This window comes from Amblyomma americanum, chromosome 6 (genome assembly GCF_052857255.1).
Source record: "Amblyomma americanum isolate KBUSLIRL-KWMA chromosome 6, ASM5285725v1, whole genome shotgun sequence".
In the NCBI taxonomy this organism is placed as follows: Eukaryota; Metazoa; Arthropoda; class Arachnida; order Ixodida; family Ixodidae; genus Amblyomma; species Amblyomma americanum.
Window position 1 is genome coordinate 64,706,530 of NC_135502.1, and position 72,089 is coordinate 64,778,618.

Sequence of the window (72,089 nt, forward strand, 5' to 3'; positions counted from 1 at the left end):
CGGGGTTTTAGACGTGTCCGGGCCGAAGATGGTCGCGGATGAAGAGTTGTCGATAGTTTTCACCTATCAGTATATTCTTCTTGTGAAGGCGGCTAAAAGCCTGCAATGCTCAATAGCCTATCTGATGAAAAAAAAAATTGAAATCACAAAACTCTCTATAAATTACGTTCCTCAAGTAGAGATTTAAATGTCTGATGCACCATAAAACCGAAAATTTCACAGAAGTAGCGCAATTTTAATAAGCAAAATCATCATGTCCAATCCCATTAAGTCCGCAGCAGGATAAAAGCTCATGAGTCGGTTTCGTCAATAAAACCCTCATGTGACAGCCGCGACAATCTGCCCTCCCCGAACTCTCTAATCCCATCTCTCTACCTTACTTTTCATTATCGTCTGTTAGTTTCTTCCCTTACTGGAATTTCCTCTTTGCCCAACAGACAATCGGTTACTTGTCCTGCGCGTTGTATGTCACGCCGAAGTTCACTTCACCATTTTAAAATGTTTCCTGTTCTTCAGCCATTACTGCATATTTGCCGAACCTCGTCCGCTATAACAGAGAACAAGCCTTTATAACACATCATGAGAGGCATCATTGTAAGCACCAAATGGAAGAATGGGAGAATGGGGGAGGTCTTTATGTTACGTTACGGAGTTTTCTTCTAATAAATAAAATTATTTCTCTGTGTATTGTGGACTGATTTCCTTAAAGCAGCCCAACTGTTTCTTTACCCTTTGTTTAAGATAATAAGCTGACTCCATAAAATTATTTGAAGGACTTTACCATTCATGTTTCTGGCACCATAATAATTTTCATCTCTGTTGTGAGGGTTGATACGTAAGAATCTTTTTTTTTTGCATTCCTTTGCCGTTTTTCAGGTTTTAGTGCCTATTAAAGGAACAAAGGTGATTGTTCAGGTCGGTTTGTGTTTTTCATTAGAGTATAGTAATTTCAGATTACTGTCGAGGAGAAGATTTTTAGCTGTATTTTTCATTTTGTTTCAGGATCTGCATCATTTGACACGAATTCACCGAAGCACGAAGAGCGGCATCAATTTATTTGGTGTTGCTCGTTTTACATTTCTGTGTGTCTTAATAGACGAGCACATTGTGCAGCTGGGATTCTCATAAAACCCTTAAAGCATGTGTCTGTACGGTGCAGCTTTCCACAGTAATGTACAACAAGAGCTGTCTGTGTAGTTCCTTGAACTGAGCGCCGGAGAATAAATAAATACAAAAAAGAAATGGGAGCTATCCAAATTCTGCTTGGTTCCCGACTGTTTTCTTGCGCTGCACTAAGGCTAACATGATTAACTAGCTGGTCTACATATTGGTCCATTCGAGCTTCTTTACTTTTGTATTAAGGGACAATCGACGGAGTCTATTTCGGCTGTTGTTGGCCAATATCTACCAAGTTAGAACATCCGTGCACATGAAATAGTGCTCGCTTGCACACCATACGCAGTCATTCAGGAGCATATGTTTAAATCTGTGTACGTGTAAATCGATGTATTATAAAAGGAACCGAGCGAAACATCACAGCCATAAACAAAGTGTTCTTCATCATTACCATCTCGTGTGCTGTTACGAAAAATTTCTACAAGGTATCATATGAGAGCTAGTATAAAGGTCCTTGACCGCAATACTGAATGTGCAGGCTGCGCCTGACACTGGTGCCTAAGATAGTCCACAAGAGTCAAAGATTTTGGTGTCTGATTTGGGACTTTCAGGCCTGGTCGCCCTAAGTGCTTTTGCAAGTATCCCGACGCATCACAATGCCAAGTCACCCACTCACTGACGCTAAATGGCTTTATTGTAGAGCACGCCGGCATACGGCATGAAATAGAGCACGCTAAATAAAGCACGGCGCGCAGTGCGGATGCACTAAACGATAACTGAGACCTATCTTTTGCGTACGTTCGGGTATCGTAAGCTAAAATCTCAGTTTAGCGTGCCTGTCACTTACGTACGCTGGGAGACTAGCGTTGACAAGATGGAGACGTCCAGGTTGCCATCTTCAGAGTGAATTGGTCATTGTTATTGCGTTTTATGGTAAGCTCATACATATAAATGGAGGACGGGCCTTTCGCTCTGCGTCTTCTCACCTACAGCACAATGAATTAGCGATGAATTTACCATGTTTTCCTTTTGTTCGGCGGCTGCGGCGTCCCTAAGCGTAAAAGGATCAAGTGGATTGTTTTGGCTTAAATCACCTTAGCTCAAAGATGCTAAGGAGTAGGGATCTGAAAGGACGCCAGTACGCACCATGACAACACTACAAAACTTGACGCACATTAGAGCCGCTGTGTTTCATAACGTGATTATGCATAGTGCTCAACTCGAGACAAGCAAAGTACTACTAGGCTGAACTGGCTACCTGCCCGGTACGACTTAGCTGGTCATGTCTTGCTTGTAAAAAATGCAGAACTATTTGTCCTTTCGACACCACATGTCAACAAGGCGGCTTTCGTTCGCATTTGCGTCGGTTAAATTAAAATCACCGCCGTGACACACAGCGTAAAGCCACACAAAGTGTTAGTGTGTAGCGTACGAAAGCTCTTGTGCCCTATACTAAGCCTCTCTGCTGCACAAAAAGGTATATTGTACTTATGTGCATTGGCTTAAAAGAAGACTTCGAAAGTCAGAATCCTAGAGATTTAGAATCTTTCAAATTTCTGTGTTGCGTTGTACACGGTCTTTGACAGCTTTCATGCACAAGATATATTATTCCAGCTCAACCCCGCACCACAAGACATTTCTATGAACTTAACCTCGTCCCTTAATATGCTGGTTCCAATGAATTTGAACACAGCTTTTTCTCTAGTGCCGTTAGGGTTTAAAATATGCTCCCTGGTTCATTCGGCACCCTTTCTTTACCTGAATTTATTGGTGTAATTGCCACTTATATTCAGTGATGTGATTAACCTCACTAAACTGTAAATGAAGTTCTACTTTGTTGAAATCATGTGTTTTCTTGCTTGTTTCATTGAACTGTGTAACTTGCATTTTCTATCTACACCTCCCACCTCCTGCTATAGCTCCGAATGGAGAGTAAAAATAAATAAAATTAAAAAAATTCCTTCATCGTTTTTACACGCCAGAGCACAAATGCATTACGTTCAAATAGGCAAAGGGGGCAAAAACTGCTGCTTTGCCAGATCAGCTTTCATCCTAACAGGTCTAAAATTATTTTCCTTCGCACCGTCGGCATTTTCGTTACATAACACCACGAGCAACACAGCAAAGTACCCTCAGCAAATCAACCAAGCTCAGTGAACCCGCCAGAAGCCTCAGGCAGCATTTATGCTTAGCCGCCGTTAAAGTTTAATTTCCTGGAAAGCAAGGAAATAGTAGTGTTTCACTTTTGATTTTTAAGCAATGTAATTTTAAAGAATAAAAATGTCTAATTTCTTTCTCCCTTCCTAGGCAGTCGTAATTAAAAAAAGGGCTGAAATATAACCATATTTCAGAAAACCAGTTTAGCGCCGCAAAGCACTTCGGAGGATTCGCTGTTCTGTGTGCCTGCGAATCAAGGAAGCCTCTCAAGAACAACCCATAGACATGTCCGGAACTTATGAGTTTGAGGTACTGACAATTGTGAAGTATGCCTGCGTTTGATCTCTATTTTTCAATCCTTATTAAGCATTCCCGCGGTCGTCACTGTATCTGTAGAAAAGGTGAGGCAGTAAGTAAAACCCGTGAGCAAAATAGATGTTTCTAAAAAGCAGGAATTAGCGTTAACCAAAAAATGTTGAAAATAACAAGAGACGTTAAAAATTATCAGTATTAATACCAATATTTTTGTTCCCTTCTACGTCGTTCCACCAGCCAAGATCTTCTATGCGAAGAGAATGTTATATTAAAAAGCTTGAGGATTCTATTCGTCCATTGGTTATGTTGGTTTTGACGCGAAAGCTTAATGGTGCACCCGACATACTGGCCTATCAGAATTTGCACGTATGACTTAATCTGTGTAGAAGCTGCGTGCAATATACAACTCATTGAGAGAAAATTAGGACTATTTACTCCGTGGTGAGGGCAATTGCAAGGACTTTAAATGAGTTCCAGGAGCGCCCTCAATGCTAGCTGATGAGCAGGGCTAGCGCCATGATAATTTGAGCGCAATTGTTGTGTACCGTTAGGTGATGCAAGTTACCGCCGGTTACCAATTAGACAATGTATTGTGCCTAAATTTATATGGAGATGCCGTCGAGGCCATATAGGCTGGGTAGTTGCTTTCTAAGCTATGGCGTCGCCGGTTGTGTTCCCCGGGAAGGGTCACAATCACCCATGTTTTCGTCTCCGCCCCTCAAAAAAGCGTACAAAAATAGAAGTGTTCTTATTAGCTTTGTCGCCACTCGCACTGCAAAACCTTTCTGCACAGCTCTCTCTGATGGAAAAGACTGAAAGCTAGGAAGGAATAAAGCACGGTGTTTACCTGGGAATGAAACTCGGACATACAAAAAAAAAGAAAGCTGGTGTGCCGCGCGATCAATAAAAAAATCTAAATTGGTTTTTGAGTAAAGGAAATGCCGCAGGATCTGTCTCACATTACTGTGGCCACCCAGCTGAACCGCTCCGTAAAGAAGAGGGTTAAATAGGGGGTGCAAGAATAAAGAGTTGCCGTAGTGGAGGGCACCGCGTTAATTTTTAACGTGCACTGACATCGCACAGCACACGGGCGCCTTTTGCGCTTCACCTCCATCAAAACGCTGGCGTCGTGGTCGCGAGTTCGAATCCGGCAACTCAGGCTCACTAGCCGAGAGTCCTAACCACTGAGCAACCGCAGCGGGTCGTTCAAGAAATGCAGAAAGCATGCTGCGTAGAAAAAAATATGGCGCGGGATAAAACACGGAACGTGTCGGCGGGCGCAAGCAGCCTTTTCTTGCGACGACCACAGGTAGAGCAATGAGAGAGATTTTGTGGAATTTTGAACTTTTTTATTTTATTGTGTTTAACAACCCCGAATCAATTTTTCTTGCAGCAACTGTTCTGATGAGCCTAAAAGTCTCTTAAAGCAATTTTTTTTCTTTTGCATCGACATGAAAATATTGCTTTATGTTCTAAATCTCAAGTATATCGGCCGGTTTCAAAACTATTTATTGCATGGTATCTTTACCTAGTGGCATAACCGGCCTCAGTTTTATTTAGTGCTTTTGCTCGGACCAAGAATTTAACGTAGGCTAGCAATAGGAGATTACTTGTGCTGACATAAAAAAAATAAAAAAATCTCCTGACTAAAGATCTGAGGTTTCGCTCCATATTCTGCATTTAGGCAAAAATTTCAACACAAACCAGTTGCGCTATGTCCAACGCACTTGGACCTAGCATTTTGCGCAAAACGTTCGAGGCGAACCTCGCCTCATTCTAAAGTGAGCGAAGCGACTCGATATCTAAAGCGTTAAAACATCGCCAGATTAAACGCCTGAAAGACGGTGCGAAGCCATTGCCCGGGGCACCACATGCACTGCTTACTGCGATGGCGAAAAAGATGCTCCGTCTTTAGTTCACAATGCATCATTATTCATCATCATCAACAGTCTGGCTACACCCACTGCAGGGATAATGCTTCAAATGCTTCACCCATGTCCCTCCAAATAATCCTGTCTTTTGCCAGCTGCGCCCACCGCATGCCCACAGACTTCTTTATCTCTTCCGCACACCTAATTTTCTGCCGCCCCCTGCTACGCTTGCCTTCTCTTGGAATCCACTTCGTAACCCTTAAGGACCAGCGGTTATCTTGCCTTCGCATTACATGCCCTGCCCAAGCCCATTTATTCCTCTTGATTTTGACTAAGATGTCACTAACGCGCGTTTGTTCCCTCACCCACTCTGCCCGTTTCCTTAGCTTTCCTCAGTGAGCTTCATTAGCTCGCTGCGTTGTCCTTAAATCAAGCTCTGCGCTTTTCGTTAGCCTCCACGTTTCTGCCCCTTAGGTCAGTACCGGTAAGATACAGCTGTTGCATACTTTTCTCTTTAGGGATATTGGTAAACTGCCATTCATGATCTGAGAGAACCTGCCATAAGCGCTCCAACCCAGTATTATTCTACTAGTTATTTCCTTCTCATGATCAGGATCAGCGGTCACTACCTGCCCTAAGTAGTATTTTCTTACCACTTCCAGCCCCTCGCTACCAATTGTGCTGTTTCCTTGCAAGACTTGTCGAACATTATTTTGGTTTTCTGCATGTTATTTTTTTGTCATTGGGGCTCTTCCAGGTCCAGTTCATGCTCAGAATGCACGCTCTAAAAAACCAAAGCAAATGACGGAAATGAAGTTGAGCTACAATCTAGTTTGGACCGTATTTGCGTAACGCATTGTCTCCTCTATTCAATGCTCAAGAAATAGCATTCCGTTATCGACCGTGCCAGAATCAATACGGTATTCCGGTCCTTTTTCCAGCCACCCATGTGCTAACACTTCAGTTGCAGAGTGTTTGCGTTCACCTCACTGCAAGCGTCAGCCCTTGCCCGACTAGCGTTTCTGACATTTCTTCTTTTTGCGCCATTACCAAAGGCTGTTGATTAGATTCACGTGCACAGCTCGCGGTACACGCTAAGGCATTTATCACGAATAGCTACGCGGAGGCGGCTGCCTATGCATGCCTACAAACTACCTAGAGAGTGGCGCACATTCTTAATCACGATGAATAATTCGGCCTCCCAGGAAAATCTGCAAGCACTCAAGCAAAAATTCTCGCAAAAACTCTGTTAAGCATGCTGTATTGTATATTGGGTTCTGCTCTGCCCAATATTAGTGAAAGAGCTTAGAGTTCTTCCTGGCATGGCTGCGTGGCGAGGTATTTTAAATAAACGGCTTTATGATACACAGCCACGAAGCCAACTGTAATGAAGGGATTATTTATGCCCAACACATCGTGAAACACGAAGGCGCGCCTAAGCATCTATACAGCTCTCGAATTAGAATTATAGCGGAGACTTGTTTTCGTCATGGCGGCTGTGGTGTGCTTGATTTAGTGGCTTGAGATATTGCGGGTGAAAAAAATGAAATGTCATGCACGTAGATAAACGATTATTGAGCCTGCTATTTTGTGTTGTACCTATAATTTGTGAGCACGGCTTGGAAGGCAACTCCAGCAAGCGGAGCCTAAAAGGCCTTGTTAGATAGTTTTTCTTTTAGCGGATAAGCCGTAACTTGCTTCATCGGGTTTCCTTCACCGTAAAAGTCATAACTATAACCTTTATTTCCTCCTTCCGCAGTCTCGCTGAAAGCAGTTCAAACAATTTTGTTCAGCTCAACGTCAGAAAGAATCTTTCCTTTGAGGAAAGGGCTGCCGGCCCGAAAGACGCGGGTTCGATCCCGGCCGCGGCGGTCGAATTTCGATGGAGGCGAAATTCTAGAGGCCCGTGTGCTGTGCGATGTCAGTGCACGTAAAAGGACCCCAGGTGGTCGAAATTTCCGGAGCCCTTCACTACGGCGTCCCTCATAGCCTGAGTCGCTTTGGGACGTTAAACCTCCATAAACCATAAACCATTTCCTTCGAGGAACCTTTGTGTTTTACATGGGATGGTTATTTATTAACTGGCTACAAGGCCCCTACACTTCTGAACAACCTCTTGTAAACTGACTAATCGCGTTAAGGAAACAAAAAGGTATGCTCACATTGACATACTATACCAACAGTGATCTTGGATAGAAGCGAGGGGCCAAGAAAGTGAGGACTGGGCTGATTCCGTTGTTTTTATGTAATTGCAATGCTGCCTTTCCTCGTGCAGATCTGCTATATTTGTGATGACGATGCTGCATTACGGCTTGAACCATGGCATCTGAAGTGTGCAGTACGTCTAGGTGGAGTAAACGGGGCATGTTCAGGGAGTTACAAGACGTACAGTCAAGGACCGAAGTTTTCAGGGTGCGAATTCATGGAGAATGAGGAGGAAAAACTTTTTTCGCTCAAAAAATAAACAAACAGAACATGAGGTAGTCGCTAGGTTATCTGAGGAGATTGCTTTCTGTTGACGTCGTTCGCTGGCGAGAGGGCCAGACGTTGGATAACCAGGTCTGAGCTGTGAAGCGTGGCCTTTCAGTGCTCTAAAGCACTGAGTTCCAGCTCTGGTTTTGGCTTCACAAAAAAATATTACTTCGCGGTTAACAAAGGGGATTCATGAAATGCGCGAATGCTCGAGGGGACATTTCTGCTGCACGTGCTGTAACAAATACCCATTTCCGGCTATTGTGACCACACAGACTTATTTTTTAGCAGAAATCAGCATTCTCTGCATGGCTGTATATGCGCAGTGCGTCAAAAGTGTAAGCTATGATCGACATTGAGAAGCGAGAACACGAGAACACGAACAGCCGTAATGATCCATTGTGGTAACGCGTGTTAACGTGACAGCAAAAAAGTTTGAAGCAAATAAAGAGAAAAAGCCACGAAACTCAGGAAGATAGGTATCCATAACAGCGCGACAGACGGGACAGAGAAGAGAGGAGACAACACAGAGCGCTCTGTGCTGTGTCCTCTCTTCTCTGTCCCGTCTGTCGCGCTGTTATGGATTATCGTGAGCACCAACTCACCCAACAAATGGTATTAGGAAGAAAGGACATTTGTAGTCAAAGGAATACTAATACTGTGGTTGATTAGGCGAGACAACTTTTTACGTGTTTATCAGCAGTGCACGCGTATAGCTTTCGCGAGCATCGCACATGATATATATGTTTCTCGGAGAAATTTAAAAAGAATCGTTTTAAAAACATATATGGTGTGTATAACGAAGGCGTTGATGGCTACTTTGCAGATGAGGCGCTGTCCTATGTGCGTTAGTGTCCCTGCCGTGAATCAATTTGTAATCGGTGTTCTTGCATTGAACTAGATGCTTCCATTAAATTGTAACGAGCCCATCTGTAACTAGTGATAAATGAAGAAATTTTTCTCCGTGCTGACTGTTCGCAATAGAGTTGCGTGGTGTGCTATTTCTCTTGATAAGCCTGCGCACACTTTTGGTTCATGAAACACTGCACGTGACATTTTTATTCGCACTATGATTGGATGTGTCAGAATCCGTTACCGCTTTCCGCAGAATGCCGATAAAATTCTAGGGACGCTTGAGTCGCATTAGGAGTGAAATACCATAGCGGCGTTGTCTAGATCCGTTGCAGAAGCTTGTGACTTGAGCTTTTGGACGCGCGGCCGTACTCTACGAGGAACAGGTGCCAACTGCTGTGGGGGCCATCATGCCTTGATTTCCCCTTCGCTATTGCACCGTTAAAAGCGGACACGCTTTTGAAGTTGGGGTTGCTCGTGCAGGACTGACTTGCACATGAATGGAAGTTAATTAAGACAAAGAGTTTCAATGTAGACTGCGAGGTATTCTCTCCAAATTTATTTATTTATTATTATTACTTTTAAATATTGATTTTAACCCTCACTTCTTTGTTTCCTCTATTTTCATTCCAATCTCCTCAAAATATCCCAAAATTCGTTATTCGCTTTCTCAGATTTCTCAATATTTATTTATGAACCATTTTAAATAAGTCTGGACGAATTTTTTGTCCTCTTTGGATCTTCACCAAACTCCCGCAAATCCCCATCTGTGGATATGTGCCATTGGTTCAGAGGCAACAACAACACTAACAACTGACAGTTTACGCATCTGTCAGTCATCGCCTGTATCCTGGCCAACCCCCCGCAGTGGGTACGCGTCATTAACCGCTTGAGAGCAACAATAACACGAACGATGTTAGACTTGCCTGCTGTAAACTGGCGAGACAAGCTTTAAAAATGTCAGTGGCTTAGCTCAGCTATGTCAGGATATACGTAGCGAGATCTGCAGATCCTCCTCTGGTCTAATCGCGTGGTCAGTTATACGACAAGTTTTTGCATCCTCCTCTTCAGGTCCTCTTCTTCGGTCGTATTCATCATCGCCTCGCTCCGGTGTTCCAGAAGGGCCAGTGCACGCCGCTGTTTCCGCTCCGCGTCCTCGCGTCTGCTCTTGGCGATGCGCTCTTCTCTCTGCGCAGGCGTCTCCGCATTTATCTTGGCCCTGCGCTGCTCGCTAACTGTCAGGCTACAACCTCGCGATCCAACGACTCGAGTTTATCTCGTCTGCTACGCCGCGCAGCGTCGGCCTCGCTCTCCTTGGCCGCCATTGCAGTGTGGTTTCCACCACCACATCACCTCCCCCCCCCCCCCAACTACATATACTACACAGCGACCCCTCCTCCCCTTGCCGGGCATGCACAGTAGAGCGCAGCGGCAAGGTGTGTCAGGTGCGTGCTCTGACGTCACTCGGCTCCTCGTGCATGCACAGTCTTCTAGGCCGGAGGCGAGTGGCGTCTGCTCTACGGTCAGCGCACCGCCCCGGCAGCTGTGCAACTCTGACGTCACTCGACTCTCCTCGATAGGAGGCGAGCGGCGTCGGCTCCGCAGTCGGCCTGTGGCGCACCAGCTGCGCGGCTCAGACGTCACTCGGCTCCTCACGCATGCGCAGAACTCGCGACCGACGGCCACAGCGAAACGGCGAGACTGCGGGTAATGTAGTTCTCGCTACAAAAACGTGGTGACAGTGCAGTCGCAATAAAAGTGGCACGCCAAGCTGATCTGTTTGTTCAACGGCGGGTTCCGATCTCGCTCGCTGCCATAAAGTGTTTTACTCGTTCGTTTATTTATTACATCATCCGCCCACTTGACAGCCTGACGCCACATGCTAAGCTTTCCCACTAGAGCAGCGAGGTCGATAGAGTCGCGGCCACCAAGAGCCTCTGGTGCTGAATGATTTTCAAATTTAGCTGCGCGCTGCGATTCGTCCTTGGTGTTCACGTGACACACTGGACGTCATCGCTCTCTCGACTAATCACGGAAGATCGATTTTGAAATAAGTTGTGTATTTGTGTAACTACAACTCTGATGCTATCCCGTTAAAATCTGGAAGGTGGACCTAGCCATACTTTCCCGTCATATGAATTCCAGTATGCTTACGGAACAGCTTTTATGACCAATTAATGCTCGGTTTCACGCGGGGCTTAAAATTCCGACGTGCTTTCGAAGGCTCAGACTTCTAGAGAGAAATCTACGCTTTGCAGTTCAAAGCTTCGTTTTCATTTGGAAGCAAAAGTTATCCGGTGGAACCTTTATTCACCTCCGCAACTTTCTCTCCGTGAAAGGATGAATCCCGCGAGACGTTAGACCGCAAGGCACTAACAGAACAACGCATTTCTGCAGACGCTATTCGTGATTGTTCTTTGTGGTGGGCTGACCAGATAACCTGTTTAAAGCATCTGAATAAAAAAGAAGTTTTGTCATTACAGGGTGAATTCCTTGTGAACAATGCCGTTTGTTCCGTGCACAAAAGAAATCCACCAAATTTAAGAATGTTGGATGAACTTCTCGTTTTTACCGACACGTTTCTTGATGCGAAGGCTCATGTCTGCAAGTAGCGAATACACCGATTATCATTTTCATGCCTCTATGATTGTTATGTGACTGCAGTTTTTAGTTTTCTTGATTCCTACAAATGCGCGTGCTTCTTTCCTCATTGAAGTCCAGGCTGATTACCGCCTTTTCCTCAAGAGGTTGGCAAACGCTTGCATCATTCTTTTTTCTCGCGCAGTTCTAACCTTAATAATAAACTTGGGACGTCATCCAGTGATTGTTAGAAAATTTCAATGAAAAAGCCAGTTGCTTGGCTGTATCGCCTGCCACCAAAAACAGCGAAGAATTACTTTGCCTTCTGATAAGAGAGAGAGAGAAATATTAACAGAAAAGCAGGGCGGTTAACTAGGCGGCGCCTATTATGTTACCATACACGTGCAAAAGGAAAAAGTGGGAGGGTTAGAAAGGGGAGAGAGCGGTGGACCTGATTCGCAATCAAGCACTGAGACTGCTAACATACTGCGGCAGCATTGCACACGTAGCACACGTTAAACGATTTCTGTATGATTATTTCATACCACGTCCACTGACGGAAATGAAGATTCTCGGCCACTGGCCGCGGCGATCGTCGGTGGTGAAGGCCTTTAAGGCACTGCTCCGCTTCTTGCGAACTGCTGGCCTGCACGATAGGCTGTCACTTTTACGAACGCTGACTTTTCATAGTGACTCTCCTTTCTCTTTCATTTTTTATCCCCTCACCCCTTCCCCTCGTGTAGGGTAGCAAACCAATTATTCTTCCGGTTAACCTCCCTGCCTTTCCTCCTCCTCCTCCTCCTCCTCCTCCTCCTCCTCCTCCTCCTCCTCCTCCTCCTCCTCCTCCTCCTCCTCCTCCTCCTCCTCCTCCTCTCCGTCCTTCTCCTCCGTTTCCATCTCGAGATGTGCCTTGCCTTCAATTTATTTCACAAAAGAAAACAGACACGTAAGTGTAACGGAAAAACACAGCACTGAAAGTGTTCGCCAGCTGACAATTTTAACTTCCTGAATCGTTGTCAGTAACGCAGTTTCTGACACCCAGCCTGTAAACACACGCAACACAGTCTTCGACGGCTGTCCAGCATGACATCAAAGAATAGCTTCACGGTAAGCATTAGAGCGAGACGTCGCTATCTTGCCAGCTGTCGCATCCCACATTCCCCCTTCACGCGCAGTCTTCCATTTTGTACGGTGGACATGTTTCCTGTAACGCTGTTGTCGCATTCTGTCGCTCTTGAACCCCCCTCCCCCCCGAGAGCACCGCGAATTCAATTCACTCCCCTCACAACTTACAACAGCTGGGCTGGCACTCCCGGCGTCATTGCAATTTCGACGCATTAGCCCCTCGAGGAAGGAGGCTGCCAGTTCGCCGTCTGTTTAACAGCAACGCTTTCAACGTCACCGCTCACTGGGGCCCGTACTGAGTGGTGTCGTATTACATCTTATTATTTCCCTTTCTGGACCACTTTCCAAATTCTCGCACTATATCTTCATCCTCAACAAAAAAAGAACTGAATTAACGGGAAAATTATGCCTGGCATCTTCAGTCTGAGAAGAGCTGCCTTTGTTAGGTAAACGCAGGCGTAGCAACGCTCTTTGCTACGTTTTTTTACTAAATGTTATAGTAAAATGCAGATTATCTTAAGGTACGGGATGTGCTCAACAATTTGTTTTTTTTTTTGTGGTGATCAATCATAATGTGAATACATTTTTCGAAGTGTCATAATTCAAAAAAGAAATTGGCACTGGTTTAGCTCTGGTTAAACTTGGAGTGACGCGATAGCTACAGCTGGCCGAGTGTAACTTGGCCACGTGACCAACCACGTGATCAGCCACGGCGCCACGCCGCCTGGAGCTGCTCCGCACCACGTGACCAGCCATGTGACAGCGTGGCGGCGCAGCCAATGGGTGGCAGCGCAGCCACGCTGAAGGCTGGAAATGCTACCGTAATGTAGCTATCGCTACAATATGTTGAATGCATGATTTTTACTTCAAGGATGAAGGGATGTCGTGATTAACTCTGGTGAAATCACCTGGATGGAACGTAACAGAAGGAGACAGCGCGGCAAAGCGCCGCTCCCAGCTCATTGGGTCCTCAGAGAAGATACGTTGATATATACCTTCTGTTGGCTCGTGCGCGAGGCACGAACATTATCAATTATAAAACAGAATTCTGTTTTTGAAAATTTAATGCTTCCTTTTTACATACCCAACGTTGTTATGACCTTTATTGCAATTTATTTCTTCTATTTTAGTGGTACTAATTTCTAAAAACCTTTATTCAGCGACATTGTGTCTGTTTCGCCCTTGTGAATGAGTTAAGTTACATCGTGCCTTTTGCGCCTTGAACTACATTTAATAATTGTTTTTTGGGGGAAAGAAAATGGCGCAGTATCTGTCTCATATATCGTTGGACACCTCAACCACGCCGTAAGAGAAGGTATTTGAACATTTACGATTTATTTTTTGGTATGAAATGCATTTTCCTCCTTTCCTCAGAAAACTGAGGCGAACAATGCACGAGAACAGAGAGAAACAGAATGGCGAGCATGACGCCCAGCCTGAACATAGCTTTGTAAATAATCTTGTAAATAATCCGAATAGTTATCAGCGCGTCGTAAGCGGAAGCACGCGGTGCAACGATTCAAAGCGTCTATAAAGGTGAACATGGGTTTCCGGGGGCAGCGCTTTAACACTAAGTGCTCCACAGCTATTCCAACACTTTCTCGCGAGTTTACTCCTCGCTCGCATGAGAGAAGATGCTGTGCGTTAAAAAAAAAATTGGCGGCGGTTTAGCTTTGGTAAAACCTCGAGTGACGCAATACCTACAGCTGGCCCGAGTGGAACTTGGTCACGTCACCAACCACGTGACGAACCATGTGATCAGCCACGGCGCCGCGCCGCCGGCAGCTGCTCCGCACCACGTGACCAGCTACGTGGCAGCATGGCGGCGCAGCCACAGGGTTGCAGCGCCGCCACCGCCACGGCGCCGGCACGCTGAATGCTCGAAATTCTACCGTAATGTAGCTATCGCTACAAAATGAAGCGTGCTGGCTGCGAAACAGTGGTTGTCTGGAGAGCGCGCAGTCAAAGGCGTGAGTGGACCTGCGTATGTTAAGACTGAGCTATCCTGCAGGCATGTTCCGTTGACTCATGAGCGTGAAGCGTCTCTGGATTGCTCTGCGCTGTAGTTAGATCAGTGGTCAAAGTGCATCATGTGTTGAGTTGTGGCGTGGGAATACTTAAACGACCACAATTTCGGGAATGTTTCCAGTGTCACCTGTAATCTATAATTGACGTACTACGCCATGCCACGGGACCCTTAGGTACTATCTTTGAACGGTAAATCAATTAGAGAAAATGTGGCGTTTTTAATAACGACCTTGTGATCTCCCAATACGTGTTTTTTTTTAAATATCATATTTTGACGTTTTTGCTTGAAATGTTCTTTACAAAATAAATGCAAAATTGCCACACCGTAGACAGCCAGTTTTGATACAAAAGACAGTTCTTCACTCCCGTGTTCTTGGTGCGCACGGTGTCTCCTGCAAATGGAAGTTGTACAAACACAACTGCTCATCCTGGCTTGAGGCGAATTTTTTTCTTGTATTTTTGGGCATTTTCTTTAATGTGTAAGCATAAAAACCTGTGTAAGTTTTCACCATTTTGTTTAGAAACAGGTTGTTTTCGTTGTGTTCTCCGTAGTCAAGGCTGTATTACTGTTGTCTCTTCCAACTCAAGTTAAAAATCTTTTGCCAGACAGGTAGTCTGTACTGAATGGACTAATGGCTGTGACTAAACTTGAAAGCTTGCTCAAGAGTTCTCGAATTTATCCGATAGCACCCAAATGTACATGTAGGCTCATGACCGAAGTATTATTAAACCTGTGTCAATAATTTAATGGCAGTCAGAACAGTTCCAGAATTTAAATTCGCTTGCAGTACACAATGCTTCGCACTGCAGTTCCTGTGCCCGCTGTAGTTCCGAGGAGTTCTGCTTTACTTAATGTGTTTTCCGGCCATGGCAGAGAGTATGGCGTCCAGACTTTCCCTGCATAATTCCTACAATGAAGAGCTTACAGTGAGTGCAGTGAGCTGACATCGAGCATTACATCGCTGAACAAATTTAAGCCCAATCTATCTTCGTCACATCGAATGGTCAGCACACACTCATGATTGCGCGCAAATTCTGCCAGGTGAGAGTCTACGTACTAGTAATATTAGGTCATGTTATTCCTCACAGTATGAAAGTCTCATAATTCTATTTTCTACTACGAACGGTGCTTTGCCGCAGCCGATGCAGAAAAAATATAAAGAAGCCAAAGGTAGTGGAAACACTCATGGGTTATGACTCCGGACGGTATTTTCATTTGCATGAATTTGCATGCTAGAGAAATGAAAAAAAAAACAGTTACTTTCGGAGGAATACTTCAAGATCGAGAGAAACTACTTATCATCACTTCGAGACCTTTTCGTTTATTTTATTTTTCTTCTCGTAAAATTATTACTTGGCTTACAAAGCTTGCGTTATGGCAGTATAGTTTATTTTTGCTTTTAAGAGAAAACGTCGTTTTTATATTCTTTTCTGTTTGCTCGAACGAAGGTCCTTCGTTACCCTCCTTTTTATTCTTTTAGTTCTGATGACCGGGTCAAGGTCGCAGTTGGACCTCGTTATTTATTTTCATCTGCATACGCACCGGCAAAAGCAATTGTTAGTTGAAGTGAAAGGAAGTATAGGTAGATCGAATTTTGACGTGTCCGTATTGCATTCGGCTAATCTCTCACGTAATAATTGCGCGCTTTCTAATAACTATTAAAAAAATCCTACCGAAAATCACTGCCATGTAAGCAGAAAGCAAGAGCGGCCTAAGGCAGAGAAAGCAGAGGTTTGTAAGGGGAAACAAGCGGCCAACACTGTGCTGCTCTTGGCAGTGTTAGTACCGAAGCTGAAACGGTTAGAATCAAAGGGCAATAGTTAAGTTCCGCTGAGTACGCGCCAACGGAGAAGTTCTGTTTGGCAGCTTTGCACACTTGTTTTCCGAGGCAATGCGGCCGCGCCCTCTAGAACTGAGGACACAACTGTTACATGTAGCAGTGTCAATACTAGTGAATAAAAGCGGCTCGCAAACACGTATCACGCACACGAAGCACTATTTTTCGAACACAGTTCTCCTTTGCCGCCTGACACTCAAGAGTTCCCGACGCGGTGCTGTATAGGTCGTAACAAGTCGAACGAAAAATGAGCCGCGTTGGGAACCGGGCTTAAAACAAAACAAGCCATAGGCAGACGTGCACAACACGGTTCACGACTTCTCCGAGGCTTGAGTTTGTTTTCAGCGCATTTTGACACTTCGTGAAACTATTCCAAGGTCTTGTCCCAGATGTGTAAGAAGCCAAAAGTGGAAATAATGCAGAGCCAAATTTTTGAAACGGCCTAAAAAAAAATAACCAAGGCATCAGTGACAAACACCTGACAATGCTCGGGACCCTCGCTGTAGTTTCACATTAGCACAATTTGTCAAACTTCCCTGTTTTTAAGTTTCATTGCAGCATGTTTTCATTGCAGCAGTTTTTAGATTTAATACCTGGCGGTGCAGTGGGAAAGCAGTTGGGCGTGGGTTTTGCAGTCTTTGTGTAGCAGTCCTGGAGATTTTTTGTACCCTTCCTTCTTCAAGGAGACTATCAGCATTTATTTCACTTTGGTGCTTTACTGTTTTGGCCTACACATGCGAGCAAGTAAATTCTTTGCCAATGCCGACATAAATTTAGTCCATGACGTGAAACCGGCAGTGCACTATTGAATATTTTTCTGCAAGTGGCGCGTCCTGCGAAGGCCATATGACTTGGCCCATGGGTTTGGGGACGTGTCCAAAGTGAAGTCTCGATTCTCGGCGACGTAGTCGTATTGACATTGCCGCGAATCTTTGCTGTGTTTGTTTGTCCATTCTTCAAAGCTTCATCCACGCCGCTTTATCGCTTTGTTTGCAATGCAAGACGCGACCAGATTTATGTCGATTGATCGCATCCAGGTGGAGCTGATGCTACGTTGTTCCAGAATGTTCTAGTAACTTTGCATGCTTTGTCTAGAAAGTTCGCTATCAGCTTTAAATTTAGCACGACCGAGAGCGGCGGGCATTCTGTTCGACGACCGCCGAGCACGCTTGTCGCTTCACCACCGCCGAGTGATTCCGTCCGAACGTGGTGGGCGCACGTCAGCCCAAATAAAGTGTTTTGTTAGACGCCATCTTCGCTGTCTTGCTGGTTTTCGAATTGAAGTCATTGCCATGTGGCAATATCCGCAATAAAGCACAAGTCCCGAACAGTAACTGCACAGGAAAAATTACATTTCGCCTCCCTTGCTTTCACCTCCTTCTCATAACGCAAAGGTGCAAACACAGAAACATTTTCTCATCGCAGAGCTTCTCAAGAATTTACTCCACGACAGTTGAAAGCAAACTGTGGCAGAACAAGACGTTTTCTAACATCTGTGCCTCGCTGAATAAACTAATAGTGCCCTCAGCGCTTCCTAAAAGCTGTACACTTCTATTGTACTTGCAGGCTTGTGCGAATAAGTAATATCAAAACCTAAAAAACAAGACAGGGAATGAAAAGGAACACACAGGCGCCAATTTCAACTGGACTTTATTGTGATCGCTAGAAATATAAATGCTTTTATAACATGAATGTTGAATCAGAAATGACAAATAAAAATATTAGAATTCCACTCGTGCCAAAAACCTAATGAGACTTAGTCATATCGGTTCGACGTCTATGGGTTTCACTTCTTTATCTTGTGATACTACTGATGACTCACTCATACAACCAGGGCCATACCTAAGAATTTCCCCCGCCTCGAGAATCACTCTGGTCAGCTGATTTCTGTGCGAGCACAAAATCAGGTAATCATTAAAGATTCGACTGCACCTTCCGCACGAACTACAGAGCTCTGCCTTGTGTCCATTACTGTCTTACCCCACCTTGCGATAATGTTGGGCTAGACGCCCATTTATGTATCTGCAAGTTTAGCCGACATGGACTTTTCCGCATGATAATGCCACGAGATGCACTTCTGTGCAGCTCACAAGCTTTCTTTGGTGGTCTATAGTGTACCTTACAGTCTCATGGTTTATTCGGCAGCACTTTTTGCACAGTTTATAAAGTTTCGTGGTGACTGAGAACATGACTTCTACATTAGAGCGAGATCCTATCTTGCAAAAGATAAGATAGGGACCGAATTTTAAGGCGATAGCCTTTCATGGCTCATACTCGCGGTGACCATCCGTCCGTTACATAGCCACCCTAGGTCACGTGGCGCCCCGCCCGCGCCAGCTGCTCTTCTCCTCTGTCGTGAAATGAATTCAAGCGCGGGAAATTCAAATCAGTGCAATGAGTCACAAACGGATTTCGCCTTCCAGCAGTGAATTGATATAAAGGTGCCTGCAACGAATTTTAAATCATATCGCTTGAACACATATATATTTATTTCTGTTCGCCAACCCAGAACTAATGCTAGTTTTTTTCTTAGCTGAAATTTCATTTTCTGTTTTACACGAAACCATGACAGTGGAAGGCATTTATCGCTGCAGAAATTAACAATCTACTTAATAATTTTTTCCGTTTCTTAAGCTTCTGTGTGTACAACTGACGAATTTATTACCGTTCTGTTCTATGAAAACGGTTAGAGCATTCAATGTTATAAATCCTACAAACAACGCTTTCTACGGCAACGTGTTAGCCTGAATATTAGACATACTATTAAGGTCATTGAAAAAACGCAAATAATAACGGGCTAAAAAGAAATGCGTGCACTCAGAAGTGAACTAGGTTCATTTACTACATTTTATTTTATTTTGCTAAAGTGTTTTTAAAACTGACGCAAACCAACACAATTTGCGATGCTCGGGGTTATTCTGTACTTTGCCTAGGGTGCTCCGAGAGAAATAATCTGTCCGAAACTTTTTCTCGGGCGAATTTTAATAAAAAGACATGAGAAACTCACAAAGCAAAGCGTGGAAGTTTCGTGAACACGCCATGTTTTGTAAATTCTAAATGATTGTGGGCATTAATTGTGAACCGCATGATTTCTTCGGTTTTGAACCAAACTAATCTGAGATCCACCGTCACGTTCCGAACAGTGCCGAAAAAACATCATTTAACCAGATAAATTTATCAGTCAGCGTGCTGTGATGAATAGATACAAAACTCCCAGTCTTCTGTTCTGAAACTTGTAAACAAAATGATATTGATCCGATCTTAATGGAGCTTACATTCAACCATGGGGTTTTTTCTCAGTAATTTTCTGATTTAGCGCGAGAGATTAATGGACGTCCGGAAGTATGTGAATTTTAAAAGAGCCGCTAGGTGAAAACCGTAATAAAAACTGGTCTTACACAATGAAGAACAACGGCTTGGTTTCTGAATGCACGGCTGAGAAATCGCCAGTGTACATTATACTTGCATTGTTGAGTTAAACGAAGTGCATCCGATGAGGCCGCAACGTGCCGCACTGCGCGGCGATGTGGCGCGGCGAAGTAATGAACATATTCAATCCCTTTACTCGTTTTCAACGTCCTTGTACAGCCCCGCCGGTTAAATATCATAGCGTTCTTTGTTGCGCACCAGTTGTTAAAAATTGTCCTCTTCTCCTGGAAACCTATGGTTCTTTGTTATGCGTCTGCAGAGGCGGCTTTGTCGCGTACGCCAGACTTTCATGAAAAGGCATGCAAAGGACGTAGTGCTGTCCACCAGTTCTTTGTATGTGGTTAAATATAATGCAGCTTGAAAGAAACACGATAACTTTGATCCCACCATTTTTTAAAGTTCATTTAGTTGTCAATACTGCGTTGCTGTTTACTCTATGCTAGCTGCACAAGGAAAAGCATGGTGCTGCTACGACATAGGTTGCAACTTCTAGAACATTGCGGGCGGTATTATAGTTGGCAATGCAAAATTTAAGAAAAACTGCAAGAGTTAATTTTGCTTTGCTTTTTGCGTGTTCTTGACGCGGCACTCGTTCCGGTCACGCAGATCTTTTAACTTCTGTTTGCTTTCAAGCTCAACAGTACAAAGCGCTTAACGAGATTATTTCTTGGTGTGCTTTGTGACGTACAGTCGAGTACAAATTCCTCTGGACCGCGCGCACAGTAAACGGAAGAAATAGTTCTGTTGATAGCCAGCGGCTGGAGACTAGACTTGTTGAGGTGAAAAAAAAACGAATTTGGCTTTCATCTCCACAATTTGCTTTCTCCAGCTGGCATCTATTAATATAGCTATATGCTTCTTTTGCGGAGCAGCTGTCCAGAGACTTTTTTCTACGAGTGTAATTAGATGGAGAATCAGCGAATACTTCGAAAAAAGGACGTAAATGAAAAAAAGGCACAAAACTCTCAGCCAAGGCAGGCAATATAGAACGTACAAGGCGTGGCACGTAACGCCTGCGCTTGCCAGTAAAGAAAGCTCGTGGATGCGTTTGCCCATGCTCTAAGTGAGTGCTCCTTTGGTTTGCTGCTCTCTGATCTCGCTACTGGATCACCAAAGCACGTTAAGGGGTCAGGTTGGTAGTAGGATGGTTATGAGGAAAAGAAAACCTCAGAATTTCGATGGTCACTGTAGAAATAGCAATAACAAAGTGAGGGAGGAGTTGAACAAAGAATTAATTTGAGCAAGAGGTAAAGAACTGCTGTATATGAGGACGCCGTAATAAATTATACAGGATGAAATTTTTTAGCGCGCACTGATATTGCTCACTTCGCGTTCACTTCAGCATTTTGACTCCACCGAAAGACGACTTACCTCGCTGCGATTCCATCACGCGGTCTCGTACAGAAGTACCGAACGCTGCAGAAACTGAGCCTCTCTGGCGGTTCTGTTAGCGTTTTACAGCTGGAGAAGCTTTTGGTGCAGAATTCAAGCGCAACACTTTTGACTTGCACACTGCAACCACAAATGCCATGCGCACAACTCGGTATCGATGCACTCTATAGTGCGGCAGCGGTTTCAAGTAGTTGGTTCTGATGGTGCGGGTCCTATTAACCTGCTTTCACACCATTATGGCAAAAGCAGCAGTGTAGGTGTAAGTAAACCTCAGCCGTTTGACAGTGATCTCTTTTCCCATATAACTTATAAGGTGTGTCCGTGCAACAAAAACAAAAGAAGACTGCAGCAGCCAATAGTTCTGAGTTTTACTCGCTGCCTCTTTTACGATTATTACTAGATTGATTTATTGATATGACATCATTGGTCCATCTCCGTTATGCACAACTGATCTGCCATTATAGGGTACAATAAATAGAGCTCGCAGACTTCCCCGTCTATGTTGCTGTCTTCAGACTAAGCAGAAAAATAGGCTTCAGGTCTACGCGGTCACAAGGAGGGTTATGTTCATTATAGTTTTCAAAAAAAACTTTATTGTGTAAACTACAACAATAACATTGTGATACGATTTTAACTCCTAAATAGAATAAATATGGGATAAACTGCACCAACGAAGAATGTAGGTTTGGAGCTGTCATGGTGGCTTTACATAGTGCGTGTTTAGATACGATTCTCTTCAATCACAGCAAAATGCAAATTATGCAGAACTGTCATTCAGTCAGCGAGTTAGAGCAAAACATTAAAAACGTTATCTATGGAATATAAAAAATGAAATAACTGCTCTTGCGAAGAGTTCAAAGCCCCGAATGATTCCTGAACGCTGAAGCTATTTCAGAGCGGTCTGTGGATCTTAAAACGCGGGTCAAAAGTTGACTTTATCGATCGCACTTATTCGTAACTGAATATGCAGGGTGGCAACAGCGGTCTCGGCCGTGGAAAACTCACGCTTCACATTGATACTCTGGCAGTAATGATATGCATTTGTGGCGGAGTTTTTCCGTTCAAAGAAGCGGAAAATAATATGCCTGGGTTAGTTTTCACGCACCAGCGGACCGAGTGCGGGTGCAATATTTGCAAGTCATAAATCTAGAACGGAAAAAGAGAAAAACCAATATCACGGTGCCACGCGCCTCCCCACACATTCGCATACAAATATATACGTATACGTCTGTGCGCATATTCCCGACATTTAATGTAGCGAGGAAAAGTGCAGAGGTATTGCCTCTAAGGAGCGGCTGCAGAACGCATGTCACTGCTGCAACACTGTATTTGTTTATTAAGGCGAAAGAAACTAAATATGATTGCACAGAGTTGTATAACCAAGTGAAATATTACTAAGTTTCTCTTCGTGTCGTGGAAATTTTAGGCACGTAGCTTACGAAAAAATGAGAATAAACTTTATGTTTGCCGAAAAGGGTTTATTGCGAAAAGGAGTGCATCTCTGATTGACAGTAATATTCGCACTTCGGTGTAATCACTCGTGAACGCTTTCCTTGTAAGAAGGTCTTTCTTGTAAACGCTACGACTACGATAAAATAAAAATCCGCTCGCTTAGTCAGTCCAGCAATTGGCCCTGATGAAGCAGGGCTGACACTTGGATTTCGTTAAATGTGTGCCACAGACGGAGCTATTGCCAATATGTCAGGTGCGAGCTGACGTACTCCACATTGCGGTATCTTAAGCGGCCTATGTATTCGAAAATAATAAATAAATAAAATCATTAATAAAGGCACCCTCGTCTACCAGATCTGCTCTAGTGTTGTTTTATGAAAAGGAGCAGTTTCTAGTGGGGATCGGTTTACACTTCACTGAGATGGCTTTTAGCGCTTTGTGTTTGCAACGTCCTGCGTGGCTTCATACTAGCGAACGAGAATGCTTAACGCTGGCTGCACTTTCGGTCGACTAAAGCTTAGAGACGTTGTTGCACTGCGTAGAACCACGCAGGTCAAGACTAAACAATCTGCTCTCGTGTTATAGTTCCTTACGGATCTTTAATCAAATGAACGTGAGCTGGTTGTCGTCTCAGCGCTTCCTCTCCTTGCGTAGAGCGCCTGCGCCGAATTAGGTGCTGTTGGCTTTTGCATCCTTCCCTGGCCTTGGCGAACGTTTCAGAGAGACTTTTAACCATGGCGCCAGACGTCTCTGCACCCGTAGTAATTGACAAAAGGCTTAAGCTTTCAGAACGACGCCGTCTGTTTACCCTCAGGAGACCTCGTCCTAAACTCAGAGCTGAGTTGGAACTCAAAAACACAACTTGTAGGCTAGAACACTTTATGTAGGCAAATATTCAACGCCATTGGATACTTTTCTTACCAGCAACTTTCAAGCATAGTGTTCCTTTGATGTTCAAGCCCTAAGGAGCAAATCTCAATCCCCGTTAGGCACACAGCTTTAGCGATAGCTTTCGCGTCTTTTTGTACGCACTACATTTCATCCTTCTTATCAAGTGTGCAATCGGTTGAGCCAGCTCTGAACTACTAGCTATAAAGTGGGCAGCCTTTTAGAAAGCGCGTGCTTATTTTCTATCGTCAGCGAGCGAACCGATTCTCCTTGGACGTGGTTGCTTTTGGGCTGCGTTGTTTTCTTTGCGTCGCTGGTAGTACAGAAAGCGGTGTCGGGGCATTTGTTTCCTGGCCCCGCCGCGGTGGCTCAGTGGTTAGGGCGCTCGACTACTGATCCGGAGTTCCCGGGTTCGAACCCGACCGCGGCGGCTGCGTTTTTATGGAGGAAAAACGCTAAGGCGCCCGTGTGCTGTGCGATGTCAGTGCACGTTAAAGATCCCCAGGTGGTCGAAATTATTCCGGAGCCCTCCACTACAGACCTATTTGTTCCTCTCTTCTTTCACTCCCTCCTTTATCCCTTCCCTTACGGCGCGGTTCAGGTGTCCAACGATATATGAGACAAATACTGCGCCATTTCCTTTCCACCAAAAACCAATTATTATTATTTGTTTCCGACTCACGTGTGGCAGCCTGTTTTATATTCATCGAGCCAAATTCGAAAGGCGAACCTGTCGATCTCATAAATGAAGCGTTCCTTTACTACACCCGCGTGCTTGTTTAGGCAAGGCTCGGTTGAGAAAACAAAGAATAAATGACAAGCGGTTCATCGGACAAACTTCAAACTTACATTAAATTTTGTTCCATTCAAAACCTGCAACTAAATCTTGCTAGAAGGCATCGCCTTACGCTCATGTGAAACCAATGAAATCTGTTGTTCGCATTCGAAGTTTTGAGTCTGTGCCCATTTACTACCACAAGCAACGACCGAAAAACAAACGAACACGTGTCACACTAACTTCGAGCAGGATAACTTTTCATTAAACGTTTTTTCAGACACGCCATATTTTAGCTATCCCTCACATGTTAGATGACTGCTGCTTGAGTACTCTACGCTTCACGCTATTTGTATCACAAGTGAGGGCGTTACACAGCGAACACAGCCAGAAATAAAACCTACTAACTTATTTACCGAGAAATTCACAATAATGTTTCTGTTTGCTGAGTTTGCATACAGTATGTGGTTCATGCATTGAACAGTTGCAGCTATTAGCAACAATTAGGAAATGACAAGGATGAGTTTTAATGGCACAGGGGCTGCTTTGGCCAAACAACGCCATGACAGAGGCTATTTTTGCCTACTCGAAGTCGGGACAGAAAATTCACTGACCAAGCGTTTCAACCCAGAGGAGCCAAGCACGAGGTCTAGGGAATGCTTGTAACCTCTGGAAACTTGTGAGGACTAGGAAGGATTTCAAAATTTTCTTTTAGGGCTGCCGTTTAAAAACCTTGGAAAGCGATAGTGTACATGCCATGACTTTTACAAAGGAAAATAACAGAGAATGACGCAAATGAAAAACCAAAAAATACTCAAATAAAAGCGCCACAGTAAAGTGAAACGCCATTCTGTAGTTACATAACTTTTCTTTATCCGTAGTCAACAGCACGCGAAGGAGACAGGAAAAACAAGATTGACCCGCATTTTTTTCTTCCTTGGGACGAGTTTCTCCTCGGTACACACAATTAGGCAGGGACGTAAGACGGATGAAAGGAGACATTACGTTGCATTCTTTACGTAATGGCACAGAGCTGTGCAAGACAGCGCGACTAGATAGAAGAAGCGCATAGCTAACAAGGCTCTTCCTTGCCACAGATACACTGGCCCTCAAGATTTTTTCTTATTAACTTTTCTTTTGGAGGCGGAGGGGGGAGGGAAGGGGAGGTTAGCGGCTGTTTTCGAGAAGTTCCCGTCCTCGTTTCTTACTAAACGGCTTAGCAATGGGGTTCTTTGTTCGGCAAACAGGTACGACTGCAAGTAGTACAGAGAAATGTCTTCACCATCCCGGCGCGTCCCTGCCTCTACCACATCCGCCTAGACGTGTCTTGTCCCAACTGCCCCTCACTTTATGCTAAAATGGAACACTAATTTTTTCCTTAACGTCGCCATTCAGGTACCCCATTGGCCTGTGCCTCCCACTTGCCTCCCACTTTCTCTTGACGTCCCTGGCTGGAGTCCGCTACACCAGAAGACTCCAAATGGCCCTGCTCCAACAAACCGCCGTCCTCCTTTGTGCTTAGGTTTGCAGCCAAGTATAGTTTATTAGTACCACTAGCCGTCTTCCGCTGTTGTACCCCTTGATGTACTTCTTCCACTGTTGTGCCTGTTGTACCTCTTGTACCCTACAAAGCCTACTGTACCACATGTCGAAGTACTTGAATTTTTTAAAACATCATATTGACATACATAACGCCTCAAAGCAAGAAAAGAAAGCATACCTCATATTACAAAGCGCGTAGCTGCGCGATCTTTATTATGACTTTTGTAACGAATAATGATCTACTGCAAATAAAATGTGCATTTCAATGTTCTATACTCTTACATTTTTCTAATAATTTTTTGTTGCTAATGATAATCCGGTGACGTGTGCTGATATATGCAATGGTTTAATGTGATATGCTTTCGTGATGTGATGTAAGTATCAATTTTATTCTGTTTTGTACACAAGTTCCTTCTTTTTCTGTAACCCATGGCAAGACAGGGGTAGGAGCCTCTTCAAACTACTTAGATAGTGCCTTCTTGTTCCTGTGGTAGTATATTTTTCTTCCGCTTGTAAAAGAGGAAGCACTGAATAAATTATTTGATAAAATACCTGATATATTGAGCTACCATTAATCACCGCAGCACAAGTGAGCGTTTTAATAGGTTGAAAAGCTTATCATGAAACCTAGGGCTTTTGTTCATGACTACAAACTTTTCTTTCTCCATTCACTGGTACAATATATTTATTTCTTAATTTTTAAGGCAGATGCTCGCCATCAATTCCTGATTCAGTTCAGCGCGCCTTTTCTTTCCAGAGCACAAAGTGCGCTCTTGTTCACATTTCGTTGTAATGAAACACCCAGAAGCAGAAGAAAACATACTTTAGCGGCTTTTTTTTGTCACACAGAGGTAGAAAAATTCTGCTCAGAAAGAATTAATTGAGCCCTGAAAAGAAACCTGGACATTTTAAGTAGCGCGGTAACCTCCTTACCCGCAGGCCGCTTAATTACCCCTATTGTCCTACAGTTTATTCTTCATAATTTCTTTCTAGAAAACGAGAGAGCGCTTTATGGTACGCGATAACTTCGAGAAAAGGCTGCCGAATCACTTTTATACGTCATGGTGCTAAGCAACAAACGACAAAGAAGAAGACAAAACAGGCATTGTCTTCTCATCTTGTCTGTATTTTCTTCGCTGTCGTCTTTGTCGTTTAGCGCCTTGAAGCATGGTTCAAAAAAACTAGCCCAACTTTCCGTTATTCCAAACAATTTTTCTAGAGACGTGTCTTGTGGCTATTGATCACTGCCTCACCCCGCCTCCCCCTGCAAAAAAAAAAAATATAGACGCTCCAGCCCGGAAGGCTTGGTTCGTGAGGCTGATTAGATATATATATTTTTTTACCGGTATGTGGCTAAGTCGCATATTCTAAAATTCAGAACAAGATGCTTCGGTTAATAGAAAGAGCCGAACTGTTTTTCAGGCTTGCGGAGCAAAATCATCTTCATTATACTCAAAATGTGCTGGCTATTTAACATGCAGAGTACAATATAAATGCAGTGTTTCATCAACGTGAAAAAAAAACTTTTTTTCAGTAACACAAGCCAAAAATATTGAAATATCAAAGCAGGTTTCGGAGGAACTAAGCACATCTTTTCACCGCATGGCCACTATGTGGAGACATGATGAACTTAATCAGAAGGCGTGTAATAAAGGATAATTTTAAAATTGATGACGATCAAATGGGGTTGCAGCAGAATGGTTAAAACATTCGTGCATAGGGCATGTTTAGCTCCATCAAATTTGTTCACTTTTTACAGTAGCGACATCAGGGCTATACTGACGAACGTCATTGATAGTACCAGTTCCTGTCGAGTTCCTTTACTTGCTAATTATATAGTATGGGTTCTGACATAAGCGATACCTCTTGTGGCCGTCCTGCTCTGGACAAGTTTTTCCCCATAGTTGTACGTTTTCTCTCTTCATATGACGCATCCTAAGCTTTGTCTTGCCTCAGATTTGACGTTATTAAACCCAGCTTTCAGGTTAAACGCCAGCATCTATTTTATTGAAGTCTGTTTAGTGGTGTGAATACCTCCTCTGTAAATTCTGATACAACGTTTCTGAAATGCTCGGAATAATAATGAAAATAAGACAAAGAGACATGGGTTAAAAGAGAGAGACATGATACCATCAACACAAGCATTCATTATGGACAGGATTACATATTACACGCCGTTTATATTTGATAAGCCGCAAGAAAAAGACAAAGTAAATTCCCTAAGATGAAGGCTTACAAACACTCCTCAGATCTATTCGTCAGCACTGCAGACATAGAATTCTTGGGTATAGGCATACATAACTGCCTGGAAAAAATCTTAGGTGCATATCAAATCAGCACAGAGACGTATGGAACGACTATGCTCAAATCGATGGGCATACAACCGGAAAAAAAAACCACCAGATACAACGTTGACATGCGACGAGAAATGCGGACGCAGGCAAATATGGCATCAGCACCTATAAATATGCGCCCAGAACGCGACGTGTACAAAAGGAAAGCCAGAATCAGACAAGAAAAAGCAAATGGGAGCACATTGCGTGTATTTTCGGACGCAGCCCAATATGAGGAAAGAAATCCGAGGGTAATAGCAATAATAAATTACGAGCTAAACATCGAAACAAGTGCCGCAATTCGGCAAACTCCCACAGAAGAAGTGGTATAATTCGAGTAGCTATTGCCCTTCATGCAAACAGTACACGCAGCAATAATAATCTTCATATTCCTAATCCTCATGTAGAAATAGCTTGCAAACGTGAACCACGAGTAAAGCAAAAACGGCACGACATCCGCCACCCTACGATTTACAGGCTGGGTACTGTGAGAGGGTAGCCAAAAAAATTATTGAGGCTGATCTCGTACCATGATATATCACAATATTAAAGATTAGCTAGAAGCAATTCCCATAACGACATAAGTGTTTGACGAAATAAGATATTACAGGGAGGTTCTTAAAGACAGATTTACCTGCACCTTAGTTTAATACCAAGCCTATATAACGAATTTTGGGCGTGTCAAAGAAATAAAGCAATTCTGGCTACATGAAACCCAACACATGAGCTCTAGGAGGAGGCCCTGTCCAGCTCGAAACTCGACGTACGGAGGATTCTGGTTATCAGTGACATAAATGGCCGGGATAAGCAAATGTTACTGTCTACGTAAGAGCTTATTGTGCATTGATGTCTTTGCTATCGTAAGCAAAACTAGGATACACCCGCCTACCTTCCCCCCAAGGCACGTCCTGAACAACGCCGCACAGCAATCCTAGTGTTGAGACCTGCGCATTATGTCAATCTCGGCACCAGGAGTGCTTCAGGTGGCGACCGGCACACATTTAGAGCGTCCCTTACTTTTGCTCACATAGTACTTTCCCATTTTATGTACTCCTTTCTCATTCACCTCCGCTTGTCCCGAGGCATCTTTCATACCATATTCTTATGCAGAAATAATTTCTGCTTATCAGAGACTGCCAAAAAAGTCGATATCACTAGGACGAGGCAAAAGTGCACTAGGCTTAGCAGGTGCTTGTTACGCGTGGAGGTGGTGTATGAATGGCTTACCCCGCCTGGCGACCTACTCTTTTCCGCTTTCCTGCGAAGGGTCATTATGGGAATGGACAGGCGGAGCGGGAGGATAGGGAGAGGAAAAGGGAGGTTGATTACCCAGACTCCGGGCTGGCTCAATGAGTCGAGATTGGAGCGATCTGTACATGTTTGCTTGGCAGAGTACCGACTTCTCTTCCTTATCTTCCTTGTTACCTTGTTAGCGGACAGCGCGAATGGCGTAGGCAGAAGAGAAAGGTACACATGATGAGCGGTGCCCTTTGTATCGCTTCCTCTCGTCCACGTCCTTTTCGCTTTTCCCTGACACTGTGTCGCCAACTCGCACTTCTAGCTCTAGTGCTTATTTTCCTTCTCCTGCCACGGGGAAAAAATGCAGGGAAATTTTTTTTATGAGGGTTTAACGTCCCAAAGCAACTTAAGCTATGAGGGACGCTGTAATGAAGGGCTCCGGAAATTTCGACCGCCTGCGGTTCTTTAACCTGCACTGACATCGCACAGTACACGGGCCTCTAGAATTTTGCCTCCACCGACATTCGACCACTGCGGCCGGGAACAAACCCGCGGCTTTCGGGTCAGCAGCCGAGCGCCATAATCACTGAGCCACCGCGCCGGCTTGGAAAAATCTTACTCGAATAAAATACATTGCTATGGAAGTTCGACAGCGGGAGGAATTCCAGGGAATAGAACTTTTTTTTACCTCAGGTAAATGGGAATGTAAGGAGAAGGTTAAAGAAGCGCAGTCACATAAATTGAGTAAAAAGATTGCAAATGTGCTCTACCACAACGAGTATCAACCACAATCTAAGTCGAAAGGAAGGAAGGGGTATCAAACACCAAAAAATTGGCGGTGGTTTAGCTCCGGTTAAACATGCAGTGACACGATAGCTAGAGCTGGCCGAGTGGAACTTGCTCAGTTGAAATGCAATGTCAGACTTTCGCCGCTCCACTTCGCTGGGCGTTCCTTCATCTTCGTCCGACTTGACACGGCGCATGCGCACAGCTGTTGCAGCTCGGTTTCACCGGCGCGCCGCGCCGCCGGCAGCAGCAGCTGCTCCGCACAATGTAACCAACCGCGTGGCTGGTCACGTGAGCAAGTACGTGACAAACCATGTGACTAGCTACGGCAGCGCGATGCCGGCAGCTGCTCCGCACCACGTGACCAACTAAGTGCCCTCGTGGCGGTGAGCCGCCGAGGTGGTTATGGCGCTCGGCTGCTGGCCCGAAAGACGCGGGTTCGACCCCGGCCGCGGCGGTCGAATTTCAACGGAGGCGAAATTCTAGAGGCCCGTGTACAGTGCAATGTCAGGGCACGTTAAAGAATCCCAGGTGGTAAAAATTTCCGGAGCCCTTCACTACGGCGTCCCTCATAGCCTGAGTCGCTATGCGACGTTAACCCCCCATAAACCAAACCAAACCACGTGGCGGTGGCGGTGGCGGAGAAGCCACGCCCCGGCGCCGCCACGGCGTGGCTGCGCCGCCACGCTGAATGCTCCAAATGCTACCGTACTGTAGCTAGCTGCAAAACGTTGTTAGAAGCATAACTGCGCTATTAGTGCGATTTGCATGATGTTCCTTTAATTTCACACCTAGGAAATGCCAGTTGCAACAACAACAAAAAATTGGTGGTGGTTTGGCTCTGGTTAAACCTGGAGTGACACGATAGCTACAGCTGGCCAAGTGGAACTTGCCCAGTTGAATTGCAGTCAGTCTTTCGCCGCTCCGTTTCACTGGGCGTTCCTTCTTCATCTTCGTCCCACTTGACACGGCGCCGCCGGCAGCTGCTCCACACCACGTGACAGCGTGGCGGCGCCGCCACGCTGAAGGCTCGAAATGCTACCGTAATGTAGCTATCGCGACAAAAGCGAACTCGTTGAGCAAGCCATTTTTAACCATACTGGAGCAGAGGCATTTTTCAAATGTTTTCCTAATGTACGCTTCGCTCGTGATTGTTTACCTCAGAACACATCTGGTCGAAATACGTTAAGTATGCAAGTGTAGAGTCGAGGACAGTTATTAGCTACACAGAAGGGCGCAATTTCGATAAAGGTAGCTTTTTGTGTGATTTTTGCACGCATTGAAGAATGTTTCCAGCAAATCGTAGCTAAATTCATTGCATAGGGCTAATCCTGACACCAATAAGCTCGGCCAAAAAATAGCATTTTGATGGAAGCGAGATGTTAGTTACAGGGCCCTGTTTTCTGCGCAATATCAATGCACGTTAAACTAACCAAGGTGGCGGATATTATACACAGCAGTGTACCTCATAGCATTAGTCGCTTTATGACATTAGTAACATAAAACGGAACTAAATGTTCCATAATTATATTTCCGGGGTTCATTCAATCCTATACCGATTGTTCAATGTGGATGTCATGCGGGACATTATGCGCACTCTTATGCGTTTCAGTCTGTGTTTAATCCGCCCAACTGCCGCATCGAGCAGTCGGCTAATGTGTAGAGCTTAATTTTAAAGTACGCCTTTCAATTTTTATATCAAGTTGTCAATTTTCTTGTCAGTCTGCACAGATCTTCACTGGCTGGTCACTTTATTGCTTCGATAATTGGTGCGATAAACAGCAAGCATGATTTGAGCTCTCTTCTCCCTTCTACTCTCTCAAGATTCTCTTTTCTGTAATTATTACTAGTTATAGTAATGGCCCGGATGAGATCATTAAATAAAAACCATCGCTTGCTCACCAACGAATGCGGGGCCCAATTTTTTGTATGAATACCAGAAACAACAAAAAAAGCTGCCGCTTAGAAGCTGTTGGGACGTTACTTCGCTTACCTAAACCCAGCACCTCCACTCTTTGCCCCGCCTAGACTACGTCACCTGAATGAAAAGGGGTGTTTTGAAAACAGCTGCTCAAAAATTCAAAGATTACCAGGAAACGTCAGACAAACTTTCCAAAGACGTTCATATCGCACAAGACTCGATTACTAGGTATGTTTCTGCTGTTAGTTTGTTCCTAAGAAGTTGATAGTAAACTGCATCCACTTAGCGCTTATTCTATTCTGAAGAGCCCTTCTGTTTACTCTACATGATTCCGGAAAACAATATCAAGCAAGACATCTTAGATTCTTGAGTCAAAAAAAGCGCAAGGCGGTCACGTGCTTTAGAAAGTATCTTTCTACCGCAAGAGTAGAGAAACTTTGTGATGGTTATTATATTTTATAATTTTGACCAGTTTGAACAACTATTAGCACGTGATTTTTACCGCCAGGTGTCCGCTGGCTTTATAATGTTTAAGCATTAGGCTTCTTAGCTGTGATTTTTTTCTCTATAATAATAGTTTGGCTTTGTTCGTGCGCCAACCTGCACGACCCAGTGCCGAAATGAAATTTGAAAGAACCACTTTTCAGTATACTGCCTTGGTACTTCTAGGCACTAGAGAAAGCGTTCTGTTGCATCTATGTGTGCTGTATCATATACTTATGAACCCATTCGTCATTCTGTTCAAAATATCCATTCTGATGCAATTTCTCACACAAGAAAAAGAATGTGCCTCTAGACGACGTGATGTTAAAAACTGTATAGATTTCTTCAGTTTTTTTAAATTTTTTTGAGCCGTTTTCTCCATTTTTTTAATGTATGTGTGAAGACTCTCCTGTGATTTCTTCGGCAAAGCTTTTCAAGTCCGGTTAGCTCTAGTAGTTCTCGAGGTTCCTTATACCTAGCAAAATGAAAAAGTGGGTCGACCACATTTCCAGTGGATGAAATTCAGGATTAAAAGTTTTCAGCTGGAAAGACAATTTCCTTTGGAGGAATACTAGATTCTTCGACGTAATCTCCGCAATTGATAATACCTGCATTACTGGAGATGCTTACTGCGAGGGTGTCATGCCTTTATGCTTTTTTTTGCGCTCGCCTTTTAAAACGGATCAGGCGAAGCATTGGCGTGGCGCCCTTATAGAAGGCTTTCTTCTATCTGGGTGCTAGGATAGGAGAAATAATTTCAAACGTGAATAATTCAGCTATGTTCAGCATTGCATGGGTGTTTAAAGTGAATGTTGGTTCATGAAAGAAAATGCGTTGCGTACTGTAGATCACCAGTGTCGGTGAAACACACAGCTTGATAGTATGACCTTAAAATATGTTGCTTGAGAAGCTTTTATCTTAGTGCGCAAGCACTATTTCACGATATCTAAGCGGCCAACCGAGTTTGTGTGAAGCTTGACCTTGGGGGGACTTTAGCGAAGCCATATATAAATAAGTAAAATAAATACTTCCGTGACTGCATTTTTAATCCGCGGCGGTGCGAACAGATCAGCTGCGATGGCCACTGCAAGAGAGCACTGTGCTATCACCGCAGCCTGTCACGCCAGGTGTTAAACTCGTGTTGTGCATTCCACATCGTCGTCTTCTACAACTAATAATTCTATCGAACTAGTATGCATGCTATACCTCACCGTGCATTTCCCATCGTTGTCTTCATTAGGTAATACTACTATCGAACTAATACTATCGAGGAAATCAAAACCATGATGCAACCAGGCTAAACGCATGTTTTCACACATCTACTCGATTTAGCAATGTTAAAATCATACTACTTTTTTTTCTTGCGACGAGAAAGTAGACAATTAATATTTCGAGAGCACTGCAGAGACTGCATCAGAGAAATGCAAAAGTATGCGCGTTTGCGGCGACGTTCGTTGCTCCTAATGGGCTTTGTCAACTGTTTACTGCTCTTTAGTAGTGAACAGCTGAATTTTGTAACTCATTAGCGCTTTTTAGTAGCTCCAGGTCGACTTTTCTGGCTCCTTAGTCCTCTTTGGTGGCTGCTCTTTGGTTGCTTCTAGTTGACTTTGATGGCTCCTTAGATTACTTTGGTAGCTGTTAATCTGCACTTCTCTACACTACTTACGCACTCCTTTACGATCTGACCGCCAATATTCGACCTGCGATTCTACCACTCGAGACCGCAGCGTTCATTGGGTGACCAACTTCTCGCAATCGACCATTAAATGTCACCCACCAAGGTGGCAGGGTGGGAGCGCTGCCTATCCAGTGTGCGGAACGCGCTGAACGTTACAGACGCCAAGCCGCGTCTGTGGGGACCATGAGTGGCCTTGCTGCGCTGCTGCCATAGCAACGTATCACGTGACATCACCGCGCCACCGAGTCGAGTCTTCGCCATCTCTGCGCCGGGGTTCTGCAGACGCGGCTTGTCCTCTGTTAAGTTGAGCGCGTTCCGCACATTGGATAAGCTGCGCTCCCACCTTGCCACCCTCATAGGTGGCAGTTAATGCTTTATCGCGCGAGGTTGGTCACCCAATGAATGCTGCGGCCTATTTCTGCAGTGCCGCGTGCCTGCCACAACGTTGTCAACGGTAATGTGCGCAGGCCACATCTCTCTCTCACCACTGGCACGTACCTGAAAGCGCGATTGAGGTGTCCACGAACCCAGGCAGACAGTTATGCGCCCTACCTTTCCTCAAAATCATCGGAGACTTGAACGTTGTCAACGCCAGCGCCAATGAACATGATGAACGCCTAAAGTTTTCGTTTTGTATATTCTGGTCTAGCTGAGCTAATTCAAAGCCTATTTTTGCGACCCATTGTGGGACACTTGACTTAGCACTTTCAGTGAGCCATTTTGTGACGCATGGCTCGGGACTTTTTTGTGACCCATGAATTAGCACATTTTTGTGACTCACTTTGTGACCAATGGTTCAGCACTGTTTATGACCTTGACAAAGCCCTTTTTAGGATCCGTTTTGTGTCCATGACTTACGATAATGACTCATGACTTATATGACCACGACTCAATTCTTTCCTCACACAATGACGGCGGGTTTAAGCAAATTGGTATCGATTCCGGTCATGACTCATGACTTCGGTCTCCTGACTCAATTACAATCACTCACATTATGATGACAATGATATTACACTCTACATACCTAAAGTCATACACAGACAATCTTAAATGATAGGTTTTGTGACCCATTTTGTGTCCATGACTTATGATCATGATTAATCACTTTGACGACCATGACTCAATTTTTTTCCAGGCAATGAGTCCAGCCATGACCATATTGATTATGATTACAGTCTTGACTCATGACTTCGGACTCATGACTCAATTACGATAAGCCACAGGACCATGACAATGATCTGACAGTCTATGTACGAATTGTCATACACATTCAATCGCGACTGAGCACTTTTTGTTACCCATTTTGGTGTCCATGGCTTATGATCATGACTTTGATGACCGCGACTCAATTCCTTCCTCAGTGACTGGTGGTAACCACATTGATTATAACTCCGGTCACGAGTCATGACTTCAGACTTCAGACTCGATTACAATGACTCACATGGCCATTGGAATAACCTGACACTCTAATAATATACTAATTGTCATATGCATTCAATCATGACCACCATACACTGGTTGATGACGTGATATCATGCGACAGATTTTGCTTCCACATTTTGCTTTCAGATTTTGTCTACACATTTTGCTTGCACGTCAGCTTCCAACAAAGCCTAGTAAAACTTTCACATTAATAACACTATTCAAAATTTGGCCTGCCAGTGCACTTCATGCCTTTTATACACATGAAAGGACACTGGTGAGTAGTCCCCATACCTTCGAATAGCTGTGACTAATATTTTGGCCCCTCCTCTGATTTTGCTCCCCTTACTCTGGACAAGGTAAATTTAAAAACATCTATGCAGAAACAACTAGGCACTCAGAAAACCATCCCAATTAAGGTTAGATTTGCGACAGCTTATTCAATAAGGGCATTGGCATTAAATGACAGGAGTTCCCAGCCATACTCGAAGGCTGCTTTCTTGCAGTACACTATTGTCTAACACAAAGAGCACGCTTTAGAGGTAACTTATTTGCGACTCTCTGGCTTGGCGCGCAACCGTCATTGCGTGATAATTGCAGCGTTGGCTGCCCCACCCAAGTTTTCCACACAATGTCATCATCATCATCAGCCTGACTGCACCCACTGCAGGGCAAATGCCTCTCCCATGTCTTTGCAATTAACCTGTCCTTTTCCAGCTACGCTCACCCTATGCCTGGAAACTTCCTAATACACACAATATAGGGTATGCTAAACGAGAATAGTAATTTAATAAACGGCTTCCATAGTCTTAAGAAGTTGTAGGGCGTTTCTAAAAGCGGAGAAAAACAAAAAATAATTTGTTAATGGTCTTCATACCTACCAGCTATTAAAACCTGCGGAAGAACACGTCATCATGTGTGGTTGATGACAGCTTCAAATGTTTGAATACCCACGTGTCCGAAAATACCACGTCCTCGAGCAAATAAGTTAACCGCAGCTGCGCTTCGCCAGTTTTCTTCAAAAGTGCAATTGACATCAAATTTGTCCCCCAAGTTCATACTGTCAATTGAAAAGTTCAATAAGAAACTTCTGGTAATGAAAAAGCAGGAGCTAATATGTACGCAATGTTTACATGGGATAAAACTTTTACAGGTGAAAGATAGGCCTCTTTCGCTTATCGTTTAGCTAGGAGAACATAACAAATAATTTGTGTCTGTTTCGAATACTACTTCTGCTAGTGAAAATAATGCTCATTATAAAGCTCCCACGAAAGGTTTACAGCAGCTGCACTGTTAACACAAAAATTTGATCAAACTTGGTAACTGAAATTGAGACATTTGCAATTCAGCAGATCACTTAGATGGTTGTTACAGATTTCTTAACTTTAAACCTATTCCTCAGGTGGTGCTTCCAAACAGCATATTCTTTTGACAAAAAAGGTTATGTATATAGTGATAAGCAATTAACTTTAAAAGTGAATGGGGCTCACTAGTTGCTTATACATGGATATGTGGTATCGAAAGAAGTAATCTTTGCCACTGCAGTCAACGTGAATATTCTCCGAAATGCAACTGCGCTTAAATGTTGATCATGTATGCCAATTTTCCTGCCCAGGCTCCAGCTTTTGGTTTTTAACAGTGGGGATGACTAAACAACAAAGACAAGCCTGTGTTGTAATCATACAGGCCTGTGCAGTCACAGTCAAGATTTTGGCCAACAGCGATAACGAGTGCGGATAAGCACAACAGACGAGAAGCCGACAATAGTCAATTCATAACTACGCTGCGAACATAAGCACAGACACGTATGATGCACATCAGAACCGCACAGAGAACACGCCACATGATGGAATGGTGGACCGCTGCGTTACGAATGGGTACTTAACTGTGTTCTGCATGGAGGCCTAGTATCGAAATTTTCACTACGGCGCTTCATTCAATCGTATATATCGTGCCGGAACAAGGGGCTGGTGTTACCTCGGTTCCCCTAAAAAATTTGAAGACAGAATCAGTTCGTAATTTTATGCTCTTAAATAAAATTTGATTTTCTCTCCTTGTCGTGTTTACGAGGTATTAGCCTCCGGTGAAATCTTATTTCAACGGGTCTGCATAATGCCCGATGCCCTACAGCACTGCTTACATTTGAATAATGTATTTTTTCGTACTGTTCCCGCGCGCTCGCCGATGGAGCTAACAATATCTAATGCTTCATCTAATAACGGAAAAGAAATGTGCAGCCGTATGCACTTCGAGTCCGTTTTTGTTAGTTTTATTTTTAGTGACTTCAGGCAATTTTCAGTGCGACACTTCAAGCCCCAACCTTATCCCGTTTCTGAAAAATTAAGTTGAACCCCTGTGAATAGGTGGAGATTAATGCAAGAGCTCGTAATTTTATTGAGAGAAAGTGTAAAAGGGCTCCTTCTAGCATATGGTAATTGCGAGAGCTTCGCCTTCTTGCACTGAATGAATAATGGAGGATAAGTACGAAGCAAGGCAAAACTAAGGATTGAATGAATAAAAAGGAATACCTTCAGTTTTGTGACCCACTGTCTTGAAAGATCGAGTTAAATTCTACTTTCTGCGCTCCCGATGCCATTTGCACAAAGATTGACTCATGAAGTTTATTTCGGACTTCTTTCTTCAAAATCCTTTCAATCAGAAGCAATACTTAGTATTGATTAAAGTCCTAAAGCATGCGAAATAAAGTAACGTTTTTCGTTTGCAATTTATAAAGCTGTGCAGATTTAGGCACTGTACAGAACGGCTTGAGCAAGCTTCCACCAGGAAATAATTATTTTGTGCAGCGTCTTTCCTTGAGTCATTACCGCATTTCTTACTTGGGGTACCCACCAACAGGCCAGCTGTCAGCCTCCAGTTCTTTAGCGTTTCAACGCACAAGGAGTAATTCACACGTTTACTAGCGCCCCATATTTAGCAATTCTTCCCCCTTCGCACTCGCACCAATTAAGCGGTAACACCTGTTCTCTATTCACCTCCCTAAAAACAAATCACATATAAATAAGCCGACTACTGATGTTTGCTTACTTGATTCACGTTGCGTGTATGTACAGCGTCCCAGCACTGTGAAAAATACAGGAGTGCTCTACTACCGTCTCTAATAAACGAACATTTTCCTCTAGATTGAAACGTAGGTATGCAAAATCTCTTGACCACATAATGTGAAACCTAGCTTTATGTCACACTCAGTGTATTTATTCTCTTAACCAGGCTCTGGATGTGCCACGTAAGCATTTCAGCCTACTTGAGCCATGAGCTTAAGAAGTATACGAATTAAGTAACGAGACGAGAACATTGATTCTTACAGATGTAATCTAATTAGTCAAATACAAAATTTTGTCTTATATCGATGCCGGCGGCGTCCGGCTATATATCAAAACCAAAATTTACAGGCTTCGGCCTGATTTTTATCCAAGTGAGAAAACGTTAACCAACTCCTTCTGAGCTTGGACAGGATCAGCCTTAAAACTCGTAGTGTACGCTGAGCGCAACGTATGATCCTCTGTTCAGATGGACCTGAAGTAGCATAATTTAAAGTGGGGATGCGACTTTAGAAACCTTCTAGATTGTAGAAAAAAATGTTTTATTTTTAAAATAGTACTTCCTCTTGCGTGCCGCATAATTTAAGCTGTTGTCCCGAAGTTTCATTATTGATACGACTGAAAAGTATCCTCATAATGTTTTTGTGAACCATGGCATCTGTGCATTCCGGGCAAACGCTCAAACAATGAACGTTTTTCTCCGCTACACTCTTCTGCCTTGATACTTGCGAAGGAAATTTCTTCATGACTGTTGCATTGATTTTTATACAGTTTGTTTTGTAGCACTCCTAGAACAAGAGTGCAGGCGAGGACCATCTTTACCTGCAGAATTCAAAATTTCTCATAAGTATTCTTCTCACAATAGATATGTCTATGAACACTCTATCGGAAAAAGTAAAACCAAAATTTCAGATTTGAGAAAAAAAAATAAGAATGAATGTAGCAGAATAGTATGAAGGCAATGAATATTGAACCAGTTTTCCACCACATTTTTTTAATCTGGAGCCTTTTCACAATTCTGACAGGAAACTTATTGTACTAGAAAACATTTTTTCGAGATAAAGCAGTGTATTTCAGGTTATTTCATCAAGAACTAAAGAAGAATAGCTGAAAGCTTCGTTTCCTTTTCAGTTGCGCAGAACGTTTGGGGAGAAAGAGAGCCGTGTCCGGGGAAAAGGGGATCCTGGTGGTTGAGCCGATGCCGAGCGTTTGGACCCTTAAGGTCCCTCGGCGGAGGCAACACACCACTTTGGCCCCAGCTTCCTGTAGACGGCACCTCCGGCCTGACCCGACCGGGGGAAATCGGCAGTCGTCTTTTCCTTATCCTCCCCTCCATCTTTCACTTTACTATCATCTTTCTTACAACTCTCCTGTCTCCTCCTCCTTCCTTGGTTTTTCCTTTTTTCCTGGCGGCTAGGGTTAACCCTGTGTGGCGAACTATTCTGTGTTTCGTCATATTCGGTTATAGCAATGGTGTACAGCTGGCGTGGGCAGGACTTGTTTTCAAGTTCCTGTCCTGTCCCCTAGTTGGGCTCCATGGTGGGTGGCTGGCACCAAGGCCGAAGAACAAAATTTTTTATGGCTTCCTCCCTGCTTAATAATGATCGCCCTCTGAAAAGAGGACGGACCGATGTCACAACACAGTTTTTCAGCAAAAAGAAGACAACTTTTCCGAAGTACCACATCGTCCACAGTAAAGAAACAGAAAAGCCAGCCAGACAAATATCCCCGTTCCTTGTTTCAAGAGTTCTTACAGAGTCCCTGGGCCCTCAGTACAAAGTCACAAAGTTGGCTAGTGGTGACCTCCTCCTCGAACTGCTCGACATACCTCAGATTTCAAAGCTTGCAAACATTGAAACTTTTGGCGATATTCCTGTATCTGTTACACCGCACAGATCATTGAACACAGTACGTGGTTTCATCTCAGATAATGATTTCTTGCACCTAACAGAGGAAGAGATGCTTGAAGGACTGAACCCTCAGAATGTTACCAACGTCTACAGAATTACAATCCGCAAAGACAACAAAGAGATTCCGACAAAACACCTGGTCCTGACGTTTGCCTCATGCACCCTACCCGAGTCAATCGAGGTAGGCTATGCAAAAATATCCGTTCGCCCTTATATCCCCAACCCTAGACGTTGTTTCAAATGCCAGAAGATCGGTCACGGCTTCCAGAGCTGCCGCGGCCGCAACACCTGTGCTAAATGTGCCTCCAATGACCACCAATCAGACGGCTGCGACGCCGCGCCACGCTGTGGAAACTGCGAAGGCGAGCACGCTGCTTACTCAAGGTCTTGTCCTGCCTGGAAAAAAGAAAAGGAAATCATTACAATAAAGACAAAAATTAATATCACTTTTAAAGAGGCAAGAAAGCGTTATACAATGTCGCAAGGCACTTTCTCCTTAACACCCCACACAAACTTCGCCGATGTGGTGCGCGGGCGCGGCGCATCACCCCGGTCTCAGGCACCTGCCCAGTTCACACCTAGTGAGGCTGAGGCAGGGCCATCCGCGCCCCTGGCAGATGCAGCGAGAGCTGCTATGCCACCGCCAACAACGGGCCGGCCGTCCTCCAAGTCGGCAGCCCGCAAGGCAACCCCCGTTCGGGAGAAGTCTACCACCCCCCTGCCCGCGGGTTCTCCGCGGAACTCCAGCGCCTCCATGGAGGCGATGGATACAAGTCAAAGCTCGCCTCGGTCGCAACGGCGACGGGGCTCTCTCGACCGAAAAAAAGAAAAAACCACGATAACAGGCCCTCAACAAGGAGGGACCTGAGGTCTCAAAACACTCCTCCTTAAAATAATCATGGCGTTCTTTATCCACTGGAACTGCCGTGGAATTTTAAATAACTACAGCGATGCAACAGATCTCTTCCGCTCTATGTCTCCTGTAGCACTGTGCCTTCAGGAGACCAATTTGGGACCTTTACAAAAAATATTTTAAAGAATTATAAAGTCTTTCGCCGTGACCGTGAGCAGGCAGATAGGCTCTCTGGAGGTGTTGCTGTCGTTGTTAAGAGCGGTGTTGCAACACGTGAAATCCAGCTGCAGACGAATTATGAAGCCATTGCAGTCACCGTCATTAGCTTTAAAACAATTACCATATGTTCAGTATACCTTCAGCCACACCTCACAGTAACACTCCATGACCTAGAATCATTTTTGCAATCAGCTACCAGAGCCATATCTGGTAGTTGGGGATTTTAATGCACACTCCCCTTTCTGGGGGGGTGAACAGACAGACACTAGGGGCCGTATATTAGAAGATTTTATTTTGTGCAATAATGTTTGCCTACTCAATGCAGGCAAACCCACATATTGCTCTCCAGCCTCAGGAAAAATGAGTTGCATAGATTTATCTTTTAGCTCTTCTTCCGTTTTTACCGATTTTAAGTGGAATGTTCTCGATAACCCGTACGGAAGCGACCATCTTCCGGTAGTGATTAACTTTTCATCGCCACCATCAGTCGTCCCTAGTAAACCACGCCGTTGGAAACTACACCTAGCCGACTGGCAACTATTTAGAGAAAAGGCTAGCCTGGAGAAATTATTTTCAAACAGTCTTAACGTTGACGAACTGAATGAAATTTTTACAAGCTGCATTATTGATGCTGCGTGCCAAGCTATTCCTCAATCGTCAGGAATAGTACGACAAAACAACAAGGTATGGTACACGCAGGAATGCCGGGAAGCAAAAAAGAAGCAAAATAAAGCTTGGGGAGTTTTTCGGAGATACCCAACTCAGTAGAACATCATCAACTTTAAAAAGACGAGAGCAAAAGTTCGGTACACCCGCCGAAATGCCGAAAAAACATCATAGAGAAGCTACGTATTATGCATAAATAGTTCAGTTACATCCAAAAAAAATGTGGGTACAAGTCCACAAGTTTAACGGAAGCTTTTCTCCTTACACAATTCCTTTCTTAACAGCTCCAGGTACACAGACAAGTAGAGAGGAACAGGCAAACATCTTGGGAGAACATTTCTCAAACATTTCTAGTTCTTCACACTACACAGAAACATTTTTAAAACAAACATGCAGTGGAGAAACATAGACTTCCAACAACGGGTTGCACAAAAGAACCGTACAATGGTTTAATAACACTCCAAGAAATAAACGTAGTTCTCTCGGCCGGAAAAAAGACAGCACCTGGCCCTGACAATATACATTACGAAATGCTAGCACATGTTTCCCAGCCATCTGTGGAGGCGCTCTTGAAGTTTTTTAACCAAGTGTGGGTGCTCGGAAGATTGCCGAAAGCCTGGAAGAAAGCAGTTATTGTACCATTCCTGAAACCTGAAAAACAACCAACATCCCCTACTAGTTACAGGCCGATAGCCCTTACCAGCTGCCTTGCCAAATCATTCGAAAGTGTGCTGAATAAAAGACTAACTTTTCTGCTTGAATCTCTTGAACTTATTGACATCCATCAGTGCGGTTTTAAGAAAGCATGCTCAACAACAGACCACTTAACTCGCCTGGAAAATACTGTCCGAGAGGCTTTTATACACAAACAGCACTGTCTTGCCGTCTTTTTTGACCTCGAGAAAGCATACGACACCACCTGGAGGTTCGGCATCCTTCGTGACTTAGCAGATCTTGGCATCCGTGGCAGGATGTTAAACTGCCTGAAGGACTTCCTTTCCGACCGCTCATTTCAAGTGCGCCTAGGATAAACCCTGTCCAGGGGCTTCGTTCAAGAGAACGGGGTTCTTCAGGGGTGTATTTTGAGCACGACATTGTTTGTTATAAAAGTAAATTCCATAGCCAAAGTAATACCGAAGGCCATTATGTTTTCCGTCTATGTTGACGATCTGCAAATAGCCTGCACATCCTCAAACCTGGTAACATGCGAGAGACAAATACAGCTGACAATGGATAAACTGGTGACTTGGGCAGACGGGAACGGTTTCCGGTTTTCCACACAGAACACCGTGGCCATTCTTTTCTCTATTAAGCGAGGCTTACAGGCCGATCCATTTATACACCTGAACAAAACACAGCTACCGGTGAAAAATGAGCACAAATTCCTAGGCGTAACCTTTGACAAAAAGCTCACTTTCCTGCCTCCTATAAATGCACTGAAAAAGAAAGCCTCCCGATCCCTCAACATACTCAACGTACTGTCACGAAAACATTGGGGTGCCGACAGGACATGCCTTCTAAAAATTTACCGCTCTGTAGTACGCTCTATCCTTGATTATGGATGTATAGTGTATGGGTCAGTGAGACCATCATACCTTAAACGACTAGATACAGTGCATAACTTGGGTTTGCGTCTCTCCACTGGTGCTTACAGGACATCACTCATTAACAGTCTTTATGTAGAAACCAACGAACCGTCACTCGAGGACCGAAGAACCATGCTCACTTGCTCGTACGTTTTAAAAATCCGTTCGCTTCCCAAACACCTATGTTACCCCATAGTCACAAAGTGCCCATCAAGAACACTTTTTAACAACAAACCACAAGCTATCAGGCCACTCCTCCTGCGTTTTGAAGAGATGTGTCAAAACCTCGGCGTACTGGACACATTACCTGCCATTGCTCGAAGACGAGCTCCACTGCGTCCATGGCACAATTTTCCGGCAATCTGTGATTTTACCCTTACGCAGTTCCAAAAAAAAACAAACTCCAAAACAACATATAGTACAGGAATTCCTTGCACTCGAAGAAAAATACAGTAGTTTTACGGACTTTTACACTGACGGTTCAAAAACGAATGTTTACGTAGGAAGCGCAGTGGTGCGAGAAAATTCGGAGACAGTAATGCGACTTCCACAGTGCGCATCCATCTTCAGCGCAGAATGTTACGCAGTATGTGTGGCAACAAAAAAATACTAAACGAGAACCTCAAAAACACTATTATTTACACAGACTCTTTAAGTGTACTTACAGCCCTCCACTCTAGAAACGCAACCACTCCCATACTTGGGGACATCATACACAACATAGTAACAGCAACAGCTCGAGGACAAAACATTAAACTCTGCTGGGTCCCGAGCCACGTCGGAATAAAAGGAAATGAGAGAGCAGATTTGTGTGCCGCCCAAGCTCGGGGCAAGGAAATAAAAAAAGTAGATATACCCTTTAATGACTGCATGAAATTAGTTCAACAGAAATTAAGACAAAAATGGCAGTCGCGTTGGAACAGCGAAGTGAATAATAAACTGCACTTTGTAAAGCCAGTTTTGGGTGAATTTAAGTCATGTGTGCACCAGGAACGTTTTAAAGAAGTGGTTTTATGCCGTCTGCGAATAGGCCACACGCACCTCACGCACAACTTCCTGCTAACAAAACAAGATACACCGGGTTGCGAGGAATGCGGAGAAGAACTTACTGTTAACCACATTTTATTTTCATGTGTGAAACTAGAAAAACTAAGAAAAAAGTACTTCACTCAATTTTATCATTAATACACTCCTTTTCACCCAACATTGCTCTTAGCTGATAATGCCATTGTTAACATACCCTCCGTTTATAGCTTTTTAAAAGCAGCGGGCGTCCTCGAAAAACTGTAATTTTTGAACCACTGGTTCCCTTTATTACATGATACACCTCAGCCACTTTCTCATTCCGGAGAAATAGGCTGAGGTTTTTTATTTGATTGGTTGGGAGCCTCAGGATTCTTGCCTAGCCAAGGATAGCCGCTAATGCTGCCTGACCTTCTTTAAGGCTTTTACCATTAGCGATTTCCAAATTTCTTCTCTTCTTTTACTAGGCAGCACAATGTTTTTAAGTCATCTACGCCATCGGCATTTTTTGATATTCGTAAACATTCTACAGAAAGCCAATTCTACACCTTGAGTTTGGCGCATGATGGTCTTAGCTGCCTATGTGCCATAAAACTTAACACACAACACACAACATTTTCACCAGGCGAAGGGCCAGGAATTTTTCTTTTTTATGTCGAGTAATTTTCAATATCGGTCAGAGTTCAGGTGATTAGAGTGAAGTAAATAGCAGGAGACTCAAATCATTGCAGAAGGTGATAACTTAAAAACCCCTCTTTATTACTCGATTTTCCGACCTGCTTGGCTCACACATAGCGACAGATAATCTTCCGTACCAAGCGAAGAGAATATCGCGTGACGAGTCTTTCTGGAACCAGTGACAGCGTAACAAAGATGACTGCCTTTTCTCAGAGCATTTTGAAGACCAAACTTAGCTGCGCACAAGCGGAGGGGTGATTTAAGGTCGCTGCATTTAAAGCCAAAAATTTAGCGGTTTGCTTTCTTCGTGATGCCTTGCCAGGTTAAGTTAGCAGCCAACGTTGAGTGGGATATTTTTTCTCTTCTCGTTGATTCTTCGATTTACTTGGAATACACGAGAAGTACAGGGTAAGTTTCAATGTCCGAGTTTTCTTGCAGTTCATGCGCCAAGGAGAGCACCTGTTACCTTCTTCCATGCGGTTGCCTCTATGGCTCGCTGAAAGTAGCCGCGAACAGGAAACTGTATTTTCTATTGCCTCAGGCCCAGCAGTCATTCTGTTAACTTTTGAACAGAAATTTTTTAGTCTTGAGGCTGGTGTGTTCTTTATTCGAAGGACTTGTTTTTGAAGCATTGCAGACGAAAAACACGTTGTGATTGCGCAAGGAGTTCTTGAGCATTATAATGCAATAATTATGAGTTGACCTAAAACTTCAGCAAAGTATTTTTAAAAAAAACTTGAAAAATGAGTCTTTTTTTTCTGGGCCGCTTCCACTCATTACCTCAGCGTTAACGTTTTTTGAAAAGCATTCCGATATACTGAAGCAGTACGCAAGCTTTTCGTGACAACGGATCAAGTTCTGAAGCGTGTTCGTGCCTAAGGTACACATTTGTCGAGATACCCGGATGACACTACAAGCTGCTCTGTAACATCAAAACAAGCAGTTTTTAACGTACCTCAACACATTTCTTTATCAACACACTTATATCACAGGAAACCGACGCAGGTTCCAGCATATTTATCTCCGCTTGAAGAGAATAGCGGCAAGAACGCGTTAAATGAGTAGGTGTGATAATTATAAAGTGATACTATATCTACCAAGTTGAAGTCGGCTACTATAAATAGATTAACGTGATCTAATCACAAAGCTGATATATTTACTGAAAATCAGTATTTCTCAATCTAGAAAAATTTTCAAAAATGGCATACAACCAGCGCCGAGACCGGTTGTCTTCGCAAGCAAACATCCGTGGCATTTTCCGTGACACCTTTTTTTCTTGAAAATTGTGACTACGGAGCTATTTTATCTCATGACCTCGCAAGTTTGGATCGAGTAACGGCTGAGAAATGTTAAACCTTTACTTTTGGGTTTGGCGGCTGAATAGATATCAACAGAGCCAGAAAGAGGCACGTAATCGATTTTCAATAGAAAAAAAATGCAGTAGTTTTCCTCAATGCTCCTATAAGAAGAGAGCACTTTATATACGTCTCTTTCTCTATACTTGGCATCACTTGGCTATGATGCGGTAATTCTTGTAGCTTCTTACGGGTGGCATGTGATAATTCAACTAATGTAGATACAGGAACCTGTATACAGCAGCCACACGCTATAGTCAACAAACCGACTTAGAGGTCAATCAGTCCGGCGGGAACGAACTGAAGGCAGCTTTCTAACATAAATTGTCCCTACATATCTACATATCTACACATAACTTGTCCCTACATGCACATCGGTGTACAGAGTCTCTCTGCAGCCGTCCCTCAGAAGCCTCTTAGAAGCCACCAGAGATGGCCTACTCATACAGAGCTCCTGCTGATTTGACGACGTGTCTACCGAATCGCTTCCTGAGTGCACAAACTATGGGTAAAAATCAGTGCATGCAGTTTTACGCATTTATACCCATCGTCAAACCTGCAGACAGAAATTGATTTGAAGCTATGTCAATGAAGCCGTGAAAGTCAAAAGTCGCACCTGCCTTGAAGCTAGCGGCCGCGCATATTTTAGCTGCTTATTGAGCCCAGTGGAAGGAGAAGCAGACTTCGATTTCGACTGTAAGCAACGAGTGTGAAACCATGCAGCTTGTTGGGCTCATGTTGGTAGCCGTTGTTTCATTTCAGTGGCCTAAAATAGAGACTCTGTGTTATGATTTGTCAGCACTGATTTCATTAAAGCCGGTGGTAATACCAGCGGTATAATTCGGCTGTTCTTGTTTTAAAGGTTACGATGCACAATAAAGGGCATGTCAAAAAATCGTTCAGGAAAAAAAATTGTTCCAATATACGGCTTCTTCTAAAACTTCCTAACTGACAGTAGGAATCCTAAAATTCTTTTAAAACTTCGCATGCGCGACTGCTATCTAGAGCTGGTCGACGTGCTCCAACACCCCTGGAATTTCTGTGTGTGCTCCGACATGTAATAAGTGCATTCCTGAAACACGGAAGGTATGAAACCCGGTCTGGCATGAAACCTGATTCCCTTGCCAGCACATAGTGATTTTTTTTAAATTCAAGACATTACTCAGAATGGACAACTGATTTAAAGTCGTACTAAAAGTCTGACGACTCAAAAATATTTACTGCTGAGTTTTTTTGGATCCATTAGGGTGCTATAATAAGTTGTACTATCTAGACACTAGGATGAGTATTGCATTTAAGCACAGCTGTAAGCTTAGGTGGAAGACGTTTGTTTCGTTATTGAACAAGATATCATTGCACGCTGGAAGCAAATCAGGCTCAGCGAAGCTTCAGTGTAGATTCACGCCCATTACAGAGTAAGCGGTCTTCATTAATTTTGTAGAAACGTGTTCACAACATACAGTTTTTTTAGGCTTAGCACCCTACCCGCCGCCTCATAAAAGCTTTTGTCGTAGACAGAATCTTCTTGTTTCATAAATATCTTAAAGAGGAAAAGGCGCGTTTTATGATCCCGAAATCCATGTCATGCTCTGAGCTAAGTTTTTCAGCAAATAAAACATTCCCCACTGTCGTATTCAAATTATTATTTCTTCAACATTGTGAACGCAGCGATAGCAAGTGGAGCGGTTGTTTCACAATGTGAAACAAAAACAAATTGCTTGTTTTTAGGAAATAACCTGTGCCAGTAGATAGGAGTCGACAAGGCAATTAACACTAATGGCAATGAAATACCTACTGCGTAAGGAATGATTTCTGTCCATTACACAGCCTTTTTCTTTCGTGTCTGAACTTCGCGGCTAATCGCAGACGGTCTCTGCCGGCCATTTAAACATCTGGAACACCTTCTAAAACTGTTACTAAACTAGGATTTCTACTAAAACCAGACAAATATCAGCAGGTATTAGCAATCCAGAAAAAGACATTTTATCTGTGACAAAATTGTAGAATAGTTATGCAAATAAAGACGGTCACTGGAGCAAGTGCACAGAATGTAGATTTAAGCCGGGATAAAATGCGTACTCGCGTAGGCAATAGTCTGATGTTTTGCAGCTAAATACTCCCTCAAATAAGGTTTATAATTTTATATTTAGGTATATACGTCACAATAAAGCATTAGTTAGGCTAGTTGTAATATGCAGCTGAGAGAGCACAGGCAAACTATTATATTTTGTTCACAGACGCTGTTTACGTTTCATTCCGGGTTGACTGCGGAGCCTAATTGTACCTGATTGCATATTAAAACGTAAAGATTATTCTATACGGTTTTAATATTTTTTTAAACAATTAATTGCTACTCTCGGCTAGACAGGCTATTCCATGCCAAACCGCCAAGGGCTTATGCGAATCCCAGAAAACAATGAAACATTGTTCGAGCCATTTACGCAGGTTAGTTATGACCCATTAAGTAGGTATGAAAAAGTGGGAGTGTTTGACATTTCGCAATATTTTAGCACTACCCAGCGAGATGCTAGACGCTTACGTGAGGCAAAAATTACATTTATCCTTCTTGGCTGTTGCATACGTTGTTGTTTACATTAGTTTCGAACGGCGACCGTACTCATGGAAAGCAGTCGTTTTCTACAAAGTGAGTCGCAAGCAGTGCTAAGCATGTATTGATTCGTTCCAAGCATGTTTTGTTAATGCACTGCAGCTCCACTGTACAATGCATGACGCCAAACTTAATTCCTATTCCGAAAACATAGTGCTGAATAGAGAATGATGTTCGGAGAAGTTTGTGCAAAAAGGTTTGTCGGTGAGTGAGAGCCAGTAGCGTGTGCGATTTACGCGCGCAACTGTTGTAACGTCTGGCCTGACTTAATGCGCTGAAACAGTATCCCTGTATGCACTCAGCTGCGCAGCTCGGGAAATAAGAGCTACTCTGGAGTCGTCTATTAGCGTGCAGCTTGAATAATCGAGGTAAATTCGATACTTTAAATTCTGAAGCTTTGTCTTTCGTGCTCAACCATGGAGTTAGGGAACGAAGAATAGTAGGTACTTCCGACAACTTGAACTTACGCGATGAATTGTGCTGGTAAGTTTATCTAATGTTTAATACTGGTTTTCATATCTATACCTCACCCTTGTTGGTTGAATGTCCGCATGCAAGAATGGTTGCAGGACTCTTTGTTTCTTTTCAAAATTATTATTTTAATAAAAATCAATAAAGTGGCACCTACTGCTGATATGCCAAACAGGCAGACGATGATGACCGAAGCCATCGATAGTATGCAAAAGAACCAAAAATTTAGATCTTATTGATTGGTTTATTCGGTTTAACGTCCCAACGCGACTCAGGCTATGAATGACGTTGTAGTGACGGACGCCAAAAATTCGACCACCAGGGGTTATTTAACGTGCAATGACATCGCGCAGGACCGGGGCCTCTTAAAAATTCGCCTCCTGGGAAATTCGACCACCGCGGCCAAAATTGAACTCGCGTCTTTCGGGTCAGCAGCGGAGCACCGTAACCACAGGGCCACCGCGGCGGCTATGAATTTAGATCTTTAGCTGAAGTTGAAAAAAAAAAACGTCCGGAGAAAGAGAAGTTACTTGGACTTTTGGGTGCTTGGTCTCCCATTTAGTGCCCTTCTGTATTTTTCTTTCTGTGCACCTGAAAGTAAACTCGAATTAACATGCAAATCCTTAATGTTATCAAAGTTGTTTTGAAGAAATAACTAATATCAAGGAAAATAAAAAACAAATGTGTCATGCTCGTATGCATGTTGGGACGCCGCTAACTTAGGAGAAGAGAGTCCGCAAAATAATTAGACATCTGGTTTTGAACTACCTCATGATCAACGGCCCTTACAGAACATTATTAGCCTGTCTTGCATCAATAAATTTTACTGTTTGCAATAGGCACCGAAGCCTTGAGAACTGCGATTTTCATTGAACGTTAAGAACGATCTCATGCCTTCACTTCAAGAGCTTTCAACACAGCACATGATGAACATCTTTTTTTTTTTTTGAGCCAAGGCAATATCTTGGCTTGCTTATTTAACTTCAAGTTTTAGGTGGAGGAATCCATAGATAAAGCTGACATTTCTGCCCATTTAGGCAATTTATATTGGTGAGGCGGTGTTATAATGGTAATGCTGGGCTATCAAAAAAATCAGTCACAGGCGCAAGCAGCTTTTCTACAGCAAATAGTATATGCATATGAAGAACGTTCGCGGCCGACATCTAGAGTTTTTTTACTGGCCGTTTACGACTAAGTGTCGTAAGCTACAGTAAAAATGTTCCGTCTTATGAGGTAAAGGCGCCTGTACGTTACGACCGAAACTAAAACCGTCTGCATACAATTATTACGTGCACAACCAAACCGTGCTTGATTGCTTGCGTTACAGCCACCAGATTTCTTCTGGCCAAGACGCCACTGTCATTTTGTTCTGTGCGACGTTTTCGCGTAACAAGGAAGTAAAACCATAAACTGTTTGATGTACAGTCTTAGCGATACGGCATAATCATCGTTGACCTTGTGAGTGGTAGGCGTAAGCGTGACTCTTTGGAGGAAATAAACTGGCATGTTCGCGCCAATATCATCACCACACTGCACCAAGCTTCGCCCATATTGAGTTACTCAAAGCGTGAAGCTGAAAATTTGGCGGTAATGGTGGTCGCTGGTACAAAAGGCGTCGTGTCTGTTAGCTCATGGTAGCTCATGCGGCTATATCTAAGACAGGAGGACCTTAGAGCGCGAGATAGCGACGAGGAGAGAGCGAATTTTTTCATTGATTAACAGCATTTTACAAAACGAATGCAAACTGCGATTTTTCTGGTCCGCGTCAGCTCTAGAATTATAATTTTTTTTATTCTTTAGTTCTTAAGATTACTGAAATAAATGTGCAATAAAGCGCTGAGAGCAATGGCCTGGAGGCTGTATAACATAAGGCATGTGCGTTGCCTGAAACACATAAAGGCAAATTAAATTAAGTCAGAACTGAGAAGGAGGAAATTGAAACGTAATAATTTCTTGGGATCGTATGGTAGCCTGAACTTGTCTCCAGATTGCCTTGGATGCGAATACAATAAAAATAGGAATAATAAAAAAGAACCAACGGTGCCGCCGTCAGCTCCGTTAAACGGTTGTTATCGGGCGCGCATCAAATAGGCTGGCTCTGAAAATTGTTGAGGCTCTCAAGAATAATAACATGAGCGCTTGCGTGAGAAAGGCACCACTCAAGAAAGAAGCTGGGTTGCCTAGCGCTAAATAACAGCCGTTGTTTTTGTTCTCTTTAGTTGTTGCTGGTTTTCTGCGTCTGGTACATTCAGCTTTCTCTAGTGTGGCTTCATTTGGCGCCTATCACTGATGCCATGTTTAATTGTAGCCCTGTGCCCGCCGTTTTTTATGCGTGTGGCTTTGGTAACTGTACGCTTGCGCTTTTTCCCTCCTTAGGTGGTATTTGGTTTCTTTAAATGCGGTTGCAAGTTTTCACTCCTACGTGTGTGCGTGCCTGTGTGCGTGCGTGTGTGTGTGCGTGTGTGCGTGCGTGCATGCGTGCGTTTGTGTATGTGTGCGCGCGCGTGTGTGTGCTTGTGTGTGTGTGCGTGTGTGTTTGCGCGCGCGCGCACGAGTGTGCGCATGCGTGCGTATTTACGCCTCGTGTCCCGTCGTGGTTCGCGCAGTTTGTTGATTATGTACACAAAGGGATTTTTAAATTGAAGGGGAGCAGTATTCATGCAATACGTAAGAAAGGTGCGAAAAGCTTGGGACGCACACAATACTCCTGATATTTTTGAACAACTTTCAGTGGCGAAAGAACAGCTGATGATTCGATTCTGTAATGCAGTATTTTAGGCTGAATTTTTCAAAGTTTTGCATTGCTGTTTGATTTCTAATAACAGTATATTAAACTAAGTGAAGTAACATTCACCACAGCTCAGCAGTAGCAGCAGAAAGGCAGTCATTTCCGCAGGCTTCAGAGGCTATCGTTTAAATAGTCATATTAGGGTGTGCAAACCAGGCACAACGACTTTTCCTGGGCGGCTGATGTATAAGGCGTATCAGTGGCTTGAAATTCCCACTAGATCAAAATACCTTAAAAACAACATAGATTAATGCATAAGAGAACACAAAATATATTCAGCGCTTTATGTTCTCTTCCTATAGTGAAAATAGAACATTCAATTTCCAGTATTCATTAGCAAAGAAAAGGTAAATACCTTCAGGCAAGATATGACGCATAATACCTGTCTTCAGGCCTCCCGGTAAGTATATCTGAGAACAGGCCTGAGAACAAATGAGGCTGTCAGCTTTTTTCACGCAGCAGATGCAGTGTGGGAAGGCGTGCTTAGGTACCGCTCAATTAGGCCGCACAAGAACAAGGAATAGCATGGCACCCTGAAGCTATGATGGCAGATGTTAAGCAGCGTTTAAGCTACAAAAGCAGCTCTACCTCTGTGGCTGCAATGGTTGTGTGTTTGTCTTTTGACAACTGTTGAGGTCAAAACCAATATTAACTTGCCCGGCACTCAGCCTTTATGTAGGTTAGGCTGAAATCACCAGGCCTCTAAAGTGAAGAAATGGAAACTTGCACCAAATTCTGGATGAGAAATATTTTTCACATTGCCTGAAACTACTACTTCTTCAAGCCGATTACAACTTCTTCAATCACTCTCGAAAGAAATGTATTCTACGTCATCTACTTCCTTGTCTTGGGGCAATAATTTGTGTAACCTAAACGGCATTTTAAACGCAAGAGCTTCTACATCGACGCGTTGTAACGAATTTTGTATGAGCGAAGAACGCGGCCCTGCATTTTGATATCACACTTTGTTCTGCACAAATTTTATGTGACAGAGCCGTTGATACACCCTTTAACAACAATTCAACTTATTATAGTCGAAGCGTGCTAGAATGAGAGTAGTTTCTCTCTACAAATGAGCACTGGCTTGTTTACATTTTTCATCTTTTTTACAGTGATAAAGCTTTCTCTCTCGTGAATGGCCAAGGTCGAAGCTATCTCTCTGAGGCGAAGACACAGCCTGAGCTTCATTAAGTTTTACGATCGCTGCACGCTATAAAAACTGCGTGAAGCGCCTTCGCGGTTGTTATTACTGCGTCAAAAGGAACGTTTTGTAGCGCTACTGAGTGATCTTCCGGGTCTCTCTTCTTAAGCGGAAACAATATTTTGGTGGTTTGCGTGTGAAGCCTCTCCAGCCGGAAGCTTAGCGCTCAGCTTAAAAAAAGTGTAGAAAATCGCTATATATTTTAATTTTTGAGCTTCTTGGCTGAAGATGATCCAGAGTACGCTACTCTTGTAAACTTAAGTACCTCGTTAAAACATAAGAAATGCAGTATAGGGCTGGTTAAACGTTCCCAGCCCACAGGGTCTGCTTTTCAGCAGAACGTCCTGTCAATTGTGATAGTAATAAAGCTGTCAAGGTTTTTAGAGGTGAGAATTTTACTTCGCCTATCTTGTACAGATATTGTAGGCTTCGGGGGTGTCATAACTTCCAGACTATAGCACCCGAAAGCGGACCCTGTAATCTGGGAACTTTCCACCGACTCTGGCGGCTTTCCTCTGCATTAAAGCTTCAGTTTGTAGCATAGGTGCTTGTCAAATTATACAAAAACATGATTACTTGATATGATTAGTAAATTCTAATATTTAACTTCGGAATTAATAACCACGGTGGCAGCAGGCAATAGTGACCCGCGAAATACGAATCACACCTTAAGCTTTAAGTTGAGATTGTCTTGACTGCCGGAGCAAAGAAGTATCCGAAAGAAAAAAAATTAATTTTATTGTATATGTGTTATTAGAGGTCCTAAGTGTAGGGTCTTTCTTCTGTAGATTATAATCGCATGTTGTAATAAAGTTTATTTTATACGGTTTACTTAAATTAGCAAGTCTGCAAAAATGGAGACAAGAGACGAGTACAAATTTTCTTTTCCAAACTTGCAAAACATTTTTGAGGGGGGAAATCTCAGAGCATATGCGAGTAGGAGAGTAGGTCAACGAAAAATATATATGCTGGCGCTCGCTGCGCCGAGAGCCCCACATTGCGTGGTGTCTCTGAGGTGTTTGTGTGGTTGTTGTTTCGGCTTTGCCTAACGGCAGGTTAGAAACAATGCTCCAAATATTGATGAAAAAACCGGTGAGGGGGCTGAGGGGGGCACTCCATCCGTGGCACATATAGAGCGCAGTGTGAGCGTTGCGACCTAAACGGCACTAACGAATTAATACTGCTGGGCGTGGCAGTTTGGCTGACGGTGAACAGCGAACTCTACGCTGCGAGAGTGTTTGAGGATCCCGATCACCTTTTTGCGAGATGTGGGGAAGTTGGCAATGTCTCTTCGTAACGCTACACTCTCGAGGTTCGAGGGCACTCTGAAGCCGTCTGCTAACGGTTAGGTATCTCTAGAAGAACGGTCCAAGAGCTGACATCCAACCCAGCGGAACTTGAGCAGCTTTTTCATAGATGTTTCGAGTGTTTTTTTTTTAATGTTAAAGTCCGGAAGTGGAGGACAAAAAAGAAAAAAAAACACAGAGATCGTTCTTTCTTTAGCAAAACTACATGTATGCATTTTGTGCGTTCAGGAAGAAAGCTCTTATTGCTTTGGTTTAGCCTTAGAGCCCAACATTCTAATGTAAAATGTACAGCGTTAGTCGTAGAGCCTTAATTACTTCGTTAATTAAATATATTTATCTAAAATTTAACCTCGTGCTATTTTATTATGACTGATTCCAAGAACCAACTAGCCCAAATTCATGCTTTACTGTAAGTTAAGTTTATCAAACTGAATTTATTGAAATGCTACCCGCCAACCGCGGAAGGTGCAAAAGTCGAGAGAGCGTGTAGTCCTTGTCTCCACGTTTAAGGGAGACGAGTTACACAGAGGAGGTGGTAGGCAAAAGACGCCTAGTGGCAATGGAGATAAGGGCGAGAGCAGAGAAATGTGCCACCGGAAGTTGCCTGCTACTAGAGGAACCCAGAGGGCGGCTACCATGGTAGGAGGAGGTCATTTCTAGGGCGGAAAATTGCGCAACATGTGGGTGGTTTCACGACGCAATGTAGGGCCCTGTGGCTAAACCAAAAATACAACAGCTTTCGATGATTCATACGTTTAGCTCTTAAGCATAAGTGCACCGATTTTTACTTCAAGGGTAGCGAGCAAGCGATGCACAGTGATAGAAGGCAGTAAACTGAATGCACAGCGCTCAAGTGAAGACAGGCTCCTGATCTGTGCCTGCATTTTTGCATGACAGTAAATCTTCAGGCTAAATGTTTTCTAATGACGTTGTTCATCTGTTCTATTCTATCCCACAGACTGAGTTGTTAGCCGCTGGGCAGTCGTGCATTGAAAAGAAGGGGGCGGTTTCCTTCCAGAACGCTGCTGGTGTTTGTGTTGCGAATTTTTTGGCAATGTTAGGGTACTACTTCTCTTTCACTGTGGTTTCATTTGAAGACCAGCTGTTTGTTCAGCAAAAGCGAATTTGCATTGGTTTTTGCGTGGCTCCTGTGCTATGTAACATCTTTCATGCGCAGCTGGACAGGTCATTGGCAGATACTTTTGACGAAGCCAAAGTGCTGAAAACTTTTGGATATGTTGATGATATTTTAATTATTTTAAAGAAACAGGTTTCCTCATCTTACCCACAAACAGTGGAAGAAGTTTTAACTGGTTTTAAACTACTTTCAAAAGGTTTGGACATCACTCATGAGCTTGCCCAAGGCAATAAATTGCAATTTTAGACATTGACTTTACCCTTAAAGACCAAAGCCTTTGATGGATGTATCGCCCTCATGCACAAAAAAAATAATGCCCTAAGATTCTTCCCATGCAAAGACAGTAAAGTGCGCCATTGCTCAGATGCGCCTGGAAGCGCCGCTGAAGAAATCATGTTGCCATATAGCGGAGGAAAGCTTTCAAAACCAGATTCCGAAGTTAGAAAGAGCAGGCTTTACAACGTCGATCTTAAGAGGAGTAGCTGAAGCTTTGCTGCGAAAATTGAAGAAAAAACGTAGTAAAAAATGTGACCAGGACGAGGTCACCGAACGCAAAAGTAGACCGGTTGCCATCCCGTACTATCCATAAAGTGGCGCACAATTTGAAGCATGTGGTAACAGCTGATCCCAACAAAACTGATCCCAACAAGGCAAACAAAACTGAATGTAAAAATAGACATGCAGCTCCGCTTGTTAAATGTGTTGTAGGAGTCGTCTATCAGATTGCTCTCACGTGCGGAAAGAAGTACATCGGCCAAAACGGCCGCTGTATTAACGACCGATAAGCAGAACATAATCGAGATTTACCAAATGGTACTGCTTCACATTTGCCGCATCATTGTAAAGCCTGCGGAAAAGAAAGAAGGATTAAGATTGTAGCAAGGCTGAAAGAAACGAAGGTTTTAAACAGAAGTAAGGACCAGACAGCCCGTGAACTGTTAGAGGCCTTATATATTAAAAGCAACTGTAGTGATTATGTTAGTGCCCCATCTATCACCATTTAAAAGAATGAAACTGCTTTTTTAGATACACGGGGGTGAGATACCTGCGTGCCTGATCTTTTTCTCACTTTTTTTTTGTACAACCCTCTCGCGCATGTGTGGTTCTTGATACCTCTTTAAAGTTGTCATGGCTGTTCTTCCCGCAAAAGTGCAAAAACATTGTAGGCATGTCCATATGTCGATATATGCAGACGACATTTGTCTTTGGTTAACCGGATATCAACACAAACGCTTAGCTCTATTAGCGCGAAAGGCCGTGCTTTCAGTTAAAAGTTACCTTCAAGGTTTTGGGTTGACTCTCTCGGTGGAAAAATCTGGCTTCGTCCTGTTTCCAGGTAGGGGACGACGGTATGCGCGGCTGAGCATAGACCTTGATCAGTCTTGCCTTCGTCTGGTTAACCACATACGTTTTTTGGGCGTCACTATTGACTCATGTCTACAGTGGCGACGAGCTGTGGACTCGATTGTGGCTTCACTATCTTCGTGTCTCAATGTGCTTCGTAGAGTTGCTAGTGAGCAGTGGGGAAACCATCCTGCTTCAATGATCAGGCTTCACGATGCCCTGGTGACAAGTCACATAACGTACCAGCTACCTTTAATTTCCCCCTCGGTATCGCAGCTGGAACGCCTTGAGGTATTGCACAGAATGGGATTAAGGAGGGCTCTCGGCGTTCCGCAGGCTGCTCCAAACAATGCAGTACTGTATGAGTCTCAATCGAAACCTCTTCGGCTAGCCGCTTCACAAAGACTTTTGCTGCAAATTGGCCGCCTCAGAGAGACTGTTGCCGGGAGAGCGCTTCTACAGCGCCTTCGAAAGAGATCTGAGTCCCGGGCGTACTTGGCTTTAAATACTCTTCGTTCTCTGGGTCTCGACCTTCGAGATCGACCTAAGACGTTGAAGCCACCTTGGTCCTTTCCGAGCATCGATTGTTCCTTGACAATTCCCCACGTTCGCGCTAAGCGGAATTCTCCTTTAGCGGCAATGCGTTCGCTCGTACTGGAACATCTTGATACCGAATATGCCAGTCACCTTCAAATTTTTACAGACGGCTCTGTGGACAAGGTCAGAGGATCTAGTGCAGCTGCTTTTCATATTCCGTCTTTGAAGTATGATTGGTCTGTTCGTTTTACTAAAGTCGTGTCCTCCACAATGGCCGAAAGCGTTGCCATTGAGGCAGCTCTAAAGAAGCTACGGTGTTGTACGCCTCAACCTACTGTCATAATTACGGATTCGAAATCTGCCCTTCAAAGGATAGAGTACGGGTTCCCCACTGATGCCTTGAGTCTTAGATCCCTACGTTTGGTGCAGAATCTACATAGCAAAGGCTTCTCTATACGCTTTCGATGGGTGCCCTCGCACATAGGTGTCTTAGGCAACGAGATAGCAGACAACCTCGCCCAGACAGCTCTCTCCGGGATTCCAGTACATGGAGTCCCTCATGAAGTCAAGCAAATGTTCAGAGATGTGGTGCTGTGCCACTTCAGTTCTTTGTGGAGCTCTCCTCATCAGCCATGTGTGACCAAGGGTCTTAAAAGGTACCAAGCCACCTTGCTGCACCGCGTTCGCACGGATTCTGCTCGTACGCCGGCGTGGCTGTATAAGACTGGCCTAGCGTTGTCACCATTGTGTTCAACGTGTGGTGTGTGTGGTGACAATGAACATTACCTCTTGTGCTGTACTTTGTACAACGCGGAACGGGCTGTGTTATTGGGATCCCTCAAGAAGGCAGGAGTTCCTCAGAGTTCTCTTCAGGACATTGTTTTCCCGCGCGGGAGCCAATCGAGTAGAAGGAATGCTTCTCGCCTTCTTCTACTTTACCTGCAGGACATGGATTTGGCCTCCACATGGTGACCTCAGGAGTGTCTATTTGGGTTTTTTCGGACAGTGTTTCTGTGATTTCTATTTAATTGTCGCTACGGAGGAGCAATTGCCGGCAGCAACTGCAAGGCTAATCCCACCGGTAGTTTACAACCACTCAACTCAACTCAACTTGATACCTATCTTGACTGTTGTCCTTATATTCATTCGCATTCGCGGCGAATAAACAGTTGGAAGTTGCGCCTGTCCCGTCTCGCTTGCTATGTGTTGTCTTTTCCGGCGCTGCAACCTTTATCTGGAGACACCTGATCTGTATTTATTTTTCTGCAGAGTAACAGCGTCGGCATAAATATTTTGTCTCGTACCTAACGGTAAGGTGATATGTCGGTTTTCTTCAGAATCGACTATTATTGAACATCAAATACTGATTTACTGTGAAATATCATACAGGTCATCTTTGATAAAAAAGTCATCAATTAACGTATCACTAGATCATGTCAGACGTTATATCCGAAAATGTTCATTTCTTTCTTCACTGATCTCAACCATTAAGCTCCGTTTTGTTATTACTCCAGTTGAAAAAATGGTAAAGTTTTAATGTAGTTGAACCAAGTAGATATGCGAAAGTATGTACTTATATTTCCTAAATGGTTCCTATCTCTATTGCTAGCGGGAATAAGGACGTGTCCCGGGTTACCTTCGCCTGGCCAGATTTTTCTTGTTGCTGTTTTTGATGTTGGACACTGCGCAGATACTATACTTCGCGCCTTTTATAATAACTGGTTTTTTTGGGGAAAGGAAATGGCGCAGTATCTGTCTCATATATCTTTGGACACCTGAACCGCGCCGTAGGGAAGGGATATAGGAGGGAGTGAAAGAAGAAAGGAAGAATAGGTGCCGTAGTGGAGGGCTCCGGAATAATTTCGACCACCTGGGGATCTTTAACGTGCACTGACATCGCACAGCACACGGGCGCCTTAGCGTTTTTCCTCCATAAAAACGCAGCCGCCGCGGTCGGGTTCGAACCCAGGAACTCCGGATCAGTAGTCGAGCGCCCTAACCACTGAGCCACCGCGGCGGGGTGCGCCTTTTATGCCGGTTTCGTTTTTGCGTGTTTTCTAGACGATGAAGTGGCCCTAGACCAGAACGTCGTCCCTTCGCCTCTTCAGTTTTTTCCTGATTTACGACATTATAATGAAACCACTGTATTTTTGTGGTGACGGTGATGGAAGTGGACGCTGTTGAACTTCAGTCCGGTCGGTCAGCCACTGTCGCCCAGCGGAAACGTCTTGGCCTCCCGAATGACGCAAGCAGCCAGGCCACCGTGGTGTACTCGGCCACCAGTGATGATTCTTCGGCTGGCGACGGCTTCATCAGAGTCCTAAGCAAGAAGACCAAACAGAGACTGTGCAAAAGTGAGGACTCGTCGTCGTCTAGTACGTCCACGATCACTGCGGAGCGAGGATCATCGGCACATACTGTCCTATTTGTGCCTGAGACTCCCACCGACAATCTCAACCACATCAATAGGCAAACCACGTCTGCGTTCCTGGAGGCTCGCGTCCCGGGAGCAATTAAAGATGTGAGGGTGAATCGTTTTAGGAATGTCGTCGCCATTGATGCCATGGACCGGAACGCGCTTGAGAGTTTGAGCAACATCAGAGCGCTCGGCGGCATGAGCCTTCGTTCCCATGTCCTTCTAGGCAGTGGCACTACGGCAGGCGTCATTTACGACGTCGACCTAGCCATCCGCGGCTCTGATCTGCCCATTTTGATTCAGCCAGCTAGCGACGGTGTAGCCATACTGCAAGCTCAGCGTCTTGGAAGGGCAAAGTGCATCAAGTTGACCTTCCAAGGGGACTGCATTCCAACGTACGTGAAGGTTGGGCACTTTCGGCATGCAGTTAGGCCTTTCGTCCCGAAGGCTCTCCAGTGTCGGACATGCATGAAGATAGGACACGTGAGTACTGTGTGCAATTTCCCCATCGTGTGCCCACGGTGTACTCAGCCACACAGCGGCGATTCTTGCCGGGAAACAGTCCTTACGTGTGTCAATTGCCGCGGCCCTCATGACGCTGCCTCAAAAGATTGTCTTCGCCTGAAAAGGAAAAGAGCGATACTCAAACAAATAACAAGAGACAATTCCACACACAAAGAAGCTGTCGCTAAGGTGCGACAACGTCGTCGCCCTCGTCACATACCTTCTAAAAGTGTAGCGAGCATTTTAAAGGATCGTCCAAGAATTTCCGCAACTTGTCCTCCCCCTCCGCATACTACTTAAAGGATATGGAGCAATATGACTGGCGAGGCAAAGACGGTTGTCGCAGACGAGCCTTGGCCATCCCTTCCTGTGCTACACACACCCGCAGTGGCCAAGCAGGTATTGTGTACTCAGAGTCCCGACCTCGTTGCTAATCAAGCACAAGTGACAACTCCGGTGCAAGACTGGAACTGGCAAGTGACTTGGCCATCACTCCCAAAGCACTGCACACCCTTAATGATATAACAGTCACAGCGCGTCCAGTTTTCTGAGCGTACTTCTGGTCAGGTAGTAGATGAAAAACTGGACCAGGTCGCAGACGGGCAAGTGATTGCAATGCTGCAGCCAATCGTGAATGCCATGCGTGTGCTGCTTTCCAGCATGCACATGCCAGCTGCAGAGAATGCACTGCAGATGCTGAATTTGTTGACTGCAGTGATGTCAGCTACCCAATAGCTGGCCCAAGGCATCCTTCAGCCTCATCCTTCCGAGAAGAAGTCCGATGCTTACCATTGTCATCAACATTCTCACCCGCAACGGCAAGCAGCCTTTCATGACACTGAAACGTCTGCGCTGCCTTGTGATGGAGAGCCCTCGATCTTTTCTACTCAGTTCGCAGCAGTCGGCAGCCCTCAAAGTGTGCAGGCTACAGCCTCGATGGCTTGTGACTTACAGTGCTTGTGTCATTGCCTGTCGTGCTTTCTACGGAACGCCTTTCTATACTTCTTATTCTTTTACGCCCCCCCCCCCCTCTTCATCTTTCTCCCCAGTGTAGGGTAGACAACCGGAACATTTTACTGGTTAACCTCCCTGCGTTTCCTCTACCACTTTTTCTCTCTCTTTTCTAATAACATTCTTGATGTATATATTCTTCCCTCCACCCCCGCGGTGGCTCAGCGATTACGGCACTCGGCTGCTGACCCGAAAGACTCGGGTTCGATCTCTGCCGCGGCGGTTGAATTTCCATAGAGGCGAAGTTCTAGAAGCCCTTGTACTGTTCGGTGTCATCGTTAAATAACCCCCGGTGGTCGAAATTTCCGGAGCCCTCCAATACGACGTCCCTCATAGCCATAGTTGCTTTGGGGTGTTAAACCCTATAAAGCATAAACTATTTTTCCCTCCCCGTAATAAAGTTCAGTTGAAGTCAGCGCTTGTTTCGTCTAGTCTCCGTTTTGTCTGTGTTTGCTGCACTATTGATAATTACAAGCGCGTAATAATCCTGATTGGCTGATGGTTTTGCTTTGATGGGCTGTCGGCACGTTCGGCGAAGCTGTCAGCCTCAAGATAAGCTTTGATCGAGGTTATGCTGATCTGATCTGTCCGCGCCACAGATGGAAGCTGATGAAAGCGATGGTGCAGAGTGCACAGCACGAGCGTGTGTTGCAGTGTAACACTAGGCGTGATCAGCCGCGACGAGAGAATAGTGCTCTCGTGCAACGGCCTGCGAAGCGGATCTGTTTGCGCCGCCGCGGGTTCGAATCCCATTCACGGCAAAGTTTATTGTTATATCTAGTTTTGCAAGGTCAAGGCTTCAGGGTTCAATAGGTTTTTGCAGCTTTGGTTGTGAGGTAGAGAAACCGCCAAGGAAAAAATGTTTGCTATAGCCATCGCACTCTGAAAATGACTGTGGTCGTGTCACGGAATGGAACGCACGAAGTGGGTTTGCATGTCTTAAAGCAATGTTTTTACAAATGCATGTCCTGCATTCGTGGAGAAAAAATTTCAATGTTAGAAAATTTAAAGGCACTGTTGAGGAGGTTTTGAAGGTAGCGGTCAATTTTTCCTATGTGTAGCAAAACTTTTTTTAAAGTTTTTTTCTATCGCACTCATCGAGCAGTAAGGAATGTCATAAAAAAACCAATGGGGAATTCTTTTGACGCTAGCAAAAAAGTTTTTAGCAAAAAAATGTCGACGGGAGATATGCGGATGTATAGTTTAACAAACTATTTTTACACTCTTACATTATGTAAAGGATTCTTACATTAGAGGATTCTTACATTATGTAAAAATTAAGTTCATAAACTCTTTCCGACTCAAAAACGCTTTTGTCCAGATTGGTTGGATATCATAGGTATAGAAAGCGCGACGAGTTTTCTGCAAGAAAGGAACATGTCGCAGGGTAACATTCATGAACTTTATTATGAACGGAAGTTTTCCGTCTTGTTCTTGTGCTCTTATCACTGCACAGAAGTAGTCTTAACCGGAAAAGCGAGCGAATGCAAAACGTACATTTACATCAGTTTTTAAGCGTTTGGGAAAGCAGAAGTGAACCTTGGGACTTCTCTGTAAATACCGAATCCACATGAAAAAATGCTATGGAGTTCTCTATACAAATAACGATTCCGCATAGAAAGCTAAAAATGAAACGTTCTTAATAGGGTAGCTGACTCGGCTATTGCTCTAAGCGCCTGAAACAAAAACTGTTTCAAGGCGCTTGGCTGCTGGTATCTGTTAACTTTTGCCGCTAACTGACAGGGAACATTATGGGAATGATGTTCTTTCATAATCCGGCGTGCACACCTAAGGATGTAGGTAAAAAAAATTCTTACTGCATCAGATGTCCAGTGTGGCTGTTGCTAAATGGTGCGGAAACCTAGATTAAGAAAAGCACGTCCAGTCAAACCACGCCAAATGTTCTGCGAAGGAAAATCTCATATGCCTTCTTTCTTCTTTGAGCTAGCTAATATTAACAACCACCCGTGCAGCGGTTCAGAATTCCAACAGACAGCTGCGTCCAAAAAAAAAAAAGTTGCGGTCTGTCTTTTGTACAGAATGAAGATTATAGCAAGACAAGAATGTGTATGTTAGCGAATCAGAATTGTGCAAATGTTCTTCTGCATCTTAACTCCTCCACAAAAAAACAACAACAGAATTTAGAAGGTATCCTCGCTATTCATTTGGATAAATCAATAGTACTCAGCGTTTTTTCTCCGAATTTCGAGGTTCCACTCAGATTTTTTTGTTTTTATTTTTTTAGGAGGGGGGGGGGGGGGGGGGGGGTTTCGCACTGGTAACTAACAAGCTATACAACTTGATGCATCAGACAGAGTTGAAAAGGTACTGAAACATGCACAAAATCGTTTAAGCAGCGGGGTTCTTTGTGGAGCACTGTGGAAAAAAGGGTCCAAGTTGAACTGAAGAGAGACTCCCGCACCAAGATGTTCAATCCCACCGAGAAAGATTGGCACACGCCAGGCCGCAATTTAGCCCACCAGCTCTTCTCAGGCAAAGAAACGGACAGCCAAAGCAGTGAGTTACCACACGGAGCGTGATGCAGCCGAGAAATTTCTAAATTTTTGAGGCCGCGCTGCGCGAACGACCAAAGACACAAAACCTCACAGAAAGCATGGCCATCGACAGCCACAGCGTGCGAGCACGGCTGAAACCTCGGGAGCTGACATCCTCTGCCAGCACTCGTTCGAGGCTAAATGAACAGCGCTTCTTCCGCGAAGGCGCAAAGGTTGCAACACATCTCGCTCTGCTGCACGCAGAAGCTGCAATGGCTTTGCGGAAGGCGATGTTACCGGGTGGCTGCTTTTTTTTATTCTTTCTTATTATCGAGCGATGCTTCGCTTTGGACGAAAGCAAAGAGAAGAAAAAGAGCGGCCTCAATGCATGGGTTTGCGCAAAGAGCATCTTCAAGCCAACCGTGTGCGATGTTTGGGATATCGCTAACATGGAACAGCGTCTTTTGGGAAGACCCTTGCAGTGAATTTCATTCTTTTGCTTAGAGTCAGTTCTTGCCGTATCCGCGCAAGTTGATGCCGCTGAAAAGATAGCGGCTTCATGACAGTTATAAAACTATTCGCCTCAGCATCGCTTTTAAAGAGGTGCTCTGATATAAGAGCGGTGGAGATTGAATCCCGCATGATCTCAGACTCGTTGTACTCTGGGCATCGGACTGGCGGAATTTGTCATCAGGGAACATCGTTCATTACTAAGGCGCTGGTACTAATAATTATCCGTTTGAATACGGCAATATGCGATGAACAAAATAAATTGATGGCGAAATGAGTTTTCATTTCAGTCTTTGTCCCCCGTTTCATAGACAACAATAGGTGGACACTTAAACGCCCTGTGAAAGATTGGATGAAGAAACGGCTGAAAAAGGTTGAGATTTAATGTAATCTGTTGATCGCTCTGGTTATATTTCGCTCAGTCACGTGATTTTCGCAATAAGCATGAAGATAGTAGCTTTTTTTCTCTATCACCACAACAAACAGACCTTTTTGATTGCTGACGTATAATATTGCTAATTATGGCGTAACTATTTGCAAGTCTCGTGTCCACTGAATATGGCGACACAGCTTAACATGACAAGACTATTAAGTTTCCTGAAATCTTGGAATCAGGAAGAACTCAAGATTGGGGGCACCCTTGAAGACTATGGAGAACTAACAAAACAAACCTTATCGAGCTTTCACTTTCGATGTATTCACAGCCTTAATGAATTGTGGCTACTTCAATTCTTTAAGGCGAGTGGTCCTCGCCAATGTGAGCTGGAACTACGGAAAAAACTGTGTCAACTGGACACGTCTGAGGGCACCAACCTGCCTTAGAAATTAATCTGGGGACACGAGAGTGCTCTAAACCTATTATGAGTACGTTTCAGTGCGTATCCTTAGTGGAGCACAGAAAGGAACCGAACTACTAATAGCTTCAGAAACAGAAAAGTAAGCAGGCTTCACTGCAACAATATGATCCTAAGAAGTTTTTCCAAACTACAACCATCGACCTTAAACACGACCACATATAGGTACACAATGATGATGACTTGCCGCTGTTTAAAATTAGAAGGTCCTGTTGTATCTAACACATATTTAGTGCGCAAGCATTATTTTCAAGCAATCCTAAAAACAAAATTTGGTATATGTCATGTCTCGCTGATACCTGCAGTAATAAATAGTGCCGCGACTGAGTTGCGACTCCGCCGCAGTGCTAACAATGACCTTCGCTGGCGACTGGACGAGAGCACTATGCAACTGCCGCAGCCGATCACACCCCATGCTAGGCTGCCACACTCTCGCGCTGTACATTGCACTTCGTCGTCTTCCTCAACTTCCATCTGTGCGTAAAAGTCACGAAAGGTAAGTGACTGCACATAACTGGCTCCGTGGGTCACGGACACATAAATAGAGCTTTTAGCTATGTGGCGATAGAGACAGGTGGTGGTTACAACTTTATTGCCACAAAATGGAAGAGATTTTTTTCGGCTGGGCCGAGTCCAGGGTGGCCTCCAGTCGGGGCGACCTCTTGATCTTGCCTGATGAGGGCGGCTTGCGTTGTTTTTCTTGAACTGGCCAAGAGCTTGTCCCATTCCTTTGCCGAGGGAGCTGGCAAGAGTGTCGTCTAGGGGGTTTGCTTGCGCATTCCCATAAAATATGGTCTTGGGTGGCGTGCGTCCCGTCACCGCAGTGTCGGCATCCAGTGTCATATTCACCGTTTGTTATTAAAAATAATCGGTAGGGGCAAAGAATAACTTTTGTTAGTAGGCGTCTGAGTGTCGTGGCTTGCGCCTTGTCCAGGTCGAGGAGAGGGCCAGGAAACGTGCATCTTAGAACGCGATAAAAATTTGTAATTTTCGCGTTCGAGTGAGGTGCCTTGGCGGAGGCGTCCATTCCCGTGAGGTCTCCCGTCCCCTGGTTGGTTAAACCTCGGGCTGGACGGTCGACCGGCTCGTTTCCGGAGTTACCCGCGTGAGCCGGAACCCATACGAGATTGATGTTCTGATAGACAGTTAGCGCAGAATTCGCAAATCATGGAATCGCAGCGCTGGCAAACAAGGACAAAGAGAGGACACACACACTTGCGCTGAAGTGGCGGAAGTGTGTGTGTCCTCTCTGTGTCCTTTTCTGTCAGTGCTGTGATTCCATGCTGTTTGACAACTACCAACTAGCCCAGTAACATGCCCGGGAGAATTCGCATTGCGAATGCACTTGTCCAGTTTTTGGCGAAATTTTGAACGAGGCTCTTCGAGTCGCTTAGAATAGTTTTGGTGCGGGTATCCGCGATGGCCTGTGCGATATCTACTTCCTCTGCCTCGCGTATTGAGCTAGCGTGAAAGGTTATGGCGTTAAAGAGGGCTTACTTTGGAGTGGCCATACTCCGCCTTTGATGTGTTGAGCTGCGCCCACGTACACTGCCCGTGGTTCGTCCTCCTACTGTTTCTCAAGGGCCTGCGCCCTTGCTTTCCTTCGGACGTCGTGACCGCCTGGCAGCATGTTCTTGGCTACTGGTTTAACAGCTAGTCTACTAGTATTGTCGACTGATAGATGTGATGTTGCACATACCTCCTCAGCGGGGTGGATGTGGATAATTACGCGTCCCGCAACAGTGCACGAAAAGTGGGTCACTTGTGCCGTATTATGGGCTTCGATTGGCTCAGCGAGCGTGTTAAAAATTCCCAACTGAAGCAGTCGATCTGAGTTGGCGTATACCGGCAAGCGAAGGGCCGCCTTGTATGCTGTTCTAATGATGCTATTAAGAGCCTCTTTGTCCCAGCAACACATATGATAGTACACAGTCTCTCACACTTGTGTAGGACGCTCGAGTGGTGTGCTGCGGAGGAAATTAAGTTAAATCTTATTGCAGCTGCTTTCCTGGGCGTAAAGTGCTGGTGCCTGTGCGGTTCACGTGTCTCTTAGGCTGCTCTCCAGTGCAAGGATTATCAGTGAAAGTCAACGCCTACTTTAGAATTTCGCTTCATTTTCGCCCGACGGCACCGTCCGAGCGCTCTAGACAAGTGTGATCGACTCTGTACGGGCAGGCGCACGTGATTCGATTCATCATGAATGATTGCATGATCCTGAATTGGTGGGCTTCTCTCATGCCCCTGCGACGGGTGGCGATGCGCCTCACGAGCCCGCCTATCTGGTGCGCCGTGACGCGTAGACGGCGGATCGCTTCTGTGTTGTGAGTATTATTCTAAATAAACATACCAAGAACGCACATCGTGGCTACCGGGGGCACTGGATGGTTGTCAATGTGCAACTCGATGGGTTCTCGAGGGTCAGGTGCTGCCTTTGAGGCTTGTTTGTTTCTGGTAACTAAGAGCGGTAGAGCCAGAGAGATGTCGTTCTGGTGGTAAAATAATTTAGCAAGAGAATCCGAGGTTCGAAGGCTCCCTGGGTCTCCTCACGACCCCACTCACGGTCCATGAGGTAATGCGGCTCGGCTGACGGCGATCTACTGCCTGACCCGGTTCATTGATCGCAGTGAGGTCTCCCAGTCTTCCCAGGTTTTGAGAGACGTGGGCCTGGGGACACCGGGCATGACAGGAGGATGTGGGTAATTGTGGCTTTAGGGTGGGAGCACGAGATGCATATAGGGGGTACCGGCATAAATATAGAAAGATTGGCTGGTGTAGGCAGCGTTCGCTTATGTAGACGACGCTAGATTCACTGTTCTCTGGTAGTCAGGGATGGGTGGGGTGGCGGGCAGGTGAGGCCTCAGAGCGGAATTTGCGGTGAGCTCAGCAAACTAGTACATACGTTCCTTCGAGAAATCCCCTTACGTGGTCCACCTGTGCCCGGTTTCTTGACCTTCGGGCTGAAGAGTCGGCGGCCTCGTTGCCGGGATTACCCGATTGCGCAGGCACTCAGATGATCTCAGTGTGTCGGGGAGGTGGAGGGTGGGCTGTGCAGCTGGCATTGTGCATGGATGGAACCTGCTCCTTGTAAACTTTAGAATGGCGGTTTTTCAGCAACTGATAATGCCACGGGCGTCTGTGAACGCCAGAGCAATAACTGTAACAGTCTCCTCGGCTTCCTCAGAGGTGGTGCCTGAAGGAAGCTCGAAAGTTAGGGGTGTTTTGGGGGATCGTGGACAACCGCAGTGGTTCCGTACTCATCGCAGGCGGCATCCTCTCAAACAACATCGGGCTCATCCCGTACCATTTGTGTAGCCCTTCTTCGCGAGCCTTCCAGCAACCTTGATCACGGTAGGGTTGCATGTTCGTCGGTAATGGTTTGGTTTTATTTGTTTTTACGTTCCAAAGCGGCTCAGGCTATGAGTCAAGCTCCTCAGTAATGTTTTGCATATAGTTAGGCGTAAATATGGGTGGTTAGTGTTCTTAGTGATGCATTGTTAGCATGAATGGTTATACCTAGCTCATTATGCGTCGTCCGGTAGTCGTAACGTCTAGTTCATTATACTCTTCTTGTAGGTGGGCCTCTTGAAGTTCATGTGGGGTGTTATGGTATCCGAGTTCGAGCAGTTTCTTGTTTCTAGTGTTTTATGTGATTTAGGTGCGGCTTCTGTTGCTTGACAAATTAAGATGTCTGTTTGCTGCAGCTCAGTGGTTATTAGTTTCATGTATGGCGTAGAATAAAGAATTCGGCTGGGGGTATAAGCGTGCACTACGCGAAGGGTGTCCGCCTCTCTCAGCCCATGTGCGCTTCCTGTCACCCATTGTATGAGTTGCGTGGTGGCTGCGATGGCCTTTTTGAGTCGCTTCATTGTGTCTCCGGTTTTTCTATTCTGTTGAAGGTACATTCGTAGAATGCAGATTGTGCGCACCAGTGCACCTGTCTGCCCTGAGCTCATATTTCTATTGGGGTTTGGTATGTCCGTTCCTTTAGGGTTACGGCGTTTATGTTGACAACGTTTTGGCTGAAACGTGGCACCTGGCAGTAGGTCGCCGAAGTTCATTCGGTTCCTTGGTGTAGACGTATAAAATGTTGTAGACTCCATTGATTCTGAGGAAATACAAAGTGCATAGCTGGCTCCCTTGGTCAGGAGACCCCCCAATCGCGCTTGTAGGTACACTGGCGGTTATGAAGATCTGCAAAAACCTGCTTTCGCACAGTATTTCGTGCTTAGCAATGCTACACCGCCATCAATTTTTTTTCGTTTTCTCGCAGGCATATCATTCCAATATATCTATAGTTCCAGAATATACCTACACCTACATGAAGCCGGTCAGTAATAGTGTTGATGATATCGCTTCTCTTGTTAAAAATCTCAAACTGTCATCTGCATTAGTCGAAGGAATCACTTCAAAGCAGAAAAAAAACTCCATTTCTGTTCCAGCCAGATATAGTGCCATCTTCTTCAGCTATCCTTGTCATCCCTAAAATTGCCTACTCACAGGAAAAATTCAATGTCATCTTGTGTTTAAAAGGGGTAAGAAGATTCCAGCTGATAACTATCGACCTATTTCTTTAAAACGCATGCGCTATAAAATGCTGTATCATATTGCGTTTCAGATGGTTGTATATGTGAGAAGCGGTGAAAAAATCTTATTTTTTAATCGGCTTGCTTTATGGACAGACAGACAGAAAAGCTTTATTTTTTGCAAGTAAGTTATAGACCCCGCTGGGTCCCTGGGTTATTGCGCGGTCCCTAAATGCATCAGGTTGGTCATGTCTAGTTGTTTGCGTTTATATCTCACACTATTTTAACATGCGTATAGTTCTTCAAACCTATTGCATCTTTCTGGAGTTTTTAAAAGCCTTCGCTTGAGGTGCACAAAGATGGCTGTTTGTTAAATAATCTGCTTTTCCTCTGAATTGCCTCACGTTTTCGTGGCTTTGAAACGTTCTGCCATTTCAACAGTTCACCGCTTTTAGCAAATTTACTAGCCACTCTGGATCATAACTTACAGGGAAGCGTTTACCGTAACCTTACTCTACCTAATTTATAATAATCACCTTCGCACAAATATTTCACTCACTTGTCGCCTTTTATTGCGAAATCGTTACTAGCGACACGGGTTAGTGCGTTAGTTTGTGTAATCAGGACTGAAAAAAATCCCGGGAGTGGCAAGAAAAATAATGCGACGTCATCAAACAGCCGTAAAGCCCCAACTCGATGGACGCATCCTACGCGTACCGGCTGAGCGCCTACGCGCACGGGCGTACGCTGGATCCTGTCTGCGCATGCGCAAAGCGAGACGCGCGCGCAGGCGCGCGCGTTGCTAGATATCTGTTCATGTCAGATATTTTCGGCCCTGGCGGCGCGCTGGCGCACGCGCCGGAAGTGGCTCGCTGGTTTGTGGCCAACGAGAGGGCACAGTTCCCGCTATATTCGGAATGAGCCTCCGTGGCGCGCCGACTGATTTTTTTTTTGTCAACGAGCTGCGACAGCCCCCTGCGCAGACATGTCGTACCTAATAAGCAATGAAAAATTAATCGCTGATGTTGAGAGGCGCCGCTCGCTGTGGCTTGCCAGCCACAAACACCACAAAAATAAGCTCGTTACGGCAGCGTCCTGGAAGGAGGTGGCGGCGGAAATAATGCCGGGAACACCATGTGAAGGTACGCAGGCACATTGTTCATGACGAGCACTTCATGATTGTAATGTTCTTAAGATTCCTCATGTTTCAATCACGCAGAGAACGTTCACCACATTCAGAAGCGGTGGAAATCTCTCCGCGATAAGCACTGAAATACGTGCCAGTTTGAATGAAAAGCTACTATTAAAACTGAAGTTCAGTTTATATATTACATAACTT